The 71038-nt window shown below is 42.5% G+C and overlaps 3 protein-coding genes across 3 annotated transcripts in view; all 3 read right to left on the bottom strand.

The window, feature by feature from the left end:
• Positions 1 to 5254, bottom strand: part of CATSPER3 (cation channel sperm associated 3) — a 33068-nt gene extending 27814 nt beyond the window's left edge. The window contains exons 1-2 of the mRNA XM_021702026.1: positions 5154 to 5254; positions 2099 to 2252 (exon numbers count right to left, since the gene is read on the bottom strand). Of these exons, the coding sequence (XP_021557701.1) occupies positions 2099 to 2252; positions 5154 to 5254 (255 nt within the window). The remainder of the gene's footprint in view (positions 1 to 2098; positions 2253 to 5153) is intronic.
• A 6027-nt stretch (positions 5255 to 11281) lies between these two features.
• PCBD2 (pterin-4 alpha-carbinolamine dehydratase 2) lies at positions 11282 to 59252 on the bottom strand. The gene is made up of 4 exons (XM_021701885.1): positions 59161 to 59252; positions 56067 to 56198; positions 12783 to 12863; positions 11282 to 11537 (listed from the first exon to the last, which is right to left on the bottom strand). The coding sequence occupies exons 1-4, from the start codon at positions 59242 to 59244 to the stop codon at positions 11442 to 11444; spliced, it is 393 nt and encodes a 130-aa protein (XP_021557560.1). The 5' UTR covers positions 59245 to 59252; the 3' UTR covers positions 11282 to 11441.
• A 4510-nt stretch (positions 59253 to 63762) lies between these two features.
• The window catches only part of TXNDC15 (thioredoxin domain containing 15), a 15926-nt gene continuing 8650 nt past the window's right edge, over positions 63763 to 71038 (bottom strand). Inside the window, exons 3-5 of the mRNA XM_021701764.2 lie at positions 69705 to 69868; positions 66215 to 66345; positions 63763 to 64475 (exon numbers count right to left, since the gene is read on the bottom strand). Coding sequence (XP_021557439.1) covers positions 64279 to 64475; positions 66215 to 66345; positions 69705 to 69868 — 492 coding nt within the window. The 3' untranslated portion in view covers positions 63763 to 64278. The remainder of the gene's footprint in view (positions 64476 to 66214; positions 66346 to 69704; positions 69869 to 71038) is intronic.

Below are 71038 nucleotides of genomic sequence, written 5' to 3'. Positions count from 1 at the left end.
AATAAATAAATAAATAAATAAATAAATAAATAAATAAATAAATAAATTTTTTTAAAAAATTAAAATCTCTTCCATTAATCCAGTATTTCTCTTAGGCTATTACCTGTTGTGTTTAATTGCTCTTAGCTGCATCTTCATTTTTGAAATGACTTTTATTTCTAACTCTTTCCTGAGTTTTGTCACTTTGCCTCTGTTCTTTCCTATTTCGTATCATTTTATTAAACATTTACCTTGTTTTGAAATAAGATGCTACAGGGGCGTCTGGGTGGCTCAGTCGTTAAGCGTCTGCCTTCGGCTCAGGTCATGATCCCAGAGTCCTGGGATCGAGCCCTGCATTGGGCTCCCTGCTCAGCAGGAAGTCTGCTTCTCCCTCTCCCACTCCCCCTGCTTGTGTTCCCTCTCTCGCTGTGTCTCTCTCTGTCAAATAAATAAATAAAATCTTAAAAAAAAAAAAAAAGAAAGAAAGATGCTACAGTTTTTATCTGTTTTGTGGACATGTCTTTGTGGTGGGCTTCTACTATCTACAGGGATATTATTCTCCAATTTATTCTCTTTTCTCATTTCATAATAATTCTGTGTGGAATTTTACCTCAATCTCTTTATAATATACTTTTTCCTATGACATTACTTTTCCTGAACTTTTAAAATGTGTGGTTCTAGCTTCACGTAGCTCCCTCTTCTGTTTTAAAGATGTGCTAGCTTGATTTTTAAGGTTTCTTCGTTCCATTCCCCTCCTCCAATTTTATCTGGACCTTCTCTTTCTTCATCTCTGGGTCTCTACCCTGCTCAATTTTTATTCCACTCCCATTATTTCTTCTAAGTGGATGGGGAGCAGGGGCGGGGAGGGGAGGGGAATGTCCCTGAAGGGAGCTTTGGCTGGTCACTCTTCAGAGTTCACAAGGTCCAGACTGTTATACACCCTTCAGAAATTACCAGGAACCTCTTGCACTAACCCAGTACTGGATTGAACAACACCCTTCCCAATATCAAATACTGTTCACCGTCAGATGAATGGATAAAGAAGATGTGGTATATTTATACAATGAAATATTACTCAGCCATCAAAAAGAATGAAATCTTGCCATTTGTAACAATGTAGATGGAACTAGCAGGTATTATGCTAAGTGAAATAAGTCAGTCAATGAAAGGCAAATACCATATCATTTCACTCACATGTGGAATTTAAGAAACAAAACAGATGAACATAGGGGAAAGGAAGGAAAAATAAAATAAGATAAAAAGAGGGAGAGAGACAAACCCTAAGAGACTCTGAACTATAGGAAACAAACTGAGGGTCGCTGAAGGGGATGTGGGTGGGGGATGAGGTAATAGGGTGACGGGCATTAAGGAGGGCCCTTGAGGTAATGAGCACTGGGTGTTATATGCAACTGATGAATCACTAAATGCTACCTTAAATTAAGTAATTTGAGATTGCTTAAATTCTACCTTATATACTAATAATACAGTATATGTTAATTAAAAAATGCTGTTCTCACATCAGCCCATATTTTCCAATTAGTATTTACTGAACGTCCTCTGCTTCCTCTCCCTCAGAGGCTAATACTGTGCAGTTGTGGCTCATAGTAAGGATACCTTTTTAACTAGTTTTGATTTCAGTCTTGCCCATGGGTTTTGGTTTTGCTCCCAAGTTGCTCCATTTTGTTTTTTTCAAGATTGATTGATTTATTTTTAGAGCGAGAGAGAGAGCGCACGCACGCGGGGGAAGGAAAGAGGGAGAGAATCCCAAGCAGATTCCCTGCTGAGTGCGGAGCCTGACACGGGGCTCAACCTCACAACCCTGAGGTCATGACCTGAGCCGAAACCGAGAGCTGAATGCTTAACTGGACTGAGCCACCCAGGTGTGCTCCAGGTTTTCTTTTTTTTTTTTAGGAGGAAATTCGGAGAGATTGAAAGACCATGTCACCACTGCTACTATTGCTCCCATCTTTCCAGACTTTAGAGTCTATTTTTTAAGTCCTTAGAGCTTTTCTATGGGAAATTTTCTTGAACAAAATGCCTGAAAAATCTTATAATCTTATTTATTTTCACAAATAAAAAGGATGAAACAGAAGAAACTTTACCCATTTTGTCTGCTTACCTCAAAAAGTCTGAACAAGTTGTATTTTGTATTATAATCAGTCCACAAGACCACAAAAAAGGCATTCAGTGAGACGATGCTAATCATAATCATCTTAAAAAGACGACTCATTATGACTCTCTTCACAAATGCCTGACACTGAGAATCTCTCCTCCTGTCAAGAAGTTGAATAAGAGGTATGATTATCTTACAACAGAACTAGATCCCAAACATTACATACTTTTTGTAGAGATGAGGTTCTGCTTTCTCCCCTCTGTGAATATAAATTTAAATATACTTTTAAATTGCAACACAGGGGCGCCTGGGTGGCTCAGATGGTTAAGCGTCTGCCTTCGGCTCAGGTCATGATTCCAGGGTCCTGGGATCGAGTCCCACATCCGGGCTTCCTGCTCAGTGCACAGCCTGCTTCTCCCTCTCCCTCTGCCATTCTCTCCACTTGTGCTCTCTGGCTCTGTCTATCTCTCTGTCAAATAAATAAATAAAAACTTCGGGGCGCCTGGGTGGCTCAGTTGGTTAAGCGACTGCCTTCGGCTCAGGTCATGATCCCGGAGTCCCTGGATCGAGTCCCGCATCGGGCTCCCTGCTCGGCAGGGAGTCTGCTTCTCCCTCTGACCCTCCCAACCCTCCCCCCTCTCATGCTTTCTCTCAGTCTCTCTCTCAAATAAATAAATAAAATCTTTAAAAAATAAATAAATAAATAGATAAATAAAAACTTCAAAAATAAATTTATAATAAAATAAATTAAAATTAAAATAAATTAAAATTAAAAATTAAAAAGAAATAAAAATTTAAAAATAAATAAATAAATAATTGCAACACAATGCAGGACCCCTGGCTAGCTCAGTCAGTAGAACAAGCGATTCTGAGTTTGAGCCCCACATTGGGTATAGAGATTACTTAAATAAATGTGTGGCTTTTTAAATTGCAACACAATGCTGACTGAATGACGACTAAAATATGTATGATGAGGGGCGCCTGGGTGGCTCAGTCGTTAAGCATCTGCCTTCAGCTCAGGTCATGATCCCAGGGTCCTGGGATCAAGCCCCGAATCAGGCTCCCTGCTCCGAGGGAAGCCTGCTTCTCCCTCTCCCACTCCCCCTGCTTGTGTTCCCTCTCTCGCTGTGTCTCTCTCTGTCAAATAAATAAATAAAATCTTTAAAATAAATAAATAAATAAATCATAATAAAAAATAAATAAAATATGTATGATGACCCCTGAGTTGATCTGTCCCCACTCAGTTACTTAGTTCCTTCTCTTAGACCTCTGGGCAGAAAAAAAAATGATTACTAGTCCTTCTCAAGCAAAACAAAGCATTGTCTTCATTTACGCCTTCAATAAATTTTTACTGAGTGATTACTAATGCCAGGCAAGAGAGCAAACAGCAGACACTGTGGACATAAGGAGAACAAAACTAAATATTGTCAGTCTAGTAGGAAAAACTGGTAATAATCAAATCATCACCCATACAAGTGTTCACAAATCAGTGATAAAAAAACAAACTGGACACCCTAAGAAAAAATGGGCAAACACACAGTCAATTCATGAAATAAGTTCAAATGGTAATGAACTTCCCCAAAATGTTCAGTAGCACAACTAACGGGGCCGGGGGGATGCAAATTAGGTACAGCCATTATTTTTGCTTACAAAATTAGCAAAGATTTAAATGTAATAGTATCTAATGCTGGCAACAGTGTGGTGTGATGAGGCAGTCTCATAAACTGCCAGGGGGCGTGTAAATTGGCCAACTCCTCTGAAAAGCCTTAGAACTACTTTTAACCTCCAATCCAAGGAACCTACCCCAAGAGAATGCAATCTGGAATGAAGTGGCTCTGGCCAAACATGTTCATCCCAGCATTACTTACAGCAGCAAGAACTTGGAAACAGTTTAATTTAAAAGTCTAACAAGAAAGACTGGTTAAGTACATGATGGCATATCCATCTCATGGAATATTATATAGATACTAAAATATGCCTATGCATTTTTCATGGCTTAAAAAAATGTTTATGATCCACTGGATAGCAAAACACAAAAACAAGACAAGATATAAAATTCTCTACTCGGTATTATTTCAACTGTGCAAAAACAGGTAGAAAAAACTGAGCAAGACACCTGCCAAAATGTTGACAGTGTCTACCTATGGATGGTAAGCTTACAGTAATTCTTTTTCTTGGTTATATTATATTTATCTATGCTTTCCAATTTTTCTCAAAAAGTATGTATTATTTTTTCTCATTACATGTAACAAACGAACACACTCTCCTAACAGTAAATACAGAATGTATGTACTTTTATAATCTATAAAAACAAGATGTATAATTTTCATTGTCTGTTTTGAGATCAGGTCTATTACCTCCAAAAAACCTTCAAATTTTCTAACACAGCAGTTAATAAAAGCAAAGTAAGGGCGCCTGGGTGGCTCAGTTGGTTAAGCGACTGCCTTCGGCTCAGGTCATGATCCTGGAGTCCCAGGATCGAGTCCCGCATCGGGCTCCTTGCTCAGCACGGAGTCTGCTTCTCCCTCTGACCCTCCCCCCTCTCATGCTCTCTCTCTCTCTAACCCATTCTCTCTCAAATAAATAAATAAAATCTTAAAAAAAAAAAGCAAAGTAAAAAGGACAGAAAGATAAAAGGACTAAACAGAGTCAAATTCAGTGTATGGGTCAAGTAAGAGCGTGACTGAATGTTGACTTAACTAGCCAGTCATGATATTAAAGCCAAAGAAGCAAAACGTTTGGCTGAGCCTTCACCAACCTCACCAGTTGAGAGAAAGCAGACCGTCAAGGGCATGCACCTCGCTTTGGGCAGCCAAATGCCCCCAAGCTGCAATCTGCACATTTCTTAACAAGCAATAGAAACAAAGAACATTTGGGGTACCTGGGTGGCTCAGTTAAGCATCTACCTTCGGATCAGGTCATGATCCCAGGGTCTTGGGATCAAGTCCCGCACCAGGCTCCCTGTTCTGCAGGGAGCCTCTTTCTCCCTCTGCCTCTGCCTCTCTCTCTCTGTCTCTCATGAATAAATTAAAAAAAAAAAAAAGAAAGAAAGAATATTTACTGAAATTTCCCGAATCTCGCACAGAACGCCACTGATGGATTATCCAACAGCGAGCTAGAAGTGACTCTTGTATTGTTCTGGTAATGAAACTGTTGAGACATTTTCCAAATTCTCAATTTTTATTCCTTGCTTTGATCATCCAACAGAAAATCTCTGCTTAGGGATTTCCTTGGCATCTAGATTCCAAGAGGCCACAGAGCAGGGCCCACAAAAGGAACTCTTGCTTTATGATGTCGTTCTTGGGCATTCTAATATATTACTAGCCTGCAGGCCCCCAGAGTCAAATACTCCCTAGCTGATCTATGCTGAGATCCTGTCTTCCCAGGGAGACTAAGCACCTCAGTTCAGTGAAAGGGATACAAGTACACAGAAACTGTGAAACTCCAGGCTAAATCTGGGAGATACCAGAGCTAGAGCAGACAAAAGCCCTTCCTTTCTCTGGGGGTGCCTGGGTGGCTCAGTTGGTTAGGCATCTGCCTTTGGCTCAGGTCATGATCTCCGGGTCCTGGGATCAAGCCCCACATTGGGCTTCCTGCTTAGTAAGGAGTCTATTTCTCTCTCTCTCCCTCTCTGCCCCTCCCCACTGCTCATTCTCTCTCTCTCTCTCTCAGATAAAAAATAAAATCTTAAAAAAAAAGAAGTATCCACATCTGATAGACAAAATCCCTTACTAATGTGTTAAGACTAAGTTAAGGGTCATATAAGAGGAAAAAGCAAAGTTCTCTGGGGTTCTAAGAGCCAAGAGCATACATCCAGGGCACAGGACTGGAAACATCAGGACGGACAGAAAAGATTTTGATGGCTTGGGGCTAGAACACAAGAAAAAGGAGGAACACAGAAGGTCAGCCATGCCCAGCACTAGCTTACGGGGGGCCTGTAACGTGCATATATGACTCTCCTAAAGCATAGGGGATGAGGCTGTGCGGCTGAGATATTTTAAGTACAAGAGCCATAGGGTTTTTGCTCTATTCAATTCTTGGGATTGATATATTCTCCTTGCTTTCCTTTCCTAATCCCTTTGGCTTCCAAGGCAAATCTAGACAGAGGGATCTGGGTAGCCCTCTGTTGTACTAAACCTTTAGTGGCTAAACTGGTCACATTCCCTGGGAACATGAATTCTTGAGCCATAAGAAAAGCAAGTAATGGGGCGCCTGGGTGGCTCAGTTGGTTAAGCAACTGCCTTCAGCTCAGGTCATGATCCTGGAGTCTCAGGATCGAGTCCCGCATCAGACTCCCTGCTCAGCAGGGAGTCTGCTTCACCCTCTGATTCTCGCCCCTCTCATGTTCTCTCTCTCTGTCTCATTCTCTCTCTCAAATAAATAAATAAAATCTTTAAAAAAAAAAAGCAAGTAATCACTGCAATAGTTCTGTAGTCCCAGGCATTCTAAAACAAATGTATATGACTGTTCCTGGTAGGAAAACACTCTTGTAGGCAACCAATACACTGAACTGGGAAATAACATCCTATTTACTCAATTTCTGCATTTAAAATCATCAACAGTGAAGTGCTAAGAATCACTTCAACTCATGTCCCCAAGATTCAAACTTTAGCCTCATCTTCCCACTCTACATTCTCTTCCTCGGGGATCAGCTCCTCCTATACCTCCTACTGCCTCCTTTGGTCATATGGCCCCTAATGCATTCTGGGCTCATGCCCAACATCCCCACAGTGGCCACCTGGAGTAGCTGCTGGGAGAAAACCTGAATTAGTTCTCCACCTGAATCTGTTTCCACCTGCCCCAATACATCAATGTGTCTACTCAAGTTGGGGGACATAGAAGGCCCTTGGTAGGTGTATGCTGTAGGAATATACAAATGAACGGCATCAGGGATCCTTACGCTCGCTCAAACAGCTGAGCATGGTGGAAGTCCATCTCCAGGAACCCCAATGGTATACTTCCATGCCTTCCCTCTTGAAGCATCAAAGCACACTTTGGGGGAGAAATGGAGAGGAGATTAAGGATGTAAAGAATTCTTTCATGATGCTTGGAGGGGTGAGGAAAGATGGCCAGCTGGAAGCAGCAGAGAGAAGTCCAGTTGTTGTTAGAATGCCCCATCAGCACAGCCAAGCACAGCTGAATGTGGTTTCTGAAGTCACTGATGAACACATCTAGTCTGGGAATGGAACTCCAGCTGGTGAGCACAATCAGACGTGACAAGCTTCTCCAGGGCCTACCGAAATCATCCATATTTTCTCACGGACAGGTGGGCATGACAGGCACCCTGGGGTAAGAAGCCAAAGGGGCACCTCCTCCGCCCTTTCAGCAGCAACTCACACTGTGCCCAACGTGGGCACCACCCCCCCCAACCACACACAGCTGGGGACGTAAGCAGTCAGCAGGCATGGCAGCTTGGTGACTCAAGTCTTCTGGCCAAGAGTCACTCCTTTACCTGTCCCAAGAACTGGCACTGAAAAAAAAGCTCACATATTATAGCCAAACCCTATTACAGCTCTTGGTGTTTTGCAGGAAATTCCACAAAATTGAAAGTTAGAGTTCAACCAGTCTATTTTTGAACACTGGATGAGAGAGCATATAGACTGCTCCGTACTTACACTAGTCCTGCAGGACATTAATGGGAGTCAGGTTTGGGTCCAAACACAATATACATGCTGCTTTCTGTCTAGAGCAAAAACATAAAGAACCATGCTCATTCTGTTTATCCAAAGATTTCCTAACTCCTACCAATGCCAGGAAGTAACCATTATTTTCACAACGTTAACTTCAATTTAGAAAAGGGAACTGTCAAACATGCCGGCACCTGGTTTGTTACCTATGGAGGTCATCCAAAGGGTCACAGTTCATGTCTATGGAACTCCTCTCTACTCCAGAGATCATTTGGAAAGAAAATGGGAGGGAAACCAAAGCTTAGTACATCAGAAAAGCCACTGCCATCGCACAAAGATTTGGAATAGAAGGGAACCTGGGAGCCTCCAACGTTGACAGTGCCTTTTGAGGCTGAAATGTCAGTTACTTGAACAGTCTGGAGATTCATTCTGTTGGAATTTACCCTGGTGAGTACTTCCACAGCCTTCTACTGTGGGATCTCTGCAGTCAAGCCTGTGAGTTCCAGCAGATGCAACAACCCCTAACAAGGACCTGATGTCAAACCCTCATGTAACTGCTAATTAGCAGATGCATTCTCGGGTCTTCACCACTGCAATAACAAGCCAAATCCTGCTCTCTCCGCTGTGCTAATATGTGGTATATATGTTACCAGCCAACAAGCTGAGCCTCTCACGCTTACATTCAAAATAAGGGGAAAGGTTTCAGGGTACAGTGAAACAAGTTTAATGACACCAAAGGGAACAAACAAATCCAGAAGGTGGGATACGCCACAGGACACCTGATCCCATTTTTACAGTAAGTCAATGACATGGGGAAATTGGGGGGGGAGGGGCCGGGCGGGGCGGGGGAGGGGACCTTGCTCACTCTAGATTAAAAGAATAAAGAGACCAGATGTGATGGGTGGACTTCATGTGGACCCTGATTAAAACAAAATTACTGTCCAAGGGCATTCCTGACCTTCAGGGAAATCTGATTTTGCCTGGGTGTTAAGTGATACCAAGGAATCATGGTTTATTTTGTTAGGTGAAATAATAGCATTATGGTTTATATAAGAAAACGACCATATTTTCTAGAGATATTTACTGAAGGATGTAGGGGTAAAAGGACATGCTGTCTGGGATTTTAAATTTTAAAGCTTTTAAATGCTTTAGCAAAGAAAAGAGAAATGGAGAATTACATGAAGTAACTGATGTAAAATCTTGGTAATTGTTAAATCTGAGTGCATAAGGGTTCAATGTACTATTCACTTTACTTTTAGATATGCTTAAATTTGTTCATGTTCAAAAATTCATGTGAGGGGTGCCTGGGTGGCTCAGCCGGTTGAGCGGCTGCCTTCGGCTCAGGTCATGATCTCAGGGTCCTGGGATCGAGTCCCACATCGGGCTCCCTGCTCTGTGGGGAGCCTGCTTCTCCCTCTTCCTCTGCCCCTCCTCATAGCTCATGCTCGTGCTCTCTCTCTCTAATAAATAAATAAAATCTTTAAAAAATTAAATAAAAAAATAAAAATTCATGTGAAAAAATTGAAGCACTGAGCTAAAAATCTCTGGTAATAAAATGTCTAAAAGTTCCCAAATCTATAATATAGGAAAGAGTTATGAAAACACAATGCAGGGCACCTGGCTGGCTCAGTTGGAAGAACATGCAACTCTTGATGTCAGGGTTTTGAGTCTGAACCCCAGGTTCGGTGTGGAGATTACTTAAAAAATAAAATCTTTAAAAAAAAAAGGGGGGGGGGGGGGGAGTTTGCCTTTTCCTCCAAAAAAATTTCTAAGAAGTACCAATTCTGCATCTCCCAGCAGCCACAGAATCTGGGCGGCTCTTGTCTCTCTTCATACGGAGGGTGTACTTCATATCCACAGGGCAAACTGACAGTACGGGTCTCTCCCCAGCCAACAGATCCAGCCAAGAACTGGCTTCAGAGAGCTCAGCCTCCTTGTCCTGTTTCCATATGGTTTTTCTGATTGGGGCCAGGGTTGGGTGGGGAGGGAAAGTTTGCTTGTTGTAACATACAGATTTTTCTGGTCTCTGAAACAAGGTGGGTTACAAAGATGAGCCCTGTTAAATCCTGCCACCATAATGCTTCAAGGGATTAACACACCTTCCTTGGACAGATATATATTTATATATATTCTTTAAATCTATATTCTAATCTTATTAATAAGTACATTCCATGGGGCGCCTGGGTGGCTCACTTAGTTAAGCATCTGCCTCCGGCTCAGGTCATGATCTCAGGGTCCTGGGATCCAGCCCCGCTTCAGGCTCCCTGCTGGGCAGGGATCTGCCTCTCCCTCTCCCTCTGCCCCTCCCCCTGCTCATGCCCTCCCTCTCTCTCCCTCTGTCTCAAATAAATAAATAAAATCTTTAAAAAATTAAATTAAGCTCTCAAATAAATCTTTTTAAAAGTAAATTAAGTTAAAAAAAAATACATTCCTGGGGCGCCTGGGTGGCTCAGTCGTTGGGCGTCTGCCTTCGGCTCAGGTCATGATCCCAGGGTCCTGGGATCGAGCCCCATATCAGGCTCTCTGCTTGGTGGGAAGCCTGCTTCTCCCTCTCCCACTCCCTCTGCTTGTGTTCCCTCTCTCGCTGTGTCTCTCTCTGTCAAATAAATAAATAAAATCTTAAAAAAAAAAAAAAAAAACATTCCTGAGGCACCTGGGTGACTCAGTTGGCTGAGTGTCTGACTCTTGGTTCCGGCTCAGATCATGATCTCATGGTCGTGCGATCGAGCCCCACATCAGGCTCCACACTCAGTGCAGAGTCTGCTTCAGATTCTGTCTCCCTCTCCCTCTCTAAAATAAATAAATAAAATCTTTAAAAAATAATAATAAGTACATTCCTGAGTTCCTTCAAAGAACACTGGTATTGTAATTTTTAAGTAATAGATTACTTTATATTCCATTTTACCCCTATCGGTGACACACAGAATAAATAGAGCTCATTATGGGATAAAAACTCAGTAGCTTCTAACTTAGTGGCTATAGACCCTCAGTTCAGGAGTCACGAACTGCAAATGATTTTAAAGAATGACCCTTAATTCCTCCTTAACGCAGAAAGTCAAATAATTATCTGGCAAGTTGGTCACTGTGACAGTGAAACCTTATATTGCCCTAAGGTGCCAGAGGCCATTGTTAAGACACTTGTCCTCTCCTTCAATCCCTCTCTGAAGAGGATAAAACAAGACAGCTTACCCATTTTCTGTGACTTTTGTAATCTAACTACTTAGCTAAAATAGCAGCTACAATCCAAATCAACTTCAGCATCGTAAGAACTGTTATAGATGGTTAAAACCATTTACCTATAGAGTTCACCATTCTTCTTCTACCTTCTAATTATTCCCCAACACAATGCATTGATTGGTAAAGTCACCATCATCACTTGAATTTCTGGGTTATAAAATGTGTGCATACTCCCCCATCCCAATTTCTGGGCTTTAAGAATGCTATTTCTCTCTTTGAACATCATTAATATAATTCCCTGAGTTGGTTTACTTTATGTAAAAAAAAAATACAGAAAGAATTTTTTTCATTAGAAATAATGAAAAATCCTCAGGCTCAAGTTTAAATCATTTTGTAATTAAGCACTAATTGTACAAAAGACTGTTCAAAAGGGGAGCTTAAATTGACAAATGAATTTGTTCATGTGAACTGCCTTCCACATACATGATGGCAAGATGTGCATCGGGTTTGACGTGCATTGGGTTTGACATCCATTTTGGAAGCAATCACACAGAAGCAGCTGCTTTTTCAATAAACTTGGCCAGTTTCACATCTCTCTTGGTCAGTCCACCACAGTCGTGTGACGTTAGGGTTATCTGCACCTAAGAAACACAGAAGCAGTTTTTCAAACCTGGAGCTGCAATTCATGGTTCTCATCTTGGGTGGTTTGGAAATCAATCTATTATTCAACATTCACATTTCAGAATTGGGGAGATTAAATGATTTACAAAATACTACATTATGAATAAGCACAGCATTTCCAAAACTGAATAAACTCTGGGGGCACAGTCTGCTTCGGGCTGGGCCCAGCAGCCGCCCAGGGATAAAAAGGTCCTCTCATGTGAAGGGCAATTCAGCTGCCAGAATCTGAAATCTTGTCTCTCAAAAAAAAAAAGAGAGAGCCCGAGAGAGACTAAGGTTCCATTTTAACTCCCATTACTTTAATTACACGACTATTTTCAGGCCACTGAGAAAGACCAAGCTATCAAATGTAGTATCTTAGCAACTACGTTCAGAAAAGCCCATTTCCAAATTAGAGAAGTGGGACGGGGTGGGGTGGGGTGGAGGAACAGACTGTGGCTTCTTGAAAAATCAATTAAAAAGTACAAGCAAAATTATGAACAAAGAGAGGCAAGTAGGAAGGAAAAGTTTATCATGGTACCTGCATATTCTGAAGTATCCCAATAAATCACAAGTACATCAAGAAATGTTCTCTTTTTTCAAAGAGAATTAAAAAAAAAAAAAAAACAGAACCACATAGAAATCTAGATGATATTTCAAATGGCATGACCATAAAGGCAAGGACATTTGGGATGGAGGGGGGAGACCATGATTCTTCTTACTGAGCCCCCTTAAAAACTACTTAAAATCTTTTTAGCCTGCTCTTTGTCTTAAGAAGGCCAGTTCCCACTTATAATGTAGAATTTAATAAACAGTTATTTTTAAAGCACAGTTCTTGAGCATAATTATTTCAGTAAGTTAAATAAGGCCATCTCTCTCTTATTTGCTACCATTACTTTCAAAAATTTATCTTAGGAGGGTATAAAATTTACCTGCATGGCTCATTTTCAAGTTTAATTCAGGAGCTTAATTTGGCCCAACTAGCTCATATTAGTTTCAGTAGAAGACAAGCATGAAAATAAAGAATTTGGTCACTGCTGTCTTGAGCAGATTGGAAAATTTGTTACTAATTTGCAGTAATACCCAGGGATCCTCAGTGAAAGAATAAGAGAATGCTTTCCTAAGCACAATGACACTTGACACATCCCTGCATAGGATAACAAGGAAGAATGGAGTTTCTTAAACTCCATAGCTAAGGTGATCCCCAAATAAGGCAATTTAGTTACCTTGTTGTACACATTGAACCATTCCGGGTGATGATTCATCTTCTCTGCTTGCAGGGCGACTCGGGACATAAAGCCAAATGCCTGCATAAGATGAAGCTGAAACTGATTAGTGGCATTGCCCTCTACTCTGGACCGGGGGGGGGGGGGGGGGGGGGGGAGAGAGAGAGAGAGAGAGAGACCAGAACAATCCAGCCAGATAAAGACAAGGCTAGGATCCTTAGGGAAACCTGGAGAAATCAAATATGAAAAGGATTGCTCTCCACAGAGCTGGGGTAACAGTGTAGCAGGACCGTGACCTGCTGCTCAATGGTGAAAAACAATCAGGCTCAAATAACAAACCAGGAAATTGGTCTCACCCAGTGACCTGTCTGGACTGTTTTAATTGTCCTCAGGACAAGACTCGCCAAAATAGCACAGGAGTAATTTCCCTCCAACCAAGTGCTCTGGATCTCACTACCTGGCCCCAAATCTTAGGGGCTACTTTTCTTGCATCACCACCCCTTTTGTGTTTGGTCGCTGGGTTGCTAACTAAGTCATCAATCCCAAGACTATGGAAAAATATCTTACTGAACAACTTCCCCATCCTAGCTCCCAGACAGGACAGGAGGGGATAAAAGACTTTTTTGACATCTAGAGTGAAACAGGGACGTCTGGGTTGCCTGCTCTGGGTCTCCTTGCTATTGCCCAGCAATGCCACATGGAACAGAAAGCGCTCCTCCCCCGGGCAGGGGGTGGTGGACTCAGGCACACGCATAAGTGCGGACCTGTAGGGCTCAGTCTTCATTCCATAGGGAAAGTGCAAACCTAATTTTGCTAAGCAGAGGCAAACTTGTCCTGAGAGGATGAAAAGCTTTTTTTCTTTTGCTTGCTTTCCAATTTTTATGAAGGTAACTGCAAACAATAGGAGGGTCTGTCTCTAATGTGTCCAGAAGACAGAAATACTTGGTAAGACTCTAAGGTAATGGTACATTAACTACAAATTTACAGTGGAATTCACAGGGCAGTACCCATTGTAGCCACATAAATAAATATTTAATTTCATTACCCCCATCCAGAAAAACCAATGTGATGGTAGTTGAGCTATGTTTTTTGGATCACCAAATTAGAGCACATTTCCAAGTTAAGAGTGAGAAGTAGGGAAGATGCCATTTCAAACCATTCTATGTTATTCATAATGGTTTTTATGTCAGAATGATTTTATTCAGGATAAAAACTCCCATTTTGGTCTTTAATTAGAGGCCTGAAGGTTTTTCCCTGTCAGGAAAAGGAGGAACATTCAAGCAAAATCCATTTAACCATGTATGGAATTATCAGTGGAAAACAATATTCACTCTCCCCTTCCTCTTCTCATCTCATAATCTGATTCTCTAGATTGTGTCAAATGTGAAATTCAGAGTTAAACTGCATTAAATGATGTATAATGAGAATTTTTTAGTCTATTTTGCCTATAATGCCTTATTCTTGTTTAGCTTCAAGACTACCAAAAAAGTTAATCATAATCCCTGAGAAATAGTAATACAGTCATTAAGGGCATAGGCTTTTGAGCCAGGGAGGCCTGAATTCAAATTCCCAATGTACAACCTGTCATGCGAGCCTCAGTTCTCTGATCAGCAAACTGAGGATAATAATAAAAAGTTCATGTAGTCATCCTAATAAAAAATGAGATAGGGTATATAAAAGCACTTAGCACAGCACTTGGCACTGGGTAAGAGATCAGTAATGGTCAATATGACTACCACATACCGCTCTGGCGAGACTGCATATGATAACCCTAACAGAATGTAAGATAGGTGAAAAGCCCTCCCACAGCCTTAAGAATCTAAGATTCCAGTAGCTGTCTCCCAGAAGAATGGTGCTTTCCTATTCCGCATGCCATAAACAGAGACTCAAACCCACACACCAGACAAACAGATCACATACTACAGGGTAACACCCTGATGCACACTGCCTAGGGAAAACACAATAATAACAAGATATTAGGTGGGCAAAGTCAGTCCCTACCCAAGTTCTTAAGCCCTGTGGCCACAATTTCTTTGAACTACGCTATCCTAAAGGTCCAAAGTGATGCTTAGCATCCCTTACTATTTCCCAAGAACCAAGTGGATCAAGGGGATGATTTGAACACAGTCAGAAGTACTCCTCAAATCTTTGATTACCAGCATGCTATCAGCATGGTAGGAAAATCTACTCTATCACAGATACGGCTTAAAAGAAAACACCGCTTGTGGTGCCTGGGTGGCTCAGTCGATTAAGCATCCAACTCTTGATCTCAGCTCAGGTCTCAATCTCTCGGTCCTGAGTTCAAGCCCTGCAATGGGCTCCACACTGGGCATGGAGCCTACATAAAGAGAGAGAACACCCACATTCTAAGAGTTACATTGATCAAAGAAAAACCTTGGGGCGCCTGGATGGCTCAGTCAGTTAAACATCTGCCTTCTGCTCGGGTCATGATCCCAGGGTCCTGGGATCAAGCCCCACATGGGCTCTCTGCTCTCTGCTCTTGAGCCTGCCTCTCCTCTCCCTCTGCCTCCCACTCTGCCTACTTGGGTACTCACTCTCTCTCTCTCAAATAAATAAAATCTTAAAAAAAAAAAACTGCTAAGATATCTATATACAGTGTAAAAAGAAAAACAAAGGACACTTCCAAAGACCCTCCAAACTTATGTATTCCTTAGCTTTACATATTTCCCTTCAACTGTCACCTAATATTTGCATTTAATAAAATATCATAAGCTTCATAAACCATTTACACAGGATCTACTCCTAATTTTTCCCAAGGGAAGGAACACTTGCTCCTGCTCTGGGAGCAAGGAGATAATTTCATAATCCTTCTTCCATATAACAGAACCAAATAATCCCCAAAATATTTATTTCTAAATCTGCAAATTAAAAACATTCACAACAATATACATTCAAATTAAAGTAAAAGGATTTCTGCAAGAAAGTGAAATGAGTGGATAGGAGAGGAAAAAAAGCAAAACCTCAAAAGGGAAGTTTGATTATCTGGCATTCATAAAGAAGGAATATGACTGAACAGCAAAACGGGCAGATGGTGAAAAGCATCTGTCCCTTCTTTCTAAGATTTCTTTTTTACAGCCCTAGCTAGTTTTTCCCAGGATGCCAGTTGGAACCTACAGGCTTTGAGCTAGGTAAGAGTCCAGGCTTTCTAAAACTATTCCATCAATGAAAACTGCAAAGAGTGTGAGGCAGAATGCACACCACTAACAATACAGTGAGAAGCTGAGAGGACAGGACTAAAAAAATGGACAAAATGAAGTAGAAGTCAGCAAGAATTTGTAACAATTAGAAAATAAGTACAGGGGCGCCTGGGTGGCTCAGTCGTTAAGCGTCTGCCTTCGGCTCAGGTCATGATCCCACGGTCCTGGGATTGAGCCCCGCATCGGGCTCCCTGCTCGGCGGGAGGCCTGCTTCTCCCTCTCCCACTCCCCCTGCTTGTGTTCTCTCTCTTGTTGTCTCTCTCTCTGTCAAATAAATAAATAAAATCTTTAAAAAATAAATAAATAAATAAGTACATATCGCTTCTCGGCCTTTTGGCTAAGATCAAGTGTAGAAAATAAGTACAGAACACAAAGGAGATCTAACAGATAACTTTTGTGAATAAGACAACAACAAACAAACAAACACAGAAAGAAATGAGAGATGTAATTCAAAAAATTTTTCCAGAAATAAAATATTTAAATTTATAGATTCGAAGAATTCAACCATTTCTAGACATCCTAATGAAGTTAATGAATTTGAAGATTAAAAAGTCCTTTGGCATCTAGCCAAAAAGATCAATTCACCTATAAGGATGAAAATAATCTGGCTGACTTCAAACTTCCACATACCAGCCCTGAACAAAAGAAGTCAGAGGAGCAATGCCTATAAAGACTTCAGGAAATCAAAATGCAAAGAATTTTATACCCAGCTAAACTGTTGTTCAAAATTAATACAAGAGACCTAATTTTTAAAAGACGTTAACTCAGGGAATAACTCCCCTTCACCCTTTCTGAGGAAACTTTTATTAAAGGATGAAATACAAGTAATTAGAGACGGATGGAGAAACAATATAAAAGTTATTGGCAGTGAGCAACTAATTCACTCACGTCTAGGAATAAATTTAAAACAATTGTGGGGATTGTAGTCACAGAATGGAATGTAAATGTTATAAACTATTAAAAGATGTGGAAGAAATGGGGAAGGTAGATTAAAGTTTAAAAATTCTAAAAGCTGCAAGATCAGAAGCATATTTCGAAGTATAAAACTAAGCACTAGAAACAAAAAATAAAATGTAACAAAACTGCCTGGTGTAGGGAAAGTAAGAGAAAGTAGAAGTTTAATTTTGATATTGCTTAGTGGGGAGACCACTATCTAAAGAAATGCTATCTAAAGAAACAGAGGATTAAGTTTGCTATGTAAAATTATAGGTATAACAGTATCCACAAGAAGAACAAAAATAATAACAGAAACACTCACAATTAGGTTCAAGGAAAGCACAAGTAAAATAAAGCAAACAAAACACAATCCAGGGCACCTGGGTGGTTCAGTCAGTTAAGCATCTGCCTTCAGCTCAGGTCATGAACCCAGAGTCTTGGGATGGAGTCCCGCATCGAGCTCCCTGCTCAGCGGGGAGTCTGCCTCTCCCTCTGCCCCTACACCTCCCCCTGCTCGTGTCCTCTCTCTCTAAGTGCATAAATTTTAAAAATCTTAAAAAAAAAAAAAAACCACAATCCATATCATAATTTAAATTAAGGGAGGAAAAAAAGTATATTGGTTCTGTCATGTTTTACAAGACCAAACATCTTTCCAATCAATAAATGTAAAGAGCCATAATCCAACTGATTAAAAGAAGAGAAAACTTGGGGTGCCTGGCTGGCCCAATTGGTACAGCATGCAACTCTTGATCTCAGAGTTGTGAGTTTGAGCCCCATGTTGGGTGTGGAGATTACTTAAATAAATAAAACTTTAAACAAAAAAAAAAAAAAAAGAAGAGGAAGCTTTACATGGATCACAAAGCAAAACTCAAGTTGGAAATAAAAGGACACAGGCAAATGTAAAAAAAAAAATTTGTTTTTAACTTATAAAAGTATATCCATAATGAAGATTGAATAATTTTGAGTACCTACACTACAAGTAACACAGCATCAAAATCAATGAGGCAGAAATGACAGGAAATACAAGACAAATAGAAACATCCATAGTGGAAACTTTAATTTCCATTTCTTAACCCATGGCACAGTAACCAAACAAAATCAAGGATATGGACTACTTAAATATATCATTTAAAAGGTAGATCCAATTAATATACTTTAAACTCTAAACAATGAGAATATATCTTTTAAAGTGTCTACTCAACATTCACAGAAACTGAACACATATTGGCCCACAAAGAAAATCTCAATCAATTCCAAAAAGTAGAAATAGTGCTGACAACATTCTTGGTTAAAATTAAAAACAAAACGAGAAGGCAAAAGTAGCAAAAATAAAGTACTACCTGGAAATGTTTTTAAATCCTTCTTTTAAAGTCTTGATTCACAGAAGAAATCAAAACCAAAACTGAATAGAAATTAATCATGTATGTACTACATACAGGACACATGTAAAGCAATAATCAGAATAAACACTCTTAAATACTTAAATTAAGAAAGTGAAAGAAGGGGCACCTGGGTGGCTCAGTCGTTAAAACGGCATCTGCCTTCGGCTCAGGTCATGATCCCAGGGTCCTGGGATCGAGCCCCGCATTGGGCTCCCTGCTCGGCGGGAAGCCTGCTTCTCCCTCTCCCACTCCCCCTGCTTGTGTTCCCTCTCTCGCTGTGTCTCCCTCTATCAAATAAATAAATAAAATCTTAAAAAAGGAAAAAAAGAATGTGAAAGAAAATAAGTAAATAAAAATAAACTTAGGGAGGAGAACAAGAATGAATATAAAGAGAACAGCAGATATAAATGAACAGGAAAGAAAAAAATGGCAGAACTGATAAATCCAAAAGCTGAAACAATTATGTAATAGAAAATTGGTTACTTCATTTAAAGACAAACAAAAGACAGGGAGAAAAGGTACAGATAAACAAAACAGGAAATGAGAATAGTGAAGTAACTACAGATAAAGGAAATTTCAAAACATAAAAACAAAATTTAAATAAAATGCAAGTATTTATATAAATAAATTTCAAAACATAGGTAAAATAGTTCTCTAATAAAAATTATCCAAAAAATTTATCAAAACTGACCACAGAAGAGAAAAACATATAAACAGGACTGACACCAAAAAGTAACAGTTCCTAGTCATTTCACAGAGAAATTCTACAAAACCTTGAAGGCAGAGTTAACTCTAATACTAATTAAACTGCTCCAGAGCACAGAAAAAGAGGGACATTTCCAAATTATTTAAACTACCATAACACTCCCCAAGTTCCCACAAAGATAGCATGTAACAATGAAAGTATAGGTTGATTTCATATTAAGTGAAATCTTAGTAAACAAAACCTACCAATACACTAAAAGAGCAAAGCACCATGAGCAAATGGGATTCATTTTAAGAATGCAAGGAATGGGGCGCCTGGGTGGCTCAGATGGTTAAGCGTCTGCCTTCGGCTCAGGTCGTGATCTCGGGGTCCTGGGATCGAGTCCCGCATCGGGCTCCCTGCTCCTTGGGAGCCTGCTTCTCCCTCTGCCTCTCTCTCTCTGTCTCTCATGAATAAATAGATAAAATCTTTAAAAAAAGAAAAAAAAAGAATACAAGGAATGTTCAATATAAGGAATATATTGATATAACTCAATATCAATATCAATAATCAATAAATCAAGAGAAAAATCATATAATGACTTCCATAAATTTTGAAAAGATATTTGATAAATTCAGTATTTCTTATGTATTAAAACTCTTAATAAAATAAGACTATATGGGCCTCTCTTTTTTGTGGTTATCAACTGTTTTCTTTATTTATAACAAGTAATGAGTACAAAAAATGCTTTATATTTGGAGGGTAAAATAGGAGCATGTAACCACAACATCAAAATATACATACCAAAATTGGCTACATGGATAATCATCACTGTTTGTTCATAAAAGCAGCAGTTAGGAAGATCCCAAGTTGGACCCCTCTTTAAATAGAATATATTCTCAGTCCAAAAGGTAATATTATTCTTAAAAGGGAAACACTAGACGATTCCCATTAGAGTCAAGAATAACCCTCCCCCCCCAAAAAAAGCCTTTTATACAAACAATAACTAATTAGAAAATATATTGGAAGAAAAGATTCTCTCTAAAGTGGCACCAAAAATTAACTAGTAAACTTGGCAAGAAATATATGAATTCTATAGGCAGAAGACTTGAAACCACTATGAAATAATGGGTAGATCTTACTACATTAAAATTTTTCTCTCTATGGCAATAAAAACCAACAAATAAAACTAAAAGACAAACAACAAGCTGGATTTGCAGTACATATTTCCTTGGCATATAAAGAACTCCTACAAATTAATAAGAAAAAGATCAACCACCCAATTTTTTTAAATGGGCAAAGGACATAATAAGTAACAAATGGAAGCAAATGGTTCTTAAACATTAAAACTGCTAAGACTCATACATAGTAAGAGAAGCAGAAATTAATACTAACTTTTATATCAACTATATCTCAGTAAAGCTGCAGGGGGTGGGAAACTAAGTTAAACCTATCAGTTTGGTAAAGATCAAAAAGTCTGATAATACTCTGTTGATGAGGACGCAGGAGAAAAGGCACTCACACACTGCTGGTGAACATCACCTGATACCTCATCACTCTCGAAGAGAATTTGACAATATCCATCAAAATTAAAAATGCCTGTGCCAGGGATTTAATTATCAGTTGGATAAGCGTCTGCCTTCGGCTCAGGTCATGATCTCAGGGTCCTGGGATCGAGCACTGTGTTGGGCTCCCTGCTCGCTGGGGAGTCTGCTTCTCCCTCTGCCCCTCCCTGGCTCGTGCTCTCTCTCTCTCTCTCTCTGAAATAAAGAAATAAACTCTTTAAAAAAAAATGCCTGTGCCTTTCAGCTAAATAATCTCACTTCTAGGAATTAGTCCTGCAAGCACATTTATGCATAAATTACAAGACTGGTCGCTGCAGGGGCGCCAGGGTGGCACAGTCGGTTGAGCCTCCGACTCTTGGTTTTGGCTCTGGTAGTGATCTCGAAGTCATGAGGTCGAGCCTCATCTGGGGCTCCACACTCAGCACAGAGTCTACCTGGGATTCTCTGCCTCTCCCTCTCCCTCTGCTCCTCCCCCTGGCTCTCTCTCATGGTCTCCCTCTAAAATTAAAAAATCGTTAGAAAAATGGTCAATGCAGCACAACCTGTAAGAGCCACAGATCTGAAAAAGCCAAAGGTCCATCAGTAGGGAACTGATCAAATACAGGATGGTCCATTTACACACAGGAATACTATGTAGCCATTAAGAAGAATGAAGAAACTATCTGCTGATGTGGAAAAACCTCCAAGATACATTACTAAATGAAAAACAAATGCGTAACATAGTCTGTGAATTGTACAAAAGGAGAGGAAACTACATGCATTAGTATCTCTGCAACCACGCATAAGAGATTGGCAACCGTGAATGACAGTGGGTGGAGAGGGGAAACTGGGTGGTTGGGAATCACGGACCACAAAAGACTTACTATACTCTTTGGTGCCTCTGAATCTGTGCCACATAAATACCTGTTCTACTTTTAAAAATTAGTTTGGGGAAAAAAATGAAGATGCCATGCAAATGAAGATTTCACTCTAAAGGGAGCTGAGATACTACAATGTATATAACCTGGTTCATATTAAAATATTTTGGCTCATGTTAACTTCTTAACATATGCCTACCTGTTTGGGTGGGTTTTTAGTGCCAATTTACAGCATAGTTTGTCTATGAGCCATGTTCTGTTGAGCCACGGCCATTTCAAACAAACATATGGCCAACAAATAACATATAATGGCTGATAATAGTTTCAGCCTTTCCTCTATTGCAAATTACAAACATTTTATGAACAAGTCAATGAATGCATGATGAAGTATGACTTTTTAAGTCACTCTGCCATGTTAAGGAATGTAAGCATTACAATCATGGTAAATGGGGTCAATGAAGTTTGTCATTTGGAAATCTCCAAACCATCAGCAATTAAAAGATTTTTCCATGAACCCCAAATCAAGTATTCCTAGGGAACTTTAATTTTTCTTAAAGTTCCTTTTGTTTCATTTTATTCCATGAAAATATGAAAGACTATCAGATGCACGAAACCAAAACAAAACCCTGTATCAATCTGTGAAATGTTTAACAGCACCCTGAATTTAAAATGCAGCTTCAGTCCAAATACCATGTATGATTTATTAAAGTTCTAAGACTTAACTTCTAGCACATATTTACAATACGAATCTTTCATTACTCAGAGCAATTCTCTTTGATATAAGTTCTTTAAATCTGCTGCCTTTTATATTTTGATTACAGACTATTTTAATTATGCACTAAAAAAGAACATATCTCCCACTAAGAAAATGAGCACCAGCGACTCCAAAGTAATTTCCCCAGTACAATCTCCATTAAGCCTCTAAATACTTCCTTTACTAATTCAATGAATTAGAACTCTATTGTTTATGAATCACCTTTATGTTTGTAGGCCTATAGCTCTTCTTTTATAAAACACAATTGCTATGGAAGGAAATGATATTTACGTCTGATTAGAAATGAAAACACTATTACATAAATCAGTTTGGGCATTTCTTCACGTCTTGAAACATGATCGGCAATTTAGTCTAATTGGTGATCAAGGAAACTATCTTGTGATCAATTAAAGTAATTACCAGATTCCGGCAATACAACCTACCTTAATTTCAGCTAGAGTCTGCACTTCTTCAACTTCAATTAAAAATAATGAAAATTATTAAGCAAAATGCATGGCAAGATCATTGCCAAGCACGCACATGTCATAGGACAGGACCTTCCCGTGGTGTTGGTGACTGATCAATCACACAAACACCGCTTGGTGCGCAAGGAAAGGCATTCTTTGCCCCAGAATATTACATGACTCTCCCGTGGAAAACATGGTTAACTGTTCTAGCCACCGCAGAGGGAACACTGGATACTAATTTGCCGGCAACAGAGGAATACTCTCGACTAGCAACATGAGAACTGTGAGGAACAGACCCAACCAAAGATGTATTTGATCAGTGCTTTTTTTCTCCAAAGTGTCACACGTGTTTTGAGCACACTGGTCAACTGCAGAAACGTTAGGGTCAGAGACAGAGATTGAAATATCCTAGCGCTGCTATTCACTAGCTATCTGATCTCAGAGAGATCACAACATTTGAAATGATCCTGAGTTTCCTATTATGTAAAAATGTAAAAATGGGGTATGTGCCAGGCATTCCGTCAGGAGCTCAGTTAATGCTAGTGGTTATTATCATCACCAACACTTTAAATCTATTTAATGCCTGAGGCCTGGAGAGGAAGAATTCCTTTCCAAACCTAGCAGAAGAACCATTCAAGACCAAAGAAATTCACCCTAGCAAGGACAAGAAAATCAGAAACATACTTAAAACTGTTTCTCTACGTGGGTATCCTCACAGAAAGATTTCCAGTGGAAATGGCAATTGGATGATAAGCATCTAAGCCAAGCAGGTGACTCACGTGTCCCTGAAGAGCCAGACTAAAGACCTTACCTGAGGATCACCCCCTAGGCAGTCCAGTATGTGTGTCTGGGGACAGGCCACTCATCTACCTGCCTTCTACTTGATCCACTGCAGAGTGCAACATCCCCAATAACTCAGGCCAAGAATATCCGGCTCTGATCTTAAAACTAGCTTCCCCAAGGCACTTGAGACAATGCCCACAAGGAACTAAGCAAGCAGCTGGTCCTACTGTGCCCTAGGCTAAATTAGCGCCCCTTCAGCTGGACGTAGTAAATACACTACCTGTGAGGTAGCATGCTCACTTCGACACATTGCCTTCAAAAGCTGTGCTCACAGGACCATAACATTCCAGAGCCTTACAAAAAAGTTCTTAAGTCACCATTTTTAGTAATTACCGTAATATCCCAAACAGCCATATGGAAAAATAAGATAGCTTTTAGCTAATTACATGGTACTACCTTCAACATATACTGTTAAATGAAGCAAGGGGCAAAACGGATTCCTTTTGCAGAACGAGGATTTATAACTACATTAGTAAATTCCTCCTGAATTCCCAGGAAGACTACTCTCTGACAGAGGTCTACTAGTATCCACTCTCCTCCAGGCAGCAGAGTTGAACCAACATCAACACCTCTGCCCACAATTTTACCTAAGAGCCCACCATTTCTGTTCCATGGTTAGGAAAAGTCCTATAACGAGACAGATACCACGTATCTGATGTGTGCCCAAGAAGCACTGTGGACAAGATGGTCACAAGCTGAGAATAACTTCTCCCTGAAAAGACATGACTCATTTCCAAATTCCTCTGCACGTGAGTTTAAATTACATTTCCCCATATCATCAGCAGCTACTATGGGGCATACCAACAGCTCCGTCTGATGAGCTCCTTCTAACATTTCTCACGATCCTTCAGTTTTACTCTCTTGGATTCAGCACGTTTCACCAGTTTCCTTCCCCATCGTTTCCCTCTAAAGCTGAGTGAAACACGGGTTTCAGCATCATCCCAACAGGAATCCACCAGGGAAGCCATTTACTCGGAGTTCCCTAACGTCAAGTAGCTTCTGATGCCTCCCTGTGCCCTGTGGCTGTTCATGACTGCCAGTCAGCTGCTTGGGAAACATCCCGTTGGAGGCTGTCTTTCCCAATCAGCTGATAATCCCCGTTTGTTAGCTTTCAGGAGTCTCCGGAGGTGAGAGGTATGGCAAAGACTCCCGAAGTTTTTTGTTTTGCTTTAGCTAGTTAGAACTTATGAATTAAATTCTTAAAGAATGAGAATTTATGAAAGGCAAAGGAATTAGAATAGCTAAAACAGTTTTTGAAAAGAACAAAGTTGGAGGATTCACAGTACCTGATTTAAATCTTACTGTACGGGCATAGTAATCAAAACAGTGTGGTATTATCAAAAGAAGAGATACATAGATCAGTGGAACAGAATGGTCTAGAAACAGTCCCACACATATATGGCCAACTAATATTTGACAACAGTACAAAGACAATTAAATGGAGAAAGGACATCTAATGATGCTGGAGCAATTGGGCATCCATATGCAAAATATACACATACACACATATACCTTTAACTACACATCTTACTATGTATAAAAATTAACTCAAAATGGTCATAGACCTAACTGTAAAACCTTAAATTGTAAAATTCCTAGGAGAAAATATATGCTCTAAAAAAATAAAGTCTGTTAAAAGAACACAGAAAAAAAAAAAGGAATGAGAATTTATGCTCCTTGGCATTGTCATCATTATAAAATTTATAAAAATTCACATTTATATAGAAAAATACCCTTAGGCTTCAACTTTATGCATCCAAACCACTAAAATATATGGAATATCTGGCCAAATACCTTTTTAGAAACCAAATAATAGGCAAAATGGCAGTCTAACTCCCAACCTTTTCTTCTTTATAATCAGCTGGCTCCTTTCAAGAGATGCAACTACTAGTATTTACACTGTGATTCCAGTATATATCTGACATGAAATTATTCTGCCCTATTATCGTACCTAAGTTTAAAAAGACAAGAGAGAAGGCAGAAAAGCTTCTGCTCCAATTGGAGTATTTTAAATTAAACTGCAAGGCAAGATGCTCCAACAATAACCAAAAGGGTTGAAGGAAGAGAACAAGGGCTCAGAGCAGAAAGAACACCCACTCCCCAAGCATGGGGTGGGGAGAGAGCGGACTCAAAAAAAATATTCTAAAGAAACAAAGCAATACGTAATTTGGCCTAACTGTACAAAAAATACATTTTCTATTTTCTACAAGCAGTACACAGTTTGTAAAACAGAGTCTCATCTCACTTCGCATCACAAAATATCTGAATGTAAAAAAGGTCTGTCACAACAGCAACAAATTCATAGTCTTTACTTATTTCTAAATGGGATCAATCCTCCTTTTAAGAGATTTTCAGTAGAGTTTTGGCAACATTTGCCAATATTTTCTGTGAGAAAAATACATCACCCAAAAACAGTCCAGCCCGATCAGACATCCTGATAATCCAGCAGAGGACCTCCAGTGATAGACGGCTGCAATGCATCACTGCAAGCCAACAGCCTGCCAGACCCCCTTCTCAGAGAACAGTGCCAATGCAGAAGCAGCCCGCTGAGGAAAGAGACCATCTCTTAAGTCATCTGTATTTATTTGTTTCAAAGTGCACCCACAGGTTGTGAACTTGGAAAGGTCCCTGAACCTGTCAGAGTCTTCAGACACTGAGCTAAAGCAAACCACAAATATATTCAGAATTTATCCTCAACCTGTTATGAAGAGGCTTAAGGAGAGACCTTTCTACGTTTAACACATTGAAACTAGGGACTTTTTCCTTTCTGTGTTTTAAACCCTATTACTAAAGAATTAAAGAAAAATTTCCGGGCTGGAGACCCACAGAGCGTAAAACAGACTTAGCACTTACCCTGCTTTTGGTATCAAAAGACTCAGAAGGTCTGGTGGATGGTGTCATCTCATCCTGAAAGGTTCTAATCCCAGCTCTGTCTCATTCTATGGCCTTGAGCAAATCCTAAACCTCGCTCACCTCTCCTAGTCCCTGGAAATCAGAGGCTCTACTACTTAACTTCACTGTGCGAGGAGATCTCACGAAAACACGCAGAGTGCTTTGCACAGAAAACACGCTACTGTAGAACACTGATAAAGGCCCCAATCTGCTAGAGTCCTACACAAAGTAATTTTATGCCACTTTTTTAATCTAGAAAATTTGCTCCATGTCGCCAAAGAAACTTAGTTGCATCCTGGACACAAATGAAAAAATTTAAGTGTCTGTGATAAAAACTCATGAGTAAGGCAAATAATTCAGGAAACAGTGATGAACAGAAGAAACATTTCAAAGAACAAATGCTTACTTAGGTCAATTCTTTCTGCCATACTCCTATATAAATTACCTTAGCTTCAGCTGTTGATCAAGTTGGGTTTTTTGGGTTTGGGTTTTTTTTGTTGTTGTTGTTTTTTAATCATTCATAATATCCTGAGAGGGGGGAAAAAAACGGTTTTCCTGGATGCATCTAAAGGGGCAAGTTTATTTTCCCTCTTGAGAGCAGGCTCCCACTCGGTTCCAGCACAGAGCTGCGACCTACTCTGTGCACGGGAGGGCTAAGGGCTTACAGGCAGCACACAGCGAAGCTCCATCTCTGTACCGAGCCCTGCGCAGCTCACCTGCAATCCCCACCAGAGGAAAAGAACGCAACTGGCTCTAAAACACCCCGGGACAACAGATACTGGTGGAGTGGGAGTGCTCTGCCATCAGATGCAATTCCTAAAGAGAAATTCTTCCCTTTTGTTTTTAAAAGTTTATTATTTCATACCTTATGCAAATCATACTTTATATATTAGGCAATAATATTTTAGAAATACTCAAGTCAAATTAAAGGCTTCGATAGTCTTGCCAAAAGCACTGTGATTTTCCTATAAAAAAATTATTCCAATTTGTTGATCTTACATAGGATGAAACATACTGTAACAATCTTCATAATTTATGTCCTGTTGGGACACAATGATTTAAAGTAACATAATACAGAGCCGCATCATGGCTAATCTAAACCACCTGACCAGATAAACACCAGCTTCCCTTCTCTCTTCAGCAAGGGCATTTCTGTTTATTGTCATATCATTTCCTCATTCTAGGAACATGCAGAATAAATGCAGCCAACCTGCATTTCAGTGGGAGGCTGAGCTGGCCTTTCCCTCGTCAGGAGGTTTGTGCACACACAGGTACCAATACAATGTCAAGGGCTTACAAGACAGAAAACAACCCAGGAATTCCACCCTCAAAATCATTTACAGCGAAGCAAATATGGATTCATCCAGTACAATCTGGACCAGGTGTGGTGTTATAAACCACAATCTTTGGGTTTTTATGTGTTTTTTTTAATGTCACTGAAGAGGTAATTCTTTCAAACAAATTATGGGGCTTACTATGAGCCAAATTTTTAAAAATGCTTCAATCATGCCTCTCGCTATGTTCACAGGCACTCATGATCTGATTAACTAAACTGAAACTGCCCAAATGAACCAATGTCTTTTTGGGGTGAGGAATCTTGGTGGAAGAGAAAGACAAAGAACCCCCACGGCACTGACCGTGTCCATTTCTGGTGCAAATTTCAGATTGTGAGGTTTCTCCAGGGTCCAAATCTCTTCAACCCTTCTCACATATGCAAACCTTACTGGGCAGAGCGAGGTTTTCAGGGGAACTTAAGGGAAGGGTTTAGAGTTTCAATCGTGAAAGAAAAAGTGCAGGAACACATGTGCATTCGGCAGATAACAATTCACTGAAAATATTTTAAAACAAAACAAAACGCCTGTCTGACCAAATTTTTATAAACTTGGTTGGGGAAGAGGAAAACAAACAATTGTTTAAGGATGGTTTCAAATACTGCTCTCTGCTATTACTGGAAATTTTCAAAGCTTCTCATGCTCCACTGGAAACAGCTCTGCTTCACAAGCTGTTCTTGTCAGTCCTGCCAAAGAAATGGTCTGATACACTTTATTGCAAGTTTATCAGTTTGCTTACCCAGGCAAATATATATAATTATCTCTGCCTATCAAGACCGAGGTACAATAGGATTCCTCCACTGAAAGCAGGGAGATGATTAAAATACAATGGGATGAGATGGGTTAGCAGACATGAGGCACGTGCATTCCCTACCCCAGCTCCACTGCAACATCCTAACCCAGTCCCACCAGTCCCAGAATGCTCAGAACCTGAGCCAACCTGACCAGCAACGTTTTTCATGGAGATGAATCCCCACATGGGGATCAGGAAGGGGGGATTGGACACAGCAAGGAGATACATTTGTGTCACAACCTGGAGCCCTCTGATTTGTGAAATTAAATGGAAAATACACTTTGTGAAATCAAACAGAAAGTATCCTTTTTCAGACAACAGACATTCAGTAACTTGGGTTTGAATTTAACACTGCATATTTGTAAAAATTTAAGATGACAGATGATAAACCTGCAATATGACTGGTGACATTATAAGTTAGCGCTATCAACAGTGGGTTCTGGTAAAAAGTGGGTCTTTTGCCCAAAAGCACTCACACCTTGGACTAAAAAAAGCCCACTTGCTTATTCTTGTTTTCATTATGTTTGCACTGTATGTACATCTCCCCACACTTCCCAAACCACTTCAAAATCAGCTCATGTTGCTCTGAAGTCATGAGGATTTAGGTCACTATGGGTTTCCCCAGCCTCATGCACAGATAGGGTTCTCTGATGATGCAGAGCCTTGTCAATGAACTATAATGTGACTGTCCCCAAGCCCTGACTTCTCACAATCCTGTACCTTCATTTTTTTATTAATCTGTATATCACAGAGTTATCCAAGCAAATACATTTTTAGATCTCTACCCTAAGGAAACTCTCACATCTGTACGCAAGGAGACACAGGATGCTTGCTGTAGAACTGACAGTAATAATGAGCAGTGCCAAGAATCTAAATGTCCATCAATAGGGGAATGGATAAACTTGGTTAATTTATTCACAACTTTATTTGATTTTCAGAGGAATAGAAGATTTAAAAACAATCTACTAGGGATGCCTGGGTGGCTCTGTCGTTTAAGCATCTGTCCTCGGCTCAGGTCGTGATCCCGGGGTCCTGGGATCAAGTCCTGAATCTGGCTCCCTGCTCAGCGGGAAGCCTGCTTCTCCCTCTGCCCGCCGCTTCCCCTGCTTGTGCACTCTCACTCTCTGACAAATAAATAAATAAAATCTTTTTTAAAAATTAAAATAAATAAAATAAAATAAAAACAATCTACTATATGAGAAGCAGTGCAATGGATGGAAAGAGTATTTGTCTAGGAATCTAAAACCTGGGCTCTGTCCCCAAACCTTGAGCAAGCTACATGAGCTGGCTGGGTTAAGACTCCATTTGGACACAGGAGGTGATGTGTATCAGCCACATAGCACAGTGCCTTCACACAAACAGCAATGCTGAATTCAAAAGAATAGCAGCTAGTAATTACAGCAGGTTGATCGTTCCTATTTTACAGAGGAGAGTAGTGAGGCTCCAAGAGGGTGAGTCACATGCCCAGAGTCAAACATCTCACAAAAGGTGAGGCTGGCATTCAAATCCAAGTACATCCAACTCCAAAGCCTTCATGTGTATGTTTAGGACAAATCCCTGAGTGCAGGTTATACTTTTCCCATTTCTCTCCTCTACCTAAAAGCTAATTATAGCAAAAATAAGCTTCCTGCACTATTTATTTTCAAAGTTTAACTACAAGAGAAAGATTAAACATAATAAAAACTTTAGAAAAAGGAAAAACTATTATAAATTTTTTTCCTGTGCCCTTTCGCCCTCAACTGTCATGATACTGTGTACCCTGAACCTCCTCATAACATTAAAACGACCTACTCATTTTTCAGTTACTTCCATTGTCTTCTTTACTTGTTTTTAGAAGCCAAACAATCTCAGAAAGAATGGGTAATCTCTTTGAGAAACTATTTCAGGCGCATGGTTCAAGCATGTAGGAGAGAGACATAGATACCAAATAGGCTTTTTTAAGCCAGGCCTTCTGAACATTAAGACGCTTTGAATCCTCTACCAATACATTATGGAGTTTTAGGGGCAAAACGAGAAGAGCAACTGTATAATTTGAGGTCTATGGAATGAATGAGAAGTCTTTCTTTAAATCCTTTTTTTCAACACCCAGCGACAACATTAGATAACATGATAAAGTCCTCTTTAGCTGAGCACCTATTAAAGTAACCAATTAGCTCAGGTACTGTGCCAAAACCATGACAACTGAACCTGTGAAAACAAACACTCCACCCACCAAACCGGAAACGACAGGGACGATGTCACCAAGTCCTCCAACATGCAGGGAGTGTGCACTGTGGAAAGATCCCAGAACTTCTCTGGGACCCAAGTTCTTATCCTCAAATATTTCTTCCAGCCACACTCGTGCCTGGGGCGTGCCACCCAGCCTCCCGCCTCAGCCCCCCTATTAGTTCAGGAGAGGACCACTCACTGATGGGCTGTGGGAAGGTGGAAGCATCAGCATGTGTAACTGCTGTCACGTATTTCTGTCTTTAGTGCTTAGAGAAAAGAGTACAGATCTCAAATGATCTGCGTCTTAGGCTTTCAAAATTATGACCAACCATCATAATGAGGTCAAAGTCTCCATTACTCTCTGGATCAGCCTAATCTTGTTCATACACCAAGGGTAAACTTGGGGCACATGCCTGCCCTGGTGTTCGGAGATGTATTCTTCATTGAAACCTTGAGAATTATAAGCAGTTACAAATCCAAATACAAAAAAATATGCTGAGCTGTGAACGTGGAGAGTGGGCAAGAGGTGAGAAGTAAATTCGGGATGGTTCTGAAAGACGTGTACCATCCAGAGAGCCATGTTCCATGAGACCAACAGGGTTACCTGGCCCAGATCCCCAAGGCTCAGAAAAGCATGCCTTGCGATTTTTAGTTTGACTGCATTTTCTTTACAAAAGAGATGTTCTGCTTTAACTTTAAATCCTTCTGAGCCCATGCAGAATGTTACGGGAAAGTGCCTGAATCGTCCTGTGATACAGAAAGTCCAGAAACTGAGAAGGGAAACGTGTGCTTGAGGTACAAGCCTAGCACTCCCACCTTGGATACTTACTCCTCCCTCCCATCTTTGGCTTCCCCACCACGGCAGGAAGGGGGCAGACCGGCAGGGTTCCTCCCACTGGGTGATGTGACAACCAGAATACAAAGGTAAGTGCTATGTTCCCTGATGATTAAAAAAAACCAGATTCTTCTCAGAGCAAAGAACTGGAGTCTCCTAAGCCAGCAATCATACTGTTTAAGAAGTGAGGGTTTGTTTTTTCATGTTACTTAGGGAAGAATCTAGAGTTCTTTGTCTGGCATAAATGACCTACGTGGGACCTCAGAAGTGTTTTTACAATATCTAGTAAAGCTTTAAGGTAGTTAAGTATCCAATTTATCTTTCAGTTTCATATATTGGGAGAGTAAACCCCAAGTCACAATTATCTGCCCCATCCTTTCCAGAAAGAGCACCTGTGAACGTTCTTATGCGTTTCATCTATTGCCTTCCTTAGATGCAGTGAAGGTTTTGGACCTGGAGATCTACACGTGGTGGATGCAGCACAGGATTTTAGCAGCCTCTGCTTTTTGGCACAGACTGAGGTGAGGCACTCCTCATTACTCTTTCTCCTGACTGCCTCAGATTTCAGCTAAAACTCCCCTCAAAGATGATGAAGATTCCTATGACTCAGCAGATGACCCACACACATTACATGAGCATAATGGGTTATGGATATAAAAGTCTAAAAATTCCACAATCTCAGAAAAAAAAATTGAATAGAAGAAAATCAATGACTGTATTATAAGCTTATAATAAAGTTAGAAATCCTGTCTGGCCACTGTCTGTATGTACACCACTTTCTAAGAAGGCAGAGCAATAGTGACCAATGACAGAGAAGGTTCTAGGTTGGTGTTTTCTCTTGAAATTCAATACTATTCAGCACTTTCTTTAAATATATGTCCTTTAAACAGTAAATATGGTCAGGTATATTTCAAATATGGTGGTTTTTTAAAGACTAAAAACACTTTAAGAATGGATTTAACTTGAGACACCTGGGAGGCTCAGTCAGTTGCGCGTCCAACTCTTTTTTTTTTTAAGATTCTTTTATTTATTCATTAGACAGAAAGACAGAGAGAGAGAGCACAAGCAGGGGGAGCAGCAGACAGAGGTAGAGGGAGAAGCATACTCCCCCCAGAGCAGGGAGCCTGACGCGGGGCTCGATCCCAGAACCCCGGGATCACGACCCGAATTGAAGACAGACGCCCAACCGACCAAGCCACCCAGGTGCCCCTGCATGGCCAACTCTTGATTTCGGCTCAGGTCATGATCTCAGGGCTGTGAGATCGAGCCCCGCACTGGTCTCCGCACTGGGCATCGAGCCTCCTTAAGATTCTCCCTCTCTCTCCCTCTTCCCTCCCCACTCCCTCTATTTAAAAAAAAAAAAAATGGATTTAACTTAAGAAAAATCTGCTCACAACTGACAATAGAGATAAAGGTTACATTAATATAACTAGTATTTACATTCCCTTTAAGTAAAGCCATTGTTTTTTTACAAGTATAGATAGGCCCTACTTCATTGGAAAGCTTAAAAAATTAGAGGTAAACAGATTTTTTTTTGATGCAGCACCTTTCTGTTGCCACTTGTAAGTTTATGAGTAATGAGTAAGTTTGGTTCCATCAAAGCAAATGGGAAATGGTTTGGGTTTTCATGCGATAATTTAAAACCTGTTAATAAATTCCTTTAATAGCATTCTAAATATACATATTAAAAGTAATTAAACCTGGGGCGCCTGGGTGGCTCAGTCGTTAAGCGTCTGCCTTCAGCTCAGGTCATGATCCCGGGGTCCTGGGATCGAGCCCCGCATCGGGCTCCCTGCTCAGCGGGAAGCCTGCTTCTCCCTCTCCCACTCCCCCTGCTTGTGTTCCCTCTCCGGCTGTGTCTCTCTGTCAAATAAATAAATAAATAAAATCTTAAAAAAAAAAAAGTAATTAAACTTTATAAACCTAATGCTTGAATTTCAGACAGCATTCAAGCATTCCTAACTTCACAACCTGCTAACTAACTCTATCCCTTCCCCCTGCCCAGCAGCACCTCAGTACCAGCCCCCCAGCCTCTACTAGCACAAAATTAAGTCAGAGGTTCATTTCCATTAGCCAAACGCCAATCCAAACTCCAGCGCCGTGCTCCCCAACTGCCCCACCCAACACACAAAACCACCACGTGACCGTCTCTGCTCCAAAGGGCGGGGGCTTTGCAAAAGGGTGATGCCACTCAACTGGGAAAATCAGCGGTAAAACTTAGGGTGCCACTGAGAGTCACATCATATTACAGAGGCAAAGCGGTTAGTCAGTGAAAAAGCTACCTCAGAGTATCTCTGCTGCCACTTCTTAGTGAGAAAATCTCTTCTAAGAGCTACTCAAAGCATCATGAGAGGGGAGGCTCACAGAGCCACAGCTGGGTTCCCGTCTGGTACCCAAGGTCGGTGGCGATAGGGCCAGAGCCTGAGATGTGCGTGACGATAAATACTGCAAGGCAGCAACATGGTAGGCGCAGAGGCTACAGAACTGCAGACCAAGAAGCAAAAGCTGGAGCCCCCACACTCAACAAAGCTAAAACGTTTCCTCGTGTGAGAAACAGAACCACCACTAACAATTTTCGGAAATAATGTTCGAGTCTTGGCCTCAATTGGATAATTTTGTTCTGCACCAAAGACAATTCCATTCAAATTCCCAAAGTCTACGGGTAGATCTGTACTAATTTCAAGACATAGTTTCCTTCCAAGCCCAAAGAAATGAAAGGCAGAAACCAGGAAAAGAAAAAAAAAATAACAACATATATAAGATGGTTTGCCATTTTATGAAAAACAAATGAAGAATTACAGTCACATCACACTGATAAACTGAGAGGCTGCCAGTGGTTTTCAGGGCAGATGTAACATTTTAACAAATGTGATTGTTTGTGAACAAAATAATTCTGATCAAAAACTTAATTGCAGCCAAAGTGAGCCCTGGGCTGTGTCACCATAATCCATTCTGACAGGAAGCAGTGAGTGGAGATTCCTACTGTGAACGGAGCATATGTGAAAGGTCAGCTCTGGCCTGGAACTTCAAAACCGTTAACGTGTAAAACAGTGTGCATTAGAGCCCGGAACGGCTAACCACTGGATTAGCGGATGTCCGCTGTGTGGGTCTGATGTGCTTTTGGCAGGTAATGGTTAATTTGTAAATAGGCAATGTATTGTAACTTTCTTCTGTGCCTCTTCCCAACACTGGTCAGCAGAGCCCATTCTTAATTACAGACCCAGGGTATTAAATATTAGATATATGACATGGGCTCATTGTAACAAAGTTTTGTATTTTGAAAGTTAAACTTAGTTTTTTAATAATTTGGTGAAGGAAAAGTTGCATGTAGCTAAAAAAAATAAATGTCTGCTGATACAATGAACAAAAAAATGTTTCATGTAAAATCTATTTGTTCATCCAATAGCAACTACATTGTAACAGCCAAAATTTGCCAAGTGAGGATTTCATTACTAGAAATCTAAACTTTACTCATATACTATCATCTGAAAAAACAATTATACAATGCTGTTTTGCATGGCTTAAAACAAAATTCTAAATAGAAATGCAGTTCGTACCACAGTTTTCATTTCTCAACATGAGATATTACTTATGAAAGAACCAAGCTAAACGTGCCTTATAAGCCAATGCATACCAAAGTAATTTATACATATTTTGAGCTATAAAGTTGGCCCGTTTGACTTTAAATTAGCCATTTCTCCCATATCTAAACCACTTACAGTAACACAGCATTAATGAGTGATAAAAGCTGCACTGTGTGCTTCAATTCAGTGATTATTTTAGGATTTAACTCATTTCTGAGTTGAGGGAAAATACTTATCTTTGAAAATAAGGTCTTCTAAAATAAGCTTTATTTCTGTTCAAAATCAGCCTTCTAAGTTGTGTCTTTGGTGGCTGGACAGATGCAGCTGCTGGGCCCTCTGTAAGCTAAATCCAGGGATCTTAAAAGAGGCTCCATGGCAAGGTGGCCGCATGGCTAGCACTCTCATGATTCCTATCCCCTTCAGGACATCAACTGACACGTTTAAAAAAAAACACACACATGCTTCTAAAGGCAATGGAAGATGGCGGGGGGGGGGGGGGACTAATTGTGGCCAGCAGAATTTCTCCTGCTTCCACTTTCCATACAGGACCTGAAGCCTTTAACGTATCAGGAAGATTCGGCATCTCCTAAACATTCTGCCCCTGAAAGTCCTGGATATTCACATATACCAATCTGCTGCTCTGTCCCCAGCACCCCCTGGACTCTAGGCCTGCGATGCTGTCCCTGCCCACCCACCCCCAGGAGCTTACGGTGTGGCAGGAGAGGACAGAAAGGCCAAGCGTGAAGACTTGGTAAGGAAAGGAGGTAGAGCAGTAAGCAACGAGAAAGGCTGTGTGAGAGACTGGTGCTGGGCACACCCCTCTTCCGTCTTCACCCCTCTTTTCCACAGACATCTGAGTAGACACTGCACTGGCAATCCAGATTCACAAGGGGGGCGCCCAAGTCACCCCAGGAGCTGAATTTATCATAGGTATACACATAGGAAAGAGAGGTCATGATTCACCAAAAAAATATTTTACAAGGCTCCAAACTGGTCATTACGGTATCTTTTTTATACTGCTAAGTGACTAATTACACCAGGTAACACACTCAATGTATAATTTTACCCTCACTCAGAATCATTTCTTCTACTCACCACAACCTTTTCAGCCCAATTATTCTTGACTACCCTTCCTCTTCGTCGGTGAGGCTTAGGCTCAAAGAAGCTTACAAAGGTCCCCCCAGAAAGATGATCAACAAACCAGAAATGCCTCCACACTGAGTTCCAACCTAACATGGGCATGCCCACCCAGGGTTATGAACCCCATGGTGAGGTCCTGCATGCTGCTCTACCCACAGGGTCAACACTTAGGATTCTCTCTCTCTCCCAGGACCAAGATGACTGCTCAGAAACATTGCTTATTTCTTAATTGGCTTATATTTGTTTACATGTTAAAATACTAAATGTCCAGAAAACTGAACTTATACTTTAATTCAGTTCTGGAGGGATGTCTGGGTGGTTCAGTCGGTTAAGCGTCTGCCTTCGGCTCAGGTCATGATCCCAGGGTCCTGGGATCGAGTCCTGCGTCGGGTTCCCTGCTCAGTGGGGAGCCTGCTTCTCCCTCTGCCTGCCGCTCCCCCTGCTTGTGCTCTCTCTCTCTCTGACAAATAAATAAACCTTTAAAAATAATAATAATAATAATAATAATTCAGCTCCGGACTGTTAGTTTTCACAAATACAAAGAAATATGTTACCAGTTTCTTTTTAAGGACCCACGTTCAAATGGGAGGACACCGAAGAAATTAATCATTCAATTCGTATTTGTAGGAGCAGATTCTCTGTAACTTGTAAATTATTTCGATTTACAGTGAATCATTATTGTATCCATAAATGCTGGAAAGTTGGTGAACAACATGATATAATGACACCCCCAAATAATTTTAGAACTGCAGGTGCACAAATCATAACATGTGGGAGATGACTCAAAGGATAATGGGGACTAAAACAGTTTAGGAAGGGTCACAGGAAGGAGGGAAAGGGGTGAGGGCACACACCCCAGTTTTCCAAGATGTCTGTAAAACCAAACTACTCATTTATAGGCAGACACAGTGGAGCAGTCAGGCATGGGCAGCAGAGTCAACAGCTACGCTCAAACAAGCGAAGGCAAAATGCTCCATAATTTACAACCACCCAATCACAATGCTCATTCTTTTGAGGTTAAATGCTGCTGACATAAGCTACACCTGAATCCAATCAATGCAGAGACGTTGAGAAGATTCACACGAAAGGACTAAATTTGTCACAAATGGGTTGGTTTCCGATCTTAATGTAGCCAAGTTGCTTTACTCTGACCTCCATTGAACAAATCAACTTAATGGGCACTAGGAGTGCTATAAAACTTAACAATGGAGTGATTTTTAACTTTTAAAATATAGTTATGAAGCAAAATGTTGGATAGCTTCTACAATACTGGAAATCAAATTAAATCTAGATGTTTTTTAACAGTCTTGACAGATATAATCCTAGTTACCATGTAAATTTATGGTAAGCTGCTGTGATATTAGCCACAGGTGCTACTTTTAATATATGAGCCGCATCTGGCTGGGAATAGAATTTCTCAGAGGACTGAAAATGACCTCACTATCAGACAATGGAAGGGAAAAAAACAAGACCACTGTGGCATATAAAAAGCTGAAGATGTGGTCCACAACTAAATATTTCACATAAAATTCATTTTAACTCTGCAGTTATAGGTTAAAGGATATTATGCTTTCAATGTTTAAGAGGCGTAGATGTATTTCAGCCAAACAGCCAAAAGATTAAGAATGTAAGACAGTTATGAATGCCCTGGCTACATACATAATGCTGGTTTTCCAACCTTTGATCAGTGTCAGAAAAATGATGCATCAAGACTTGAAAAGAAAATTTTTTCATGTTTCCCAAGAACACAACATGATTAGACACCACCAAGCATACTAAACCAAGATGTAACAATTACTGATCTCTATGCAGCAGCAACTCTCCGGCGCCTGGCCAACATCACTGGGTGTGTTTTTAAACTTCTTTGGAGTCATTCATCATGCCCAAGAAAACACTCTCATCAAGTGAAATTTTTGAAAAATCCATTCTGAGTTTAAAACCTGCCAATATCACCTATAGACAAATACAGGGAGAAAACACAAGTTTCTCTTATCTATCCAACTCGAAAATTAAAAGACGAGTATGCATAAAACATGGAATTGTTTCCTTTTAAGAAACCCTTCCTGAACCATTTGAAAGCCACCATTTGCCAGAGAACTGGCAAGTGTGGAAATGTGATAAAGGATTTACAAAGATTTAATTTCCTATGAAATAACTCTTCCTGAATTAAACAAGCCTTCTTTATCTGAAAATAATCTCTAAAAGAGGAATATTTCTATGAAAATATTCCCTACATCATTGCACTAAGCTGTGAGAATGGTAGCTACAAAGCCCTATAACGTAACATTTTCCTTCTGACCTTCTCAAGTAACTTGAAAGGGCTTGATTTTTTAGCTTCAGGAGATCAATTCAATCTACGTGATGATTTCTATTTTCTTTTTTTTTTTAACAAGTAACTGGATCTAAGCCTGATCTGCAAGGGCATCGAGACCCTGAGTATCTTTAACAAGAAGAACCCGGTATGACTCCCTGATGTTTTTGTGACCGACTGGCAGCAGAAATATGGATCATTTAGGAAAGGTAGGCTCACAAAGCCTCATCTGTGAGATGGTTAGTTACTGCAGAAAGGTACTGGTTGAACTAAATATGGCCTTTCTGTGCAATGGAATATTATATAAATATCCCACCATTAAAACTCATGAAATAAAATATTTTACTGACAAAGAAAAATGTTCACTATACATGAAGGGAAAAAAGCAAGTGAGCAAAATACATCTATGACATGACCCCAAATATATATGCATACACACATATCTATATACTCACAAAATACAGAATAACGCATACTGCTTTTTAAGCAGGCAGAAGGATTACAGGTACATTTTGCTTCTTTGTACTTTTTTTGCTTTCCAAATTATAAAACACACTATGCCATCAGAAAAAAATGTTGTATTTTACTAACAAGCTAAACATACCACACGAATGTAACAGGGAGCCATCGTTCCCAGAAGAGTGAGAGAGACCTGGCTGATGTCTGTGGAGTACACAAGTCATGCATACATGTTAAACCCTTCAAGTGAAACCTTGCAGTTTTAAATAAATAGGAAGATGGAAGCAACTTGTTCTCAAGCTTACATAGCAGAAACCCACTTTAAGACATTCAGAATTACAATGGCCCTCTCTTCTACACATCTGTATCCACAGCTGTATGGTCAGTGGCTCAGAAAGCTGGTGTCTCTCAGTGCAGGACAAGTTTATGCTCTCTACACAGAGTTCTAATTTGCCAGGCAAAGTTTGCTAATTAGCTGCTCTCTGCAGACCTTCTATCTGGAAGTGACTTCCCTCTCCAGGTACAAGCTGACTTCCAATCTGTAGTCAACTTAGGGCCAATAAGTGAATGATCAAGTATTATAAATGAATGCTATCAGGGAAAGGCATGGGGAACCATAGAGCAATTTATAGGCCAAAATCCAAACAGTACCTGGCTTCTCTTTTCTTCAAAATATACAAAGAACATGTAGCCTCCTTTAGGCCCTCCAAAATAGACATTTTATCCTAAACAAAGAAACAGGTTCAACTTTGAACTCAACAGCAGAGTTGGTCATTCAAAGGTCTAAGACATTCCGAAACACAAAGGCAATCCACATCCTGAATTATTCCACAAGCCTTCAAATACAGATTCGCGTTAGACAAGAACTTTGGCCTTAGGGCAGGAAGCCTGGCCTGAGGGAGGGAGACAGCTGCCTCCTTCCTCTGAGCAGGGTCCTTAACTTCCCTGTTTCCACCATGACCAAACTGGGTTACAACACCTAACCCTGTAAGAAGCTTCAATGAAACAAGCTACATTAAAAGAAAAAAAGGAAGAAACAAGCTACATTATCTTCCAGGTCCCTAACAGAGAGCCACTGTCACCTACTAGATGCTCAAACACTCCTTAGTTTATAAAAATTTTTGTGGGGCACCTGGGTGGCTCAGTTGGCTAAGCGACTGCCTTCCGCTCAGGTCATGATCCTGGAGTCCCTGGATCGAGTCCCGCATCGGGCTCCCTGCTCGGCAGGGAGTCTCCTTCTCCCTCTGACCCTCCTCCCTCTCATGCTCTCTGTCTCTCATTCTCTCTCTCGCAAATAAATAAAATCTTAAAAAAAAAAAAATCTTTAAAAATTTTTGTGACTCTCCAAACATTAAGAGTTACCTACATAGAGGGGTGCCTGGGTGGTTCCATCATGATCTCAGGGTCCTCGAGCCCCGCCTCCACACTCACTGGGGAGTCTGCTTTTTCCTCTCTTTCTGCCCCTCCCCCTGCTCACGCTCTCTCTCTCTCTCTCAAGTAAATAAATAAAATCTTTAAAAAAAAAAAAGCTATCTATATACAGAATGACCTTAAAGCAGCATTTTTCATTTAATCAAAATTTGTAAAAATAATTCCTGAAAAATGTACCCAACAAATTTATAAATTTTTCTACCTAGAGCACCAGGAAGTTATTATTTTTTTAAGAAGTCAGCCAAGAGTGCTAGACCAGTGGACACAGAAAAAGAAAAAAGAAAAAAAAGAGGATCTGGGATTAAAAGGACTGTCTTGAAACAGAAATGAGTGCCTAATCAATATTAGTAAACAGGCCTATGGCAGTCTCCCAGCATGACACTTTGTGGAAGCTTGGAAGAATCTGCCATGGGCTCTCAGGACATCGAAATTCACAAAAGACAAAAGCTGTGGGTGGCTGAAGCTGTGGAGCCAAAATTCCAAGCGCTAACCTCAGTCTCTCATTATTGGAGGCAATTTACTACAGATGCCCATTTGTGGGCATGCCCATCTATAAGTGGCCCATTTCCTTCTCCGATACTTCAAAACTGCAAGCTGAACAAAGACACAATCAATGCTGTTCTTCTGGGAAGTGCACCATGGCATTCCAGATCATCCCACTGTATACAACTACTTCGCTGCCGAAAACACCAGTCACCATTAGGAATCATCTGTGTCCAAGAGTAAGGAAATGAGAGAGGGGAAAAGTCCCTGGTGAGAAAGGATTTTCGGTGATAACCTGTAGGAGACAAAGAGATGAAAAATACAACTCCCGGGGGCCAAGGGCACTGGCTAGGATCACCTATGGTGAACCCAATCAAGGGACCTCGTGTATTCAAAATACATGTAGGTCTATCTAAATTAAAACAAACAAATACACAAACAAAACACCTCAGTAACAGTGGGCTGAGTACTGTGAGAACACAGTGGAATCTCTGCCCTCAAAGTGCTCGTATCTTAGGTGGAGAGAGACAAAGGGGGGTAGCTACATCTCCCTGTTGCACGATCTAATCTGAATTTAGTCACATCCTAATTCTGCCACCAGTTCATTGTTAATATGGGCAAACCACTTCACCCCTAGGCCTTGGTGGCCTCATCCCTTCTAGCTCTGATGGGCATCAATTCAACATCAAAAAAAGGCTGAAAGGACACCACAAACAAGATAACCCAGGGGCTAAATTCAAAATGGAAGAACAGACTAGTGTCTGTGGCTACAAAGGTCTGTGTACGGCGCATGAGCTCCACGTCCTGTCCAGGCTGGCCCCCACCACCATATCATCCAAGCCATCCTCGCCATGGTCATTGATGATATGCACAGTTCTAAAGCAGTGGTCATCCTTTGGTATTACTTGGACTCTTGGCAGAACTGACTCCTCTCTCCCTTTTAAAACACCATCTTCAGGATTCTGTGATAGGACACGGGCCTGTCTTCCAATTTCACTGTTAAGTCTCTTCCAGTCTTCTGCTAGCTCCTGCTCTTCCTTCCAACCCCTAACTGGACTGAATCCCGAGCTCTCTTCTCTCCTCACATCACACTTTCTGCCTGAGTGGTCTCTTCTATTACCTTGGCTTTTCTCCACACATACCTAAGACTCCCCAGTTACCCACAACCCAGACCTCTACTCTAAGTCCCTAACTCAGACATAAAACTATGTTCTTGAAGTTGACACTTGGATGTCTCCCAGCAACTCACACTTAACGATGTTCAAACCAGAAATCTTGATGCCAGCACCCCCATCATGTTCCCCTCCCCTACTTCCCCAGCTTAATAAATGCCACTCTGACCACCCAGTTCCTCTGGAAGTCATTTTTAACACCCCCTTCTCTTCTTCCTCATCACCCATCACCACTCCCCCCTAGTCAGAGAATCTTAGGTGTTCCCTTTATAAAAGTAATGTGTGGCACCACTGGTCCCTGCTCCAAAGCACAGCTCCACCCCCTCCAGCTCTGTGCTTGCCCTCGGCCACTGCCCCGGTCCATAATCCCCTGCTGGGTCCACCCGGATGAACGCACAAGCTCCTTCCAGCTCTCCCTCTATGGCCTTTGCTCCTCTTCCCCTTCCACTCCATCCTTTAAGTCCTCTAACTGGCCTTGTTAAGAAAAGGCATCAGTCCTTCACCCTCCCCCACCTACTTCCGCTATTAATCCTTCCCCCTCCACCCCTTTGAAAGTCTCACGACAGCCCTCCCGTTTCCCATTATACCTCGCACTCTCCCCTCTAATCGTCTTTCCACCATCTTTGCTTGCCACTGTCATGGTGCCTGTGCATGTCCTCCCAGATGCTTTCAAGAGTGTCGGCAATGCCAAAAAGAGAGGCAAACGCCACTTTCTTACTAGCCTGTGCTCCAAAGTCATTGTCACGTTTCTGACTGTGAAGATGAAGCATAGTTATGTTTGTGAATTTGAGGTCACGGATAACCACGTCAATCAGAAAATTGTGAACTTCAGGGGCAGGTCAAATCAGTGAGGAGTGATCAGCCCTAGATCCGATGTGCAACTCAAAGATCTAGAAAAATGGCTGAATAGGGGCTCCTGAGTGACTCAGTCAATTAAGCCTCTAACTCTTGATCTCAGCTCAGGTCTGGATCTCAGGGCCCTGAGTTCAAGCCCAGTGCTAGGATCCACGCTGGGTGTGGAGCCTGCTTAAAAAAAAAAAAAAAAAAAAAAGGAACTAAAGAAAAGAAAAAGGCTGAATAACCTGCCTTCATCCTTTTGATTTCATTGTACTGACAACTTCAGCTGGCATCATGGACCACTGAGAATCAAGAAGTAAACACAGGAGGGAAAATCCTGGGATTCTTTTCCCAGGAATGTAATACGTATGTGCAAATAAAATGCCTCAAGGGACAAAGGGGGGGGGGCAGTGGAAGAAAGTGCATCAGCTTCTCAGTTCCTTAGAGAGAACTTCCATGATGGCTCTCCTCAAACTGAATTAGGTCTTAACCATTATTCTTTCTTATAACACTCTTTTCTACTGGAGAGGCAGCATCCATTCCGGCAAATGGTTGGGGACTGCCTGAGGTCAAATTCCAACTCCACTGCTTACTAGCTGTGGAGCTTTGGGCAAGTCACTTAATCTAAACCTCAGTTTCCAATCTGTAAAATGAGGAAAATAGTCTCTACTTCACAGGGTTTTGTGAAGATTAAGTGAATAAATACATATAACATCCTTACAAAATAGTGCCTGGCCCAAGGTTTAAGTGTTCATTAGGCATTAGCTACTAGGATTTTCTTTCATGGCAGTTACCATAATTTGCAATTATATAGTCATTGCTTTGTTTATGCTCTCTCTCCATTCCTGTATCTAGTGAGCTCCATGAAAATGGGGACAATATCGGGGCACCTGGGTGGCTCAGTCGTTAAGCATCTGCCTTCGGCTCAGGTCATGATCCCAGGGTCCTGGGATCGAGCCCCACATGGGCTCCCTGCTCATCCGGGAGCCTGCTTCTCCCTCTCCCACTCCCCCTGCTTGTGTTCCGTCTCTAGCTGTCTCTCTCTCTGTGTCAAATAAATAAATAAAATCTTAAAAAAAAAAAAAAAAGAAAAGAAAATGGGGACAATATCTACTTTGCTCATCACTGCACCCCCAGGGTCTAGCATAGTGCCTAGCATAAGTGCACAGTAATAGCTTATTAGTGCTGAGTGCATAAGCATCAGGAAAAACTTTCTGGAAGTGGGTGAGATGTGGACATATTGACAAAAGATAGGTGGGATGGAACAAAGAAGGTGAAGAACGGCTTAAATAAAGGTAGAAAAGAAATGAACCAAGATGCTGGGAGTCTTGGCTTCAGCTCCAGCATGGCCACTGTTTCGTGCTCCCTCTATCTGAACCTCAGTTTCCCCACTTCTTCAGTGAGGGTGATGACTAAGTGACCTCTTAGTTCTTAGTTAACAGACTAAAGAGGCCTCTGGCAGAGAACTAATGAGAGGTAGGGTTAAGGGCCAGCCTGTGGGCAGCTCTGAAAACCTCTGAGACGGGGCGCCTGGGTGGCTCAGTCAGTATCTGACTCTTGGTTTCAGCTCAGGTCATGATCTCAGGGTCGTGAGATCGAGCCCCGAGTCAGGCTCTGCGCTCAGCAGGGAGTCTGCTTTGGATTCTCTCTCCCTCTGCCCATTGCCGCCCCGCCACCCATGCACACCCTGGCAAGCTCTCTCTCTCTCTCCCTCTCGGTCTCTCTCTGAAATAAATAAATCTTAAAAAAAGAAAAGAAAACCTCTGGGATGACGATGTCTTGTAAGATAAAATAGGAAGGAAATGAGATTTTCTGAGCAGAGACCAACTTGGTCACAACAAAGCAGCACGGAGACCAATGCATGCAGGGAGGTGAAAGGCTTTAAGAAAGCTTGTACAGGAACTCAAGGGGGAGACAAGGTGAACCCAGACTAGAGCACAGTCTTGGGCAAAGACACTGAGGTTTTAGTAACTGATAACCAAGGTAATTCTTCAGTTTTAGGTCTAGGTGCTCAAGAGAATGGTGGTACTGCTGAGAGAAACAAGCAAGTTGGAGGAAAGAAAGATGTTTGTTTTCAGCTACTCTAAACTTGAGACGCTAAACCCAGGAGAGAGAGCCCCACAAGGACCCACCTTTCCAATCTTTAGTCCATCTCACTGAACCACACTTAGGGCCCTCATTTCCCCAACACATTACAAATAAGTAAGATGTGCCCCGCCCCCCCCCAACCCGTTCTTGACCTATGTCCTTCCTTAGCTCTTTCACTCAAAAAACCTATCAGACTTTTGTTACCTATTGACCACCTTTCTCCAATTCCCTCTTCCCCCACCATCTCTGGTAACCACAAGTCTGATCTCTTTTAAGTCCTTTTGTTTTTCAGATTCCACATGTAAGTGAGCTCATACAGTATTTGTCTTTCTTTGACTTATTTCACTTAGCATAAAGTCCTCAAGTGGTAGGATTTCCTCATTTTTTATGACTGAATAATATTGCACTGTAATATATACCACATACATACCACATCTTCTTTTTTTTATGTTTTTTATTTCCAGTATAGTAAACATATGGTGCTATGTCAGCTTCAGATTTACAATACAGTGATTCAACAATTCTAGGGGCACCTGGGTGGCTCAGTCGGTTAAGTGACCGACTCTTGGTTTCAGCTCAGGTCATGATCTCAGGGTCGTGAGATGGAGCCCTGCGTCAGGCTCCACACTCGGCAAGGAGTCTGCTCAAGAGTCTCTCCCCCTACCCCTCCCCCTGCTCGTGTGCATGCTCTCTCTCTCCCTCTCTAAAATAAAGAAATAAAATATTTTTAAAAAATTTTCTATACATCACTCAGTGTTCATCACAGTAAGTGTACTCTTAATTCCCTTCACCTATTTCACCCATCCCCCACCCCTCTGGTAACCATCTGTTTGTTCTCTAGAGTTAAGAGTCTGTTTTTCAGTTTGTCTTTCTCTTTTTTTCCTTTGTTCATTTGTTTTGTTTCTTAAATTCCACATATGAGTGAAATCATGATATTTGTCTTTCTCCGACTGACTTATTTCGCTTAGTGTTATACTCCCTAGCGCCATCCATGTTGTTGCAAATGGCAAGATTATGGCTGAATAAGATCCCATTGTGTGTGTGTATATATATATTTTTTTTTAATTTTATTTTATGTTATGTTAGTCACCATACATCATTAGTTTTTGATGTAGTCAACACCCAGTGCCCCATGCAGTATGTGCCTTCCTCAATAAAACAATATTTTTTAAATATGTATTTGTACTACATCTTCTTTATCCGTTCATCTATCAGTGGAACTCAGGGTGCTTCCATAACGTGGCTATTTTAAATAATACTGCAATAAACATAAGGGTGCAGATATCCTTTTTTTTTTTTTTAAGATTTTATTTATTTGACAGAGGGAGAGAGACAGTGAGAGAGGGAATACAAGCAAGGGGAATGGGAGAGGGAGAAGCAGGCTTCCCACCAAGCAAGGAGCCCAACGTGGGACTCGATCCCAGGACCCTGGGATCATGTCCTGAGCTGAAGGCAGATGCTTAACAACTGAGCCACCCAGGAGCCCTGTTGTTGTTTTCTAAGTAAGCTCTACACCCAATGTAGGGCTTCAACTCACAACCCTGAGATCAAGAGTCACATGCTCTACCAACTGAGCCAGCCAGGTGCCCCTAATGTTGTTGGTCTTTTGATAGGAATTGCATTAAATCTATAGATTGCTTTGTGTAGTATGGACATTTTAACAATACTTGTTCTCCTGACCCATGGGCATGGAATATCTTTCCATTTGTTGGTGTCATCTTCAATTTCTTTCATCAGTGTTTTATAGTTTATAGAATATAGGTCTTTTACCTCCTTGACTAAGTTTATTCCTAGATATTTTATTATTTTGGGTGTAAATGCACATGGGACTGTTTTCTTAATCTTTCTGTTGCTTCATTATAGTGTACAGAAATGCAACAGATTTCTGTATGTACACTGATTTTATATCCTATGACCTTACTAAGTTCATTTATCAGTTCTAGTAGTTTTTTGGTAGAATCTTCAGGGTTTCCTATATATAATATAGGCCACAATTTCTATACCTATTCACTCATCAGTCGACACTTAGGTTGCTTCCACGTCTTAGTTATTGTAAAAAATGGTGCTTGAATATAGGAGTGCAGATACCTTTTTGAATTACTGTTTTCATTTCCTTTGGATATATTCCCACAATATATATGTCATTGGAACATATGGTAGTTTTATTTTTAATTTTTTGAGGATCCTCCATACTGTTTTCTAAGGTAGCTACACCAACCTGTCAGACATTTAAGAACCAACTCAAAACCCCCCTTCTCCAGGCAGCCATGCTAGATAGAGTACACCTTCAGTTTATTAGTACTTCACATTTTAGTGCCTCATCAACATGAAAATTTTAAAAATCAACTATCTTGTACAATTGAGATGTACCACCTCCCCAACAAAACTGGCTGGCTCAAGTCAGTAAAGCATGTGACTCTTGATCTCAGGGTTGTGAGTTCGATCCCCACGTTGAGTATAGAGATTACTTAAAAATAAAATCTGGGGCACCTGGGTGGCACAGTCGGTTGAATGTCTGACTCTTGGTTTCAGCTCAGGTTGTGATCTCAGCGTCATGAGACTGAGCCCCGCATCAGGGTCTGCGCTGAGTGCAGAGTCTACTTAAGACTCTCTCTCCCTTTCCCTCTGACCCTCCCCTCTGTGTTCTCTCTCTCTAAAATAAATAAGTAAATCTTTCAAAAATTAATAAAATAAAATCTTTAAAAAAAAAAAACTGGAAGGTCTTCTGGGCAGAAATGGAATCATGTACTTTTTTTACATTGTCCTCCTTCCACGCTCAGAGTGGAGCTAGTCCCTCAGTGGTGGCCAGCTCAAAGACCTCGCTACGTTCACTGATCCCACCAGAGGTAGGCTCTGTGGCTCTCAGTGTGAGCCCAGCCCTGACTGGATCTGTTCCAGGTGCCTGGTACGTGTCCACAGCCAGGGCTGCAATGATGAGGACAGGGCATTTGAAATCAGTTTGATGAATGATATGGTAGAAGGCCACAATCCTGCCTTGCTGGTTGAGAGCACAGAAGCAAACAGATTCATTAGTGGCGTTGGCTGTTTTGATAGGACTGATTTTAACGATACAATTAAATGAACTCTGATTGCTCAACAGTGATACCCGGGTTATTCTTGAACAAGTACAGCTTTGTTTGTTTTAGCTCGTGAATAGTGCCTTTCTCAGGGAAGTGTTGTCAAACCCATTTAAGGTGGAAAGTAATCCAACAGGTAGTCCTTGGAAAAAAGATATCTCCTAGAAAAAAATAAACGTAAAAACAAAAACAACTTTCTGTGTCACAGTAGGATCTAAACATGTTGCTGTAGGAATCGGAGATGTGAGTGTGACACCCACTGTGACATGACCCAGTGTGACCACAAGCAATCCCACGGTCTCGGTCTGGTTCAGGGTCCTTCTGTGAAATGCAGTGAATTAGTTAAAATGGCCCATTCCAGCCTGGATCAGAAGGGCAATATGATGGTAAATTATCTGCAAAATGGGGGAGACGATGTACCATTCTGTTTTGTTTGCAAGGATATAGGGCAAAGAGCAGAACACAAAGAGCTCCAAGCCATGGAAGAAGCCCCTTCCCTACCCGTCCACACTGGGGGGCTGAATCCCTCCTGGGGGCAGAGGGCACGTGGTCACCCCCCCACCCCCCACCCCCACCACAGAAACAGTACTGCACCACTCTATTTGCTGCTAGGGAGAGAAGACCAGCTGCTGAGGCCGCTCCTTCACGTACCCAAGATCCGTATTTAGAAAGAGCTGAATATAAGTTTCTATGTCACAGCCCTAATGCTCCAAAACTCTGACAAAACTCTTGCTTTGCAAACCTGCACACTGTTTTCAATGGCTGTATTGAAGCAAAGGGCTGGGACGCTCAAGAAAAACAGAACAGAAAAGAGCAAGCCCAAAATACACTGAAGTTATTATCTGAGGTCTCCTTTAAATTATTTTCTGTAATTACTGAGCCGGCAGTCCATTGTTATTAATTCATATTCAGCCTATTTAAGCGGTCCCAGCGATGCAGGCGGAAAACAAATGCCTCGGTAATTTCCTAACTTTTGAGTGTTATTTTCTTGTCAGTTAAATTTAAAGCAATCCATTTCTGACCACATTATACCAAGTTAATCTCATCTAAAGTGCTTCACAAACCCTAACGGCTACGCTAAGGTTTTGTACTAATGAAAGCAATTTACATAAATGAAATTTATGTCAATGCATTTCATGAAAAATTTTTTATTTTATAATAACTATAGTACTTATATGATAACATCTGTTGATATTCACAGTCTAAAGCTGGCAAAGATTTAAACCCACAACATTTTCCATGCATCATGTACATTATCTGTGAAAAGCAATAAAAAAAGCAATGAATGCATTAATCATACCAATATCATCTGCAATGCATAAATCTGAAATACCTTTCACGTCAGCTCAAACTGCTTTTTATTTTTTACACACCTGATTTTACGCCATCTGTAAAAGGGCAAGACAAAGACTGCTGAGGAAATTATATTTCTTGGCTGTTTGACTTTCACAAAATACTCAGGCTACGTTCTGTAAACAGAAGATTTACTATACGACTAAGAAAAAGCGATGCAGTTAAAAGTCCATTTTTATGAAAGGCCGGGGTAACGGCCACAGCGTTTTCACACTGCACCATGGCGTCGTATTTGCATTTTTGACACCTGTTTTACATTTCCTCTTGTCTGTCCATTCCATGTATTTTCACAAATACACATCAGGTCTAAACCCATTTCATGAGATAAACAGCAGAAGCAAGAGGCCAAATGATACCATTTTAGTCTCTAGTTTCCCTACCCTGAAGGACACCAACACCGCTGTCCCAGCCACCGCCTGAGAGCACGAGCATCATCTGCCCACGGCTCCCTGGAGCCCCAGGAGAAACTGCAAAGCGAACACCAGCATGAATACACCACACAAATACTTTTTTAAAAAGATTTTATTATTTATTTGACAGAGAGAGAGTGAGAGCAGGAACACAAGCAGGGGGAGTGGGAGAGGGAGAAGCAGGCTTCCCGCCGAGCAGGGAGCCCGATGCGGGGCTCGATCCCAGGACCCTGGGATCATGACCCGAGCTGAAGGCAGACGCTTAACCGACTGAGCCTCCCAGGCTCCCCACCACACAGATATTTTAGTCAGCCCCTCAAATGTTTGCTCCGGTGTGTTGCTCTCCATTCCAGTGACAACAAAGGACGCTTCTGAGGTTTCGAGTCAGCAGCGGCTACAGAGCCCATCAGCGGGCACAAGCGAGGCTGAAGCCACCGTGTGTGATAAGCATACAGGTTTTCACTTGACCTGACAGGAGCCCATACGGTAACAGCAAAGGACACTTTCTAAGCTACATGATGAATCAGCCTTGGGAACATCCTCCTGGGAGTGTTCCCCTACCTTCAACAGAGTACGTTTCCACTTTCAAGAGCGCTCAGATGTGACATTTCTATTATTGCATTACTGACTCATAACTCTGACGTGCACCGACTTTTGGCTTACAACAAGGAACAACGAAACCCGAATTAATTCTTTCACAACGAGAACTGTTGAGAGCCGTGTCCCACTGAGGACTGTTAAGATTTTCATTAACAGTTGTCTTTCTTCTGGTATCATCAAGCTTTTGACTTCACTAAGTGTTTCAAAATGTTAACCATAAGCCTATTATCAAAGTCCTCAATAAAACATTTTTATAAAGCAAGTCAGCAACAGTAACTTTCAACAGCTCTACAGCAGGAGCTCCGGGACACAGGCAGGGAAATACTTCACAAACCCCGAAGTCACATACGGTGCTACCGAGGCTGGACGCACGAGACCGGGCTCCTCGGCACCAGCAGCCTCACGGCCCCGGCTGCTCAGAGGGCAGCAGTTACAGCAGCCCCGACGTGATGAGCAAGAGGCCAGACAAACGAACCTCGGGCCTGGCCTGCAAGCTCTACCTGTGATCCGCTATGCAGCTGCAAAGGGCCATTCTTGCAGGTCAAAACGGGCTGTGGGCCAGTTCGTATGATTCACCGTTAGAAAATCAAATGCCTTGAGGGCCGGTCCGCCGGAGACGGCCCAGACACGGTAGAGGAGCTCCTCTGGGAAAGCAGGGAATCCCACGTCTTTCTCACAAAGCTGCGTCCCTTTCTCCTGAGTCAGAAGTGTTCTCCATTACCAACTGGAAACTCCTTGTATCCTCCTCCTGGAATTCTTCATTCACCCAAAAGATACCAAACCAGGTGTGGTGTCCCAGCGCGGCTGCCAACCTATTCCTGATGGCTCACTTCTCTCCACGCTGAACAAGGGAGACTCCAGCATCCCCAAGGGAGAGGATGGGGGAGCCCTCCCCGGGGGCTGTGGCTCCTGCCCTGGAGGGCTCCACCTGCTGGCATCTGGAATAGCTGTTTCCTGGGTTCCAAAGCTTCACCTTCTGCACCTCCTTCCAAACCATCAAACCGCATCAGATTTTGCAAGCTTCCCACCTGATTCCACAAATGACAATACCTAACAAAATTTACCTTTATGGGACATCCCCACCCGACGTCTTGTTCTTTCGACGCAGGCGCCCTGCAGTTGCCAAACACTTAAGCATCAGTTTGTCACTGAAAGACCTCTCCCTCCCTAAGTCTACATGAAAAGAAGAAAAGCAAAAACTCCTTACAAACGCCAAGCCCACCCTGTGTGAGTCCAAGCGCTCTAAACATAGATACTTGCAACTTCAAGTCCTGGCAGCACGATGCTCTGACGGCTCAAGGAGGCTTGCCATGCCCGACACACTGCCCTGCAACCCTCAACACGCTGTGGCTCAGCGCAATCCTCCCCCAGGGAGATTCAGTGGCTCCCGGCCACAGAAACCTCTGGCCCTGGCAGCCACCAACACCGTTAGAACTCCCTGGGAATTCTGCTCTTATAATCTCTAAATATTTGCACCCATCTGAGCTATCAAATGAATGTGGACTATTTGGAACTAACCATATCCTGGAATAAAACCACTGAGAAAAAAAAGAAGTTGCAATGTATTCTGCTGGCTACTTATTATTATAGTAAAACCTAGAATAACCCAAAGCTTTGAGAAATAGGTTTTTCACCCAAGATCATAAAAATGGTTTTTTTTTTCCTTTTTAAGATTTTATTTGAGAAAGACTTTGGAAAAAAAAGAGAGAGAGAGAGAAGGAGGAGGGGTAGTGGGAGAGGGATAAGCAGGCTCCCCACTGAGCAGGGAGCCCGCCTCAGTGGTCAATCCCAGGATCCTGGGATCGAGCCCTGCATCGGGCTCTGTGCTTAGCTGGGAACCTGCTTCTCCCTCTCCCACTCCCCCTGCTTGTGTTCCCTCTCTCGCTGTGTCTCTGTCAAATAAATAAAAAATAAAATCTTAAAAAAAAGAAAAAAAATCCCCAGTGACACTGAAGACTGCCCAGAAACTGACCACAATCCCCTAATTAGTGGATTGTCTTGGCCTCCAAGAGACTATTCCACTCTTTTTCCAATCTTCCCAGATCTCCAACATTCCTCCCTGCCACTCCTGCTCATTCTCAATTGATAACCTCACTAAAAAAATAGAAATCATCAAAGAGAATTACCTGTACTTCCCAAGAGCAGGGTAGCAACCAACATTCATCTGCATTTATACATTCTGCCTTCTTTCCTCAGACAGTGGACACACCAGGTGCCCTGCGCCCCGACCTGCCCATTCCATCTTGTGCCCTCTTGCCAACCAGGCCTGTACTCTCACAATTATCCCCCTGACAATCCTCAACCCAGTACCTCCAGCCTGAGCTCCGACCTCACATACCCAAGTGCTGACCTGATAACACCACCTGGGTGACTAACAAGTGTCTCATACCTGCCACGTCCGAAACAGGATTCTCAACTCCCTACCCTGCCCCATCTTCCTTAACTCAGGAAATGACACCAACAGTACCACCCTTGACCCTCTAGCTCAAACCAAAACCTTGGGATCATCCTTGTCTCTCCGTTTCCCCCATATCCAATCTAACAGAAAGCCTTGTTTGCTCTCTCTTCGAAATATACAAGGAATCCTACATTTCTCTCCACTCCGCTGCTAGCTCCATAATCCCCCATCATCTTTTACCTAGCCTGCCACAACGGCATCCTAGCTAGTGGGCCTGGTTCTGCTCTGGCCCTCCTACTGTCTAGTCACAGCACATCAGCCAGGACAGTCTTTCTAGAACATAACCAAATCATGGCACGTCTGTTCTTGAAAGCCCCGCAGCTTTGTACCCCGAATAAAATCTAAACTCCTCACCAGATGGACAAGGCTCCAGGGCTCTGGGCTCTCCCTCTCCTCAGCCCCATCTCCTATCAGTCTCTCCTTCCTGCTCACTCCAGAACACTGGCCTCCTGGCTCTTCCTCAGTCACACCAAGATCATTCCTGCTTCAGGAATTCTGTACCTGCTTTTCTCTCCTTCGGGAATGCTCTTCCTTTGGGTCTTCACATGCTGAGCTCCTTTGCATGATTCAGGCCTCGGATGTCCCGTCCCTAAAGAGGGCCTGCGAGACCACCCCATCTTAAACAGCCTCCATTCCAATATCCTACTTTTCTGGGTCACACTTATCTCTACCTGAAGTTACACTATTTACTCATTTGCTTCTTGTCTGTCTTCTCCACTAGAACGGAGCTACCTGAGCTTAGAATTGTGCCGAGCACAGTGAAGATGCTTAATAAATATTTGTTGAGTTAACAAATACTACTTTTACAATAAAAGTCAAGCTGATTTTTAAAAGTGTAACTGCATGAACAATTGCTACATTGTGAATAAACTCTTATCTGTGGAGAAAGACTAGAAAAGAATAAACGCCAGATGAAAGAAGTTGCAATGAGAATTTTTCTTAATTTACAACATCCTATTCTAGCATTTCCTGTTATTGTTTTATAATAAAAACCAGGATCTTTTCTGTCCTAAATAAAAGGTTAGCGAGGATCTATCAGTGCGAGAGGGTCACAACTCTAAACACCGGTTGTGCAAAAGAGAAAGGTAACTCTGACAACTGGGAGCACGCACACCAAGGCCCTGGGGTTACACACGAACATCAACAGCAGACAAGTCCACTCCGTGAGCAGGATGGATTCAAACAAAAACAAGACCAAGCTGCAAGGTTATGTGAACACAGACAAAACATGAACACTGTCCACACCACAAAGTACCGAACATCCCCCTCTCCCAGCTAATGAGCGAGTGTTGCTTCTTTGCCAATTTCAGCTTTGGCCCCACTTTAGTCTACCCTCCCTACTGGTAAGATTGATTAAAATACTGAATCACAGACCTGCCCATTTTCTGACAGCATCCAATCCAGACCAAACCATCTTTCCAACACCTCCCTGAGACGCCCCACAGTTCCCTGGGATGTGCAGCCTCCCTCGCTGCAACAAGCAATTCAGCCCCAACCTGCTCCACTAAATCCAGGTGTGTTCCTGGTGATGCTGGGTGGGTGGGCACTGACAGGTGTTACAACATCAGATGCAATTACAGGCCACTGTACATGCAGAAGTCCTAAGAGACCCAGCTGGAAAACTGACCCCAGGATATAATCTCAGGGCTGCTTCTCTGAATACATTCCCTGACATTGGCTGATTTTCTTGTCATCTGCCTCTTTCTCCTAAAAGCTGAGTGAAGGAAATAAAAAAAAAAGCCAAATTAATAAAATGTCCCAATGCATAATATTACACTTAATCACGGATGCCCTGCACAGCTTCCCTTCCCTCCCACTTCTGAAAGTCACCCCAAGCACAGGGTTAGCGTGGGCTGGATGACTGACTCTTGGGCAGGGCCTGAGGCAACACTACTCAAGTACTTTAAGCCACATGTTCAAGCCCAATAAATTAGCCCAGGCTTAAAGAAGTCAGGCTGTACACATGTAAGAATTTTAATAAGCCTGGAAAATGCTACCTAGAGCTTATGCACGAGCTTACTGTACCAATGGGATTCCAGGCCACCAGCCACGGAGTGCTAAGCCCCTGACAAGAGCTGTCAAGCACATGGGGCAGCAGGGACAGGGAGTCGGCTTCGTCTAGGTCTCCTCAGAAGCTGGAGACTCAAAGCAGAAGGCTGGCAGCCAGACGGATGGAGAACAGAATAGGGCATGCAGCTCAGTGGAGCCAACGGCATTTACTAGGAAAACATGTCGAAGGTTTGTTTGGTGGAAATCTGGTCCTCACACACCCTTCCAGAAACTAGCAAACACCGTAATCAATGTCTGCCTTTATCAAATGCCTGTTTGTACCCAGAACTGTGTTAGGTACAATAGAGAGTTATTTAAGCAAACATGGTCTCTGCCTTCTAGATGCTGACACCTAATATAAATAAAAACAATAAATCTGTCCAGAGGATTACCAAACTCACTGAACAAACATGAAATAGTCAAAAGCACCGACCTTATATAAATGCAGTGGGGTAAGAGCTGAAGGGTAAGTCATGGGAGATGACTCTCTAAACAGGGCGGGGCCCTAATGGACCAGTTACCTTGTTAAGGCTGAGTCTTGGCGGGGGTGGAGGGAGGGGAGCTTTTAAGAAAAGCTACAAGGGCAGGCTCTTGGGCTGGGGGAAAACGAGCTAATCAGAGAAGAGGCTGAAGCTTGGGGCTTGATTTAAAGACTGAAATACATGTACGGGAAGAAAGAAAACTTGACAAGCGTCCAAAAAAAGTAGGGGAAATCAGTTGAGCAGGTGTATGTTTCTCAACTGCTTTTACTCAGGCCCTCTTCTGATACACATAAAAAACTCATACGCCCTTTTAATGTTATTTAAAATTTGAAAGGAAACTAAATATCCTAACCCACACCAAACCAGGGGGTTCAGAATCTGATTTTCCAAATGACAAAACCCACTCTCCTCCCCTACAGCTGAGACTCACCCGGCTGGATGGGAGCATCTGTCAACAAGGACAGAGCAGCGGTCACTGACTTCTTAAGGGTCCACATGGGACCAGACAACCAGCAGGATTAAAGAGCTGCAGCGTAAGGTGACATAGACAGACCATGGCACTAGCAAAAATATGTCATAATTACCTGATTAAAATTTTTGAAGGAAAACTCTTTGTAGAGGGCGTCTCTCTCATGTAATTCCGACCATCCTGCTGCTTTCAGGTCAAGGATAACTTGGTTCCTCTCCTCTGCTGTCAAATGGCGAGCATCTGCTGCCTGCGGAAAGAACACATGTAATATCTGAAAGGTAAACGTTCTGTTAAACTCAAACGCATAGCCCTTTACCTTATGGACAGATGCAGAAAAATACCTTAAGGGCAACAATCTGTGACCATTTTGGGTTCCTCTGTTCTCAAAAAAGAGACAAAAATAAGGCTAGCTCCATACAAAAGCAGCTGCTTCCATGCCACGGCGTCTCACACGCCTTACTGCTGCCTCACACTTCACAGCTCTGTCTCTGGTTGATCACAGACACAGCCATCAGCCATTACCGCTGGTCATCTTACCAATGACCGTATTGCCAACCAATACCTCCGACCTTACCTACTTGCAGGGCTACTGAAGGCTCAGGTGAGAGAGGGACTGTCACCCAGAAAGGCAAAACATATTATAAGGGCTCCTCATCAAACGGCAACTGGGAGCTGAGCTGGATCTTCCACCATGAAACCACAACTCATTCCCACTTCAGAAATCCTGAAACCCTTTATCACTGACATTGATGTAAGTAAGAGGACAGAGTAAGTAAAATTATTTTAAGACAATTTATTCTGGGGCGCCTGGCTGGCTCAGCGGGTTAAGCATCTGCCTTCGGCTCAGGTCTTGATCTCAGGGTCCTGGGATCATGACCTGAGCTGAGGGCGGCTGCTTAACCAACTGAGCCACCCAGGTGTCTCTAAATAAATAAAATCCTAAAAAAAAAAAAAAGCAACAAAAAAACAACTTATTCTAAGAGGAAAAAAGGTTGCTTATGAACCAGTTTTCTTGTTTCTCTTCCTTGCTAGGTCAGCCACCCTTCCCCACAACTAACACAAGAAAAAAATGAAAAAAAAAAAAAACCACCTCTTAATTAAATAAAAACATTTGAAGACCTATTATCAAAACCGCTTAAACTATTAAGACTCAAAACATCTATTCATTACTTTTACAGTGACCCACTATAAGAAATAATCTAATTTTTGGTTTTTTTTAAAGACTTTATTTGACAGAGAGACACAGCGAGAGAGAGAACACAAGCAGGGGGAGTGGGAGTGGGAGAAGCAGGCTTCCCGCTGAGCAGGGAGCCCGATGCAGGGCTCGATCCCAGGATCATGGCCCGAGCTGAAGGCAGACGCTTAACGACTGAGCCACCCGGGTGCCCCCTAAAATTCTTATTAGCCACTTAAATATGCTAAGTCAACTCAGAAAAGCATGGAAAAGAAATTAAATTATCTGTGTCCACTCTGAGTAGCTGCCAAGAAAACTCTTAGCCACGCTGTGGGCAATGCAGCAGTCACCTGGAGTGAGTGGAACACGCCCGCTGAGCTGTTCTCCTCCATATTCTCCGCCATGCACATCCCCAGTGAGGGCAATGGTGTGCTCACCACAGATGTCTGCCCAAGAACAGGGACCGTGTCCAGGACTGTGAAATGGAACCACTTCACTTACCTAACACAAATGGTCCCCTTGGAGACACACCTGCAGAACCCTTTATAATGCGCTTAATTTTTTTTCTGCAGGAGATGGGGACAGGGACAGGTGAAAGCATAGGATCTGGAAAGACCGAACTTGATCCAAGGCCTCACTTGGTTACTTTCAGCTGTGGAGATGCTGAACAGATCACTTAGCTTCTCTCAATACCAGTATCCTCATGTCTATGGTGGGGGTATCACCACATCTACCTGTGGAGACTTTTTTTTTTTTAAAGATTTTATTTATTTATTTGACAGAGAGAGACACAGCGAGAGAGGGAACACAAGCAGGGGGAGTGGGAGAGGGAGAAGCAGGCTTCCCGCTGAGCAGGGAGCCCGATGCGGGGCTCGATCCCAGGACCCTGGGATCACGACCTGAGCCAAAGGCAGATGCTTAATGACTAAGCCACCCAGGTGCCCCGAGACTTCTTTTTTTTTAAAGATTTTATTTGAGAGAGAGAAAGAGAGCAGAAGCAGGGGGAGTGGGAGAGCTCGGAGAGGGAGAAGCAGACTCCCTGCTGAGCAGGGAGCCCAAGGACCCTGGGATCATCACCTGAGCGGAAGGCAGACACTTACCTGACTGAGCCACTCAGGCGCCCTGAGATTTTTTTGAAAGAGTTAAGTTAAAGAGATCTTGAATGTGAAGGCACCGGCATAGAGCCTGGCACGTGGCAGCCACTCAAATCATGTCTGTTTATTCATTCCTCTGAACCCCGTAATATTACTTAAACATCAGCACCTTGGGCACAGGTACACCTAGGGACACGCTTAGGTGACAGCACTCAACTCGTGTTCTCACCTTAATGGCCACGTGCTCACCTTCCTCCATCACCGACCTATTTTAAATGTAGTCTATTAAAGACTTTCAAACTTTCAAAACAAGCAACTTAAGATGAAATGGGAAGTTTAATGCAACATTTCCCCACTAGGTGGTGCTGCGTGTTAAAACTTTCCCTCAAGTTAATTTATCCCACTATATTAATTTCTAATGCCAGAAAACTGACGGAACGCCCCGCGGAAGAGGGAAGAAGTATAGATTTGTCACTCCCAAAAAAGATAATTTATTAATAATTCCTCCAAAAGCATCACAGCAAAACAAGTGAGTTAACTCAGCGCTGAGCCAGCGGGTTTCCGGTGAGTGCGCCGTGCGGGAGCCGGTCCCTGCCCTCGGCGAGCGCAGTCTAGCGGCACAGCGCCTTTAGTCACTTCAAGTGACCCTTAGCATCAGAGAGTTTTACAGCTACTTTTCGTGCTTTCTTTAAACAAAACTCGTCCTCGGTTTTTTTTCCGGCGGGCAGTCTCGTAGACACGACGGGATGTGTAAGCCAGGAAAAAACGATGGTGCTGCGGGCCCCTTGTCTCCGGCCAGGCGTCGGGCAGGTGCCCGGCGCCCGAACGCGGCTCCCCAAGGTCCGAGGCCGGAGTCTGGGCCCGCTTCGGGGCCGTCCCGGGTCCTTCCCCCCAGCCCCCCACCTCAACCCTCCTCTTGCACCGCGAGCCCCGGCACTCACCGTGGCCGAGAAGCTCGGGCCCCGGCCCCGCAGCGTCGCCAACAGGAGCCGCGGCGCCCCCCGCGTCCCTAGCGCCGCCGCCATGGCCGCCGACCGAGGGCTGCCCGGCGCGCTGCCTGCCCGCCGCCCGCAGGCGTCTACCGGGCCGGTCGGGAGCCGGGAGTGGTGCAGGCGGCCCCCAGTCGCGGCCCAAGCGGTCCTGCAGGCGCCCGCGCAGCCCGCCCCGGAAGGTCCCGGGAGTTTCAGGGCCGCCGACCGCGCTGGCAGCAGGCGGGCGACTGCCGCAGGACCCCGCAGGACCCCGCGCGCCCCCGCAGGACCCCGCGCTCCCAGCTCCGGCTCCGCGATCGCTGCGTCGTGTCGGCCCCGGGGCCGCTTTCCCGGCAGTGCCGGGAGATGGGCCGGCCGGCGAGCGCGCTCAGGCGTGACCCCCGGCTCGGCTTTTCGGTGTCCGGGCCCTGGCTCGCCGCACACTCGCGGACAGTCGGTGCCGGGCTCCCTCCTGGGCGATGGGGCCAAGAGCCCGAGCCGGCGGGAGGACTTCGCGGGCGGGGACGGGAGGAGATGGGCTCCGGGTGGGTGCTTGTGGGACCACTCCCGTCCCTGCTCGCGGAGGGCAGAGAACCATAGGGGTTCGGATCGGGGCTTGTAAGGCAGGGAGCCGTGGGTGCTGATGGAAGCTCTGCTGGGCCCGTCTAGCTGCTGAGGCCTTGGGCACGCTGGTTCATCTGTGCTGGCCCAGATAGGACAGTCTGGAAACCTGGCTCTTCATGCTCTCTTTTATAAAGAGTAGCGCACGATGCGCGCTCCGGACATGGATGTACCCAGGAATTCCTGATACACAGGAATTTTTTTTTTCTGGAGAAGAGGGGTAGTCTTTTATGGACGTATTTACTAATATTTTATTCTTCCTCTTTTTTCTTGCCTTTTTTTTTGAGATGTAATGTCACATGCCGAAAAATTCACCCTTTAAAGTGTACAGTTTACTGGTTTTTAGTATATTCACTTGTACCTTTTTACTAGTTTAAACAAATTAGTATAACCAATTTTTCATAGGGTTTATCCACATACCCGAGAATTTTTTTTTTAATATGAGAGTCCATTTAAGTTCAAATTAGCAGTTGCTAGCAGTTAACTTCATTTCCCATATGGAGTTGGGGGAAAAAAACTTTTTTTGCCTTAATATATGCTAAAATTCAGACGTGGCTCAATATACGTTCTCAGCGTTTGCCCACTTGACAAAAACTCAAAGGAGGACTCTCGCAGCAGACCCTGATCAAATGTCACTGATCTCAAGGCATCCATCTAAGACATTCTTATTTCCTTTGCCTGATGCCTCAAGTGGGCAGAGACTGGAGATGGAATTTCCAGGGGCGCCTGGGTGGCTCAGTCGTTAAGTGTCTGCCTCGGCTCAGGCCATGATGCCAGGGTCCTGGGATCGAGCCCCACATCGGGCTCCCTCTCCCACTCCCCCTGCTTGTGTTGCCTCTCTCGCTGTGTCTATGTCAAATAATTAAATTATAATAAAAAAAAGTTTCATTTCCAGTACTTAATCAGGTGTATACAATCATGAAGAATACTCTGCAAACTTGCTTATTAAAGCGAGAACTGCAAAACGGTCGGTGTGAGGTAACGAGACTCCTCGTCTTCCTTCCCGAAATTCACTGCAGGAAACCGGCATCCCAGCTGTAGTTAGGAAAAGCAGAAGCAGTAGCATGCTAGTAGGGCCCAGGGGAAGCGATGTTCACCAGTAGGGGCTGTGGATACTTTGCCTTCACGTGTAGGTCTCCAGTTAGTAGATTTAAGTTCCTTAGCAAAGATTTATTGAGCAAGTCGTCTACGGTGGACACTCTTGGGAAAGGCAGGCTCCTGCTCAGTCTTTTAAGCCCTGCTCGCTCATGTAAGAATGGGACTTAGGCCTAGAACACCTCTTACGGTCCTTATAAAGAGCCCATACAGCCTGTTCCAGTCTTACCACCTTGTGTGGGAATATCCTTCCCTGATCCAGACTCAATATGTACTCCTGTATTCTGCTTAAGTACGTAAGTCAAATAGCCCTGGGGCATACCCCCCCCCCACCTTCAGTATTACAGACTCCACGGGGAGGGGACGGGACTTGTGCTAAGACACTAGAGGGGCACTCTGGCCATTGGCTGCTGGGGAGGATCCACTAGCCATGGGGGACCAATGCACGCTCCTGGAGCTGATCTTGCTGTCTCTTCTGTGAGTACAAATGCTGTTCCATTCAGTGCATGACTTTTGTTTTCCGTGGCAACTGATACTAAGCAGGAGTGGGCAGAAGTGTTTGGACTTCTGTCCCTGACGACTGGCACTCTGATGATCTTTGCTGTCTTCCGTTGAGCTGAATCCCCGCCCTCCCCATCCCTGGCACTGGTACCAGTGCCAGGTACCATGCTTGGCTTGGGGCGGTTTAGCTGCTCTTGGACCTTCTTCCTGCCTCCTACTTGCCGTTCCCTCAGCCCCAGTGCTTTCCAACTTATCCTCTCTACACTTGAAGCTCCCCCTAGGGAACTGCCCTGCTCCACTTTCCCTCCAAGGGAACCCCAGGTAGCTTGTCTCAGCTGAGTATTAGAAGCAAAGCCATGGGGCGCCTGGGTGGCTCAGTTGGTTAAGCGACTGCCTTCGGCTCAGGTCATGATCCTGGAGTCCCAGGATCGAGTCCTGCATCGGGCTCCCTGCTCGGCGGGGAGTCTGCTTCTCCCTCTGACCCTCTTCCCTCTCATGCTCTCTCTCATTCTCTCTCAAATAAATAAATAAAATCTTTAAAAAAAAAAAAAAAGAAGCAAAGCCACGGATCTGTTGGCCGTCCCAGGAGCCTTTCCTCACCCTCCACACTAGAGTAGGGACCCATGACATATCAAAGGCATGAATATGCCTGCATCTTTGATAAGATAACTTCTCATCTGGGAGTGTGCCCCCCAGGAAATGAGACTATATACAACAATAAATTAAAAAAAAAAAAAAAGTAAGTAATGCTGAACCTACTCAAAGACCTATTATGTAGTCATGGTTAGGAAACCTGTCGGCAACAGTGAAATATTTATCATTTGTTAAGCAAAACAAAACAAAAAAAAAACTAAGGTGCTAAATGATACCTGTTAGGACTCTAACTATGGGAAAGAAAGGGGAAAGACAAGAGGGAAATGCATTATGATTGTCTCTCACCTCATGGCACAGAGACTCCTCCAATCAGCATGCTTAGGATGGAACCTGGGTCCCACCACTGGAAACTGCATGACCCAGAGCAAGTTATTTGGGGCCTCGTTTATTACCCTTCTGTAAAATAAGGATATTTAATACTAGTGTCAATCTCAGAGCTACTGTACCAATAAGTAAAATGGAAGGTAAAGAACTTAAAATAGTACCTGGAACACACACAGTTATACTCAAGTGTTATTGTTATAAAAGATGGAATCACTGTTAAGTTTTTCTTCTATTTGTAAGTACACACACACATATATGTAAAGGTTCAAATCCCAGCTTCATCAATGTACTGTGTGTGTAACCTGGGCAAGTTACTTAAGCTCTCTCCATGCCTCAGTTTGCTCATTTGTAAAGTGAAAATAGTAATAGTCCTGTTCTGAACCAGCATCCCTTCCTGTCAGTGACCACCCCAGCCAGAGCTGTCCACAACATAAAGTTGTAAACTCCTGCCCAACATAACATTCTGAGAGGGTTACTCAACTAAGGTTCTATTTCCATAGAATTTAAGGTGCGTTATGAAATGAACTACTCTATCTGAAATACTGGAAACAATCACTTTATATTAAAGGTTACTTCTCATTATGTGGTCAGATGTCTTATATCTGAGTTTAAGGGATCTTTTAGAAACAGCTTTTTTAAAAGTTGGTATAAAGGGGCACCTGGGTGGCTCAGTCGTTAAGTGTCTACCTTGGGCTCAGGTTATGGTCCCAGGGCCCTGGGATTGAGCCCCACATCGGGCTCCCTGCTCAGCGGGGAGGCTGCTTCTCCCTCTCCCACTCCCCTTGCTTGTGTTCCCTTTCTCGCTGTGTCTCTCCTCTGTCAAATAAATAAATAAAATCTTAAAAAAAAAAAGTTGGTATAAATTACATGTTGTCTCTTTTCTACCTGTGTCCTAAACTAGACTAGAATCAACTTGTGGGCAAGAACAGTGTTACATATTTCTTTTGGCTCTCACTGAAACTAGCACAGTGCTTAGAACATTTTTTTTTTTTTAAGATTTTATTTATTTGAGACAGAGAGAATGAGAGAGCGAGAGCACATGAGAGGGGGGAGGGTCAGAGGGAGAAGCAGGCTCCCCGCCGAGCAGGGAGCCCGATGCGGGACTCGATCCCGGGACTCCAGGATCATGACCTGAGCCGAAGGCAGTCGCTTAACCGACTGAGCCACCCAGGCGCCCGCTTAGAACATTTTAAGGTTGAATCAGTGCATGCTGGTTAGGTAATTGTGACTAAAATTTGAGTTATGCTTTAGCCTAGAACTGATAATAAATAAGCTCTAGTTTGATGATAATATTTACTTCTCCTAACATCTGCCCTATCCAGAAATTACTTAAACCACTTCAGATTCCTCCGGTGAAATTAAAGATCACAAACACCAAAGTACCTGACTCTTTTATTTTCCCATCAGTTACTCAGAAGGTCACACTTGCCAATTCTAGTTCTTCTTCCACAACAGAACACTTTCCTACTTACAGGCTCTGAGAGAAAAACTGCAAATGAACAGAAACCAACCTTCTTAAACATATATAAGGAATCAAGACTTTTCTAAAACCATAATGTGAAAAGTCCTACTTCTTCCTTCTATGAAGCCAACTGTCACTCTATCCACTATTCCACGTGAACACACTCCCATTTGAAACTGGATCACTCCCTTAAAATATTGGATTAGTAAAAACAAGAATGGTGAGTTCTACTGAATATTTTTGCATTTGCTTTTTGTGGTACTAATTAAAACACCAATTTATAATTTTTTAACACATTCAACAGTTCAACAAATGCATGATTCTTTTAATCTGACTGAAGCTGTAAGTCTACACTTGACTGGAGAAAATGTAAGAAAGTGCAGCATTAATTTCTGAAATTCCTCGTTCCGACTTCTCCTTTCAGTCCATCACTATTCCACATGTTCCTGCTCTTGTCCTGGAATTAGCCACCGAATGCTCTCAGTTCGAATGGTAGCATACATAATAAAACTAATCAAAAAGAATAAGGAAAATACAAGCAGCCAGTCCACACTTTTTATCAGAGTGCTGGGAAGAGGGCCTATTTGGTCAGCTTGAGTTACCACCACATTTTTCTTGGCTTCTATACCTGAAAGAGAAATCAGCTGTTTCAAATCAGATAAAAAACACATCCGCTAAAGATCTTTCTGAAGTATTCTGCATGGTATGCAAAAAGATATGCAGTCTTAAAATAAACACCACACTAGTATATCTGGGATGGGTTTCACTTGCCTGTTAGTGTAATTTGTAACTTGCCTTTCTCCCACCACATCAAAGGAACAGGAACCCATTCAGCTGTTCAGAGCCTAAACACTAGAATTTCTGTGAATTCCTCAGAAGGGTCTTCGGGCATGGTTAAGAGTTGTCTTTTGTTCTCTTTGAGACCAAAATTCAACAAGTAACTGGTAAAGCTACTCTCAGGAGTCTACAGAATGTTTTCACAGGTGAAGGAACGCTAAATTCAAAATGCTTTTAAATAATTTACTGAAAAAATTGTTAGAACTAACCACCACTGAGATCAGAGATTACCAAAGATGCTGTGACTCCTCAATTTCTTTTAGGTTCTAAGTTTTCTTAGAGTGTTGAGCAAAATGGCTCCCTCTCTCCATATCAACCTGATTGACAATCAGGGGTCTGGTACTGTAAGACTTGAATAGCTAACTATCTGGTAACAACCCTTTCACTCCTATGAGGTAACTCAGCTCTTTGTTCTTTACTGTGAGATAGAAGTAATTAGATGCAACTTAATATATACGGAAGGTATGTTATAGCTTATTTTTATTTCCAGTGAATATACTTCAGGAAGAAGTGGGGTGCTCATAATTAAGGCATGAAAGCTTTTGTGGAGCAAACTTTTCCAAAGAAGAAAATATCTTCAATATTCAGTGTTCAAACTTTTACAGAATAAAAAATAAGGCCACATGTTTTGGCAAATATTAAGGAATTAAAATAGCATCTGCATATGAATGAATAAATGGCACATCAGACAGCAACAAAAAGAAGATATAACCATATGCACTATCACAGGTGAATCCCACAAACATAATGGTGACTGAAATAAGCCAGACACAGGGGAATCCATTATGTATGTCTCCATTAATATAAAGTTCAAAACAGGTAACACTAGTCCATGGTGTTAGGAGTCAAGGTGGTGGTTACCCTTGCAGGCAGGAGCAACAGTGCGGAGGGGATGGGCTGGTAACGTTCTCTCTGGGTCGGAGTCCTGGTTACCCAAGGCATTCACTTTGTGAAAATTAATCCCTCAGAACATATAATGTACACATTTGTATTAACTATTACACTTTAGTGAAAAATGTATATAAAAAGTTATCTACAGGTGTATGGTATGTGAATTATAGAATAATAAAGCTGGTTTTTTAAAGGTATCGATAATCATTAAAATTACCTATTCATGTTAAACTTGCCACTGATTGAGAGACTTTTTTTTTTTTAATTTTTATTCTTATGTTAATCCCCATACATTACATCATTAGTTTTAGATGAAGTGTTCCATGATTCATTGTTTGTGCATAACACCCAGTGCTCCATGCAGAACGTGCCCTCTTTAATACCCAGCACCAGGCTAACCCATCCTCCCACCCCCCTCCCCTCTAGAACCCTCAGTTTGTTTTTCAGAGTCCATCGTCTCTCATGGTTCGTCTACTGATTGAGAGACTTTTAACAGAACCACAGTAGTTCACTAGAAAAGACAGTTTACATCTGAAAGCCAGTCTTGACTCCTTCACTTAAGGAGAGCAGACAGAAACCCACAGAAGGCATATACCTCCAGCAATAAAATCCTTTCTATGGCATATGATTTCTACATACCTGTCTGGTTAAAAATGAAGACTTTCAGTGTTTCCAATGTTCGGTCTGTATGATTAAATCTAGCCATTGGTTTAGCTCCTTGAAATAGTAAGATGTTAGGAACAGCTACGGTGCCGAACCTGGTAGAAAGGCTATGACAGAAAGCAGTCAGTCAGACAACCTGAACTAACAGTGGGTTTCCTCACACAGTTACCATATCAGAATGGATGGCAATAAATGAGAAAGCATCATTTTCCTGTGACCTACAGAGGTTTCTAATATTCAAGCTATATGCTTATAGCTATTTCTGACCTTTTTCCTTATGGGTTGAGATTGGGGGCATTCCTGTTCTGCTGAGTTGCTTTCTATTACAACAAGGAACTACCCCGACACAGTTATTCCACTTTTTTTTTTTTTTATTTGAGAGAGCGAGAATGAGAGAGAGAGAGAGAGAGAGTACATGAGAGGGGGGAGGGTCAGAGGGAGAAGCAGGCTCCCCACTGAGCAGGGAGCCCCAAGCGGGACTCAATTCCAGGACCCCAGGATCATGACCTGAGCCGAAGGCAGTCGCCCAACCAACTGAGCCACCCAGGCGCCCCTCCACTTTTTTTTTAAGTAAACTCTACCCCCAACGTGGGGCCGGAACTCACCACTGCAAGATCAAGGGTCGCATGCTCTACCGACTGAGCCAGCCAGGCATCCCCCTAGTTATTCCGCTATTTAAGTTGCAAACTGCCAAAAGAGATCAGACCAGAAAATTCTAATTCATGGACAAAACACACTGTGTCAATTTACTTGACAGAAGAAATTTCAAACTCTCCAGAATGCCCATCTCCATCCCTCATACAAGATTCAACTTAAGTTAAGCAATTAGTTTGGTAAGTCGGCACATGAGGATCTACGGTCCAGCAGACACACCAGGAAGTTCACAACTGGGGCAGGAGGTAACACGATCTGAGAGGGACTGGTTCACCTTTACATAATACAGAGTCACGCTATAAGCTCTGGAGTCAAAACATGCGGGTTCAAGCCTCAGGTCTGTCACTGAACCAGCTGTGTGAGCTTCGGGCGGACTATTTAACCTCTTTAAGCCTCAGTTTCCCCTGTGAGTAAAATGATAGTATTGGATAATCAGGATTTTTGTCTTTTGTAAACATGCTGTCACTTAAATATGAACATATGAGGCAAACACGTGTCGCAGGCCATACAACAAGAACAAGTATCCTCCACTCTCCACAGTTAAGGCACCATAGCAGGCACTGAGACGGATGCATGGAGAAGACTGACCAAAGCGGATGATAAAAGCCTGCAGGGAATGGAAGCCCAAACCCAGAGTACTAAGCTGGTGCTGGGAGCCAGGCCTGCCGGCTTGGGGGCAGGGGAAGGCCCAATCAAAGTCTGACACTAACCTAGACTGTCCTTCCCATCAGTCTGCTCCCTTGGGCCAGTCCATGTAGATATTTCCCTGAAGCCCTTGTGAGAATTACTAATTTGCTGCGATTTCTTTCTCCCTAAACAAGTTTAGGTAAGCATTGGCAGTTACATTACCCACACTGAAGATGAGTGGCGGGCAAAGTTTTACTCCAAATTTTTACTTGAGGGGCGCCTGGGTGGCTCAGTGGGTTAAGCGTTCAACTCTTGGTTTCAGCTCAGGTTGTAATCTCAGGTTGGGGGGATCAAGCCCCACGTCGGGCTTGGCGCTCAGTGGGGAGTCTGCTTCTCTCCCTCTCTCTCTCCCCCTCTCCCTGCTCACTTGGTCCCTCCCTCCCTCTCTCTCTCAAATAAATACATCTTAAAAAAAATTTTTTTTTACTCAAAAAAGTTTTACTCAACTTCGCTTTTACCAATTTGACCATCTTCCAGACTCTCGAAACTGATTCACACACAACCTCCTGTGTCCGGCTAAAGGGCACGTGACGTAGGGGAGGAGGGTCACGCTTTATAACCCAGACACAGTCACAGCACTGGGGAAATACAGAACATGTGAACAAAGCTCTTTATAACATAGCTCACTCAACATCTAAAAAAAACAAGAGCCCACTGAATAATATAAAACAAAAGTAAATGTCATTTTAAGGGCCTAAATTAGTTCATTAAATTAATTTACACACTGTCCACTAAGGAACACACATGCAAGAATAAATGTAAACAAGAGGAAGGAAGAACAGGGGAGGGAAAGAAAGAAATCCTGAGCAGACACACAACAGGGTGCTGAGTCAGGCTGCCAGGGGTGGAAGCCTAAACCATGGGTGAGTCTCAGGAGGGTCCCACTTGTGACACTAATTTTGCTAATTCAGGCTGGCCAAGACCCTGAAGAGTCCTCTGCCCCCCCGCCCCCACTGCCATCAGGTGGGGCCACCTTTAAATTCCACCCTGCAAACTGGTGCAGACCGCATGGAAAACAGGGTGGAGGTTCCTCAGAAAGCTAAAAATAGAACTACCCTAGAATCCAGCAATTGCACTACTAGGTATTTATCCAAAGGACACAAACATGGTGATTCAAAGGGGCACCTGCACCCCAGTGTTTATAGCAGCAATGTCCACAATTGCCAAAATATGGAAAGAACACAGATGTGCATCAACAGATCAACGGATAAAAAAGATGTGGTGTATATACACACACACACAATAGAATATTACCCAGCCATCAATAAGAATGAAATCTTGCCATGTGCAAGATGGATGCTAAGTCAGCCAGAGAAAGACAGATACCACATGATTTCACTCATATGTGGAATTTAAGAAACAAAACAAATGAACATAAGGGAAGGGAAGGAAAAACAAAATAAGATAAAAACAGAGAAGGAGGCAAACCATAAGAGACTCTTAACTCTAGGGAACAAACTGAGGGTTGTTGGAGGGGGCAGAGGGTAGGGGGATGGCGTAACTGGGTGATGGGCATTAAGGAGGGCATGTGATGGAATGAGCAATGGGTGATATGCAACTGATGAATCACCCAATTCCAGCCCTGAAACTAATAATACACTATATGTTAACTAAATTGAATTTAAATTTTAAAAAAATTATTAACTCAGTCATAGCAACTCATTCATTTATATAATGCGACCTAGGGCTAGATACTTATTTCTGTGCAAAATAGGGGAAAACTTATAGTACATACCCACTACACCTGTTTTGAGGACAAATGACATACAAAATGAAAAGTGCTTTCCCCAATATCTAGCACGTGGTAAGCCCTCAATAAACAATAGATGTAATTAACATAAAAATAGATAGATAGATAGATAGATAGAGAAACAGATGATAGATAGATAAATTCCACTCTGCAGAGAACAGCCCCTCCTCTCCAGCGGCCTCCAGAAAGTGAGGCCTCAGCTCCCTGAGGAGTGTGACCACCCTCACCACTCACCCTTGTCTATCCCTCCCGCTAGTCCAGCTTCCATGGTCATACCTATCTCCCTCAGCTTCAAACTTAACTGACGACAACCTCCAAATAACTGCAAGCATTATCCAGAAGGATGACACGTTAAGCTCTATTCAGGGAACATACCTGCTGTGCTGAGATGCATCCAGTGCCAAAAAATGAAGAGCTGGAAATGCCCGGGGCAGAGAATTAAAATGAGGGGCCAAACTGGCAGAAAATCGGCACCACGGGGTGTAAAACAGGACTAGTGTGCAGTCACTACCATTTGGGTTTAGAAAATCCATAAGGTCCTGTGGTAAAAGAAACAAGTGTTAAAGTCAGCAGTAAATGTTCATGTACATTCTTCTCGAAGGATGCCCAAGAAACTGGAAACACAGCTGCCTCCAAGAAGAGGAGGCAGGAACACAGACAGGAGAGAGACTATAGGGTATGCCCTTAAGAACCTTTTGGGTTTTGAACCATAGGAATGCATGAATCAGCAGAAAAGTATTATCAAATAACAAATCATAAACTTTCCCATAAACTTTCTTGATAATACTACAGAGCAATTTTAGTATTTTTCATAATGCATTAATTCAAACATTAAGTACCCACAAGGCACAGGCCATCGTCCCGCCCTCTGATCTGTGCCTCTCACACACTCTAATGGCATTATTAAAGCACTGAGCTCTCAGGCCCCAATCATCAACTCAGCAGATCCAAATCTGTAAGCAGCTGAATCAATGTATTCGGCCAAAGGCTAGTTCAGTTCAAGGGTGCACCATCCCTGCCACCACCCTAACTCAGACTGCTGAAACTGCTCTCTCCTGGCCAAGTGTGTGACCTACAGAGCTGAGGCACAGTGTTCACCAGGCACTGAGGGGAGGGTGTGAGGCCAGTGCTGACCCCTGCACATGGAGGGGCTACGGATGCTCAATGTACCACATACCCTCATTTAAAATAAGCAGTCACGGTGTGCAGAGCTAGGATTTCTTCTCGTAGTACATAAGCAGCCTGAACTCATCCTGCTACCTGGCTTAACAATCCCACAGAAACAGTCAGTCATTATCTCAGTGTTCTCTTCAGAATTATCATTTATCCAATGGACTGGAAAAGCATGGCTGGGTTGGGGACAACTGTCTCAGCTCTCACTCCAGAGAAAACAGTGGAGTCAAGCTCTTTGAAGGAAAGAAATTTTTCATTAATATAAAATGCTTCCCAGGGGTATCACCACACTAAACAATGCTAAATCACAATCTTAGTAATTCAGATATTTTTAACTTGCCTCTGTAATAAATACCTCATTTGGAAGAAGAAAAATGCTAAGATTCTGATGCCAAGTGCCCATCTGTCCACTGGGATTTTTTTTTTTTTAAGATTTATTTACTTGAGACAGAGGGCATGAGTGGGGGGAGGGGCAGAGGGAGAGAATCTCCAGCAGACACTGCTGAGCGCAGAGCCCGACCTGGGGCTCCATCTCA

The sequence above is a fragment of the Neomonachus schauinslandi genome, chromosome 7 (genome assembly GCF_002201575.2).
Source record: "Neomonachus schauinslandi chromosome 7, ASM220157v2, whole genome shotgun sequence".
NCBI classification, from domain to species: domain Eukaryota; kingdom Metazoa; phylum Chordata; class Mammalia; order Carnivora; family Phocidae; genus Neomonachus; species Neomonachus schauinslandi.
Note: the sequence above shows the minus strand (reverse complement) of the source record. Positions and strands in the feature narration are given on the sequence as shown.

Bases quoted from the DNA above. Each gene is read 5' to 3' on its own strand.
- PCBD2 (XM_021701885.1), bottom strand. From the start codon at position 59,244: ATGGCGGCGGCGCTAGGGACGCGGGGGGCGCCGCGGCTCCTGTTGGCG. The intron at 56,199-59,160 runs GTGAGTGCCGGG...TTCTTTCCGCAG, and splicing joins GCCCGAGCTTCTCGGCCACG to GCAGCAGATGCTCGCCATTT. The intron at 12,864-56,066 runs GTAATTATGACA...CATCTTATGCAG, and splicing joins CCTTCAAAAATTTTAATCAG to GCATTTGGCTTTATGTCCCG.